The sequence below is a fragment of the Sparus aurata genome, chromosome 18, assembly GCF_900880675.1.
Source record: "Sparus aurata chromosome 18, fSpaAur1.1, whole genome shotgun sequence".
Taxonomy (NCBI): domain Eukaryota; kingdom Metazoa; phylum Chordata; class Actinopteri; order Spariformes; family Sparidae; genus Sparus; species Sparus aurata.
In genome coordinates, this window is record NC_044204.1 from 13,588,181 (window position 1) to 13,660,269 (window position 72,089).

A 72,089-nucleotide genomic window follows, 5' to 3' on the forward strand; every position below is an offset into this window, starting at 1 on the left:
AGGGAACATTTACCCCGTACATTTCATACACCAGACTCGCACACACACATACAACTAGGAGGGTAGATAAAAGCTATTTTGTACAAAAAGGAAATTATTTTTTCAGGCAAAATGCAAAGTGGATCTCGTGATTTTACCCTCACATCAATGTCCTTTTCAAATAGCATCTGTAATCTTTGGTCTACACAGTATAAACAAAACAGAATTAGCTAAATAGAAGCTGGATTAGTTTTTATGATGCGCATGTTGACATCATTCCAACAGCAGAATTTTTGACATGTTATTATGTCAGCAGGAGAATCGTTTCTTCTCCCTCCTGCGTTCCAATCCTTTCAAGGGGCTCTATGTAAGAATTTTAGTCAAAAACCCTCAGAAACAAACTAAACTTGCCAACAGAATGTGAATAAATAGCCGCTTTGACATTATGATTTTGTGTTCCAGAGATATCTGAAGTTAGCATGCTAACTAGCTAGTCCTTGCCTATCTCAGTCCAGAGCTCCTGTGCTAGCGGCCTCAACGCTAGCACTCCCCTGGTTTTTGGGCTCCCAATTCGAATCACTTGCTGCATGCCTAACTTAGCTAACCATCTAAGGGAGGGGACGTTTAGCAACAGCAAGTGGTTAGGGTTAGGGTTTCATGATATGCTGCTTTTCGATTTGTGTATGAATTTGACAGGTGGCCAATTCTTAAATACTTCCCTCTTTAAAGGGTATTAACCAGGTGTAATAAAGAATTGTCGATATTGTAACTTTATCTTCAAGCAACTTTACCATTTTCTTTCTTGCACATTAAGGTCCACAGCTGCCAACAGTGTGCTAAGAAAAATGTTTGACATTTTCTCCTGCTCGTTCAGGAGTTCAGAAATGAACATCTCAAGCCTGACAGCAGGCTCATATGGGGAGTATGAAGAATTCCAAACAAGTATCTGAGACTATGGGTGCAGTCAGACCTTTGGTGTACTTTTGTTCCAGTTTAGAGTCAGAAATGTACCGAAGCATTGAAGTTTCACTGTGAGTGAGTGAGTGAGTGAGTTCAGGACAAAGATGTTCACAGGGCAAATTTGAGGTTGTTATCTTTAAGTAGTTCTCTTCCAGAGTCAATCTGTTTGAAGTACAAAATTCCCTCTTTTTTCATACTATTCCTCTGCTGGAGAGGGTAACTGTCCTGGGGGGAGATGAATGGGTGGGGATGGGTGAATTTTGTACTAGAAAGACTATATATTTGAAAAAGATCCTTGATTTGTGTAACTTGTAGTTTCATACTAGCTTCAGCTGTACTTTCGAACCTTTCCTACAACTTTTATTCAGCCAGGTTGGAAATAAAACTGGTAAAAGGAATTCACACTAGTTTGATTCCAGTCCCTGAGTCTTTAGAAAAGCATGATGGTTTGATTGAGCTCTGCTTTAAAGGCCTGTGCCTTTATCAGCCAAAGGACATTTTTCATTCTTTCACCCTGGTTCTTTACCTTGACATTTGGTTGTATAACATTTTACACATGCATACTATGTTACATTGAGGAAATTTTGGACATAGGGACCTCTGACCCTCTGGTTTATACAGAACAATTCTGCAAAGCCCTTGATTAAAATTAAATCACAAGGTTTTTGAAATTTCAGTTACAATGTTTCTGCATTAAATGTTAGATGGGAAGATGATCATACATGGCAGTGCAACATCACATAGAGAATAGAAGGCTCATTCTAAGGTAACAAAAGTGCAATTTTGAGTTTAAAGGTTGATTTTTGAGTATCATTCCGAACTGGACAAATACTGACGCTGTGGAATTGTAGGACGGGTCGGCCACCATCCCAACGCATCAGTATTTGATGGGTTGGGGATTAGATTCAAAAATCAACTTTTCTTATAAATAGGACCACTAATCAAAACATAACTGTGAATGTCCTATTATATTAATGTAAGTGATATTCCATGTCTGCCCATAGACCTTGGTCGGTAGGCCACGTAAATCAAATGAGTATTCTACATGTTAATGGTGGAATCCAAGGTCCAGCTTTTCAACAATCTCACACTGAAGCTGTTTTCCATTCCCAGAGGAGCAGCCTGCTACCCAGGTTAGATTTCTTAGATCACCAACAAATCTGGCATGATTCTTAAAGTGCTCTTTTTACTTTATTGTCATGAACTGCTTCAAATCCCACACTGAGTCCTGCACGACCCTGCCACCTGCAAAACACTCAGCATCAGATCCCTCTGGATTCCCAGTGCAGCCATGTAGATCGCATGATTTGTTTCAGGCTTCATGTCTAAAAGCTGAGAGATAAGGAAGATCTTCCTTTCATCCCGCCATGGCGGAGAGCTCCACACAAATGCCCCGTTCATCGCTGAATGTTCTGCATGCTCAGCATTCCCATTTGACTCCCAGTTCCATTTTTATTTCCACTTGATTGCCATATACCACATCCCAACTACGCCTCATCATTTATTTGTCACGATTAAAGGCAATCACTGGTGCTGTTCACATTCATTCAATTCATTGTTATAGCTGTAAGAATAAATGAATTAAAGCTAGGGTCTGTAATGTTGTTCAGAAACACATTTTGTTATACTGGGTGAAATGATCCTGCTATCCTGAGAGAAGTCAATACATTATGAATTCAGAAAAAGGAACGAAAATAATCGGACCTCTGTTGCAGCTGCAGGACTGAGAAAAAGCTGACCAATCCGTGCCATCCGGCCCGGATAGCACGGATTGGTCCTATGCACAGATTGGTCAGATGCCTTCATGTCTCGTTCTGCCCCTCCCTCCTCTGCGCGTGCACACGTTACGTTTCACTGATGCCAGAAATATTCAGCACACTCCTCTGCAGAAATACAGAGTTGCAGGAGAAGACGTTCATTTGGTTACAATGGCAGAGAAAATGCAGCCAGCGTTACTTGTAACAGCTCACCCCGCTAAAAAGGCAAGGAAAAGAAAGCCTGAAGCAGAAAAGGCGGCAACGAAAAAGGCTCTGGATAAAGAAAGAAAGTCGGACAGAGTCAACATCGGTGCAGCGTTTGAGCGGTGGAGACAACTGGGGCATGTGAAGGGCTTGAAAAGTGATGCAGAGGTTGCTCTCTTTCTGTTGGACAGGTAATTATTTGTTTTGTTTCAGGGGGATTTGTTATTTTCATGAAATATGTGAGGTTCGCCAACCTGGCTACGTTTGTAGCTCGTATTAGCCCAATGCTAACGTTAGCTTCTTTGTGTGTTGTTTTTAGCCATGAGAATAGCTAATGAGTCGGCCCAATTTCCACTGGATAGGGGTCCACTGCGTTGCGGCCCCGATGCGGTTTTGCTCCGCCTTCCGGCAATCCCCACCAGTTGAACCAACTGAACCAGTTTGAGTCCGCCATGGCGCAGTACGGTAGACAGCTGGCCTCACGATGTGTGCTGGTGTCAACACGGAGTGTTTTATTTTGAAAAGTAACCAGATGTAGTTTGATATTACGGCGCTTGACTTCCTGTCTGCTCCGTGCTAAATTCAGCTGAATTGCTGCATCTTGCTCCGGCATCTCCTCCTCCCTGCTGAGTCCCACTGCCAGATGCGCGTTCAAGTTTGTGGGGGAGTGGCTTTGGACGGAGCACTGACGGGATGGGGAGGGGGGGTGGAACTTAGAGGAGGTGCCACTTTCAAATCTTGCTAGCTCTCTTGCTAGCTCTCCAGGATTGTAGACCCTAGCTTTAAGCGGTAGTGGGATATTATTGCAGTTGATCGTTTTAGCTAATTGTCCACTAGACTTTACCTCGCGATTGCCTTACGCATTTGGAAAAAGTTACTAAATAGAATAAAGAATAGAATACTCTTACTTGCCATCTATCTGCTAGTGAATAAGAAGACCAGTATGTCTTTATGTAAGGTATGGAATTGGAATCCAACAAACTTACTGTCACGTCAGGAGGTGGAGGGGACGGTAGTGGAGTCATTTCCAGATGTTTCAACATTTGTAAGCGTCAAACCGCTGGATATTTTTGATGAGAGACCAGTGGGGATTAACACTTGTAAAAGTCAGACCTCAGGACAATCTCCAGCCATCTTTTTGGAGACAAAACTGGTATTTTAAGCCAAAGCATGATGTTCTCCTGACCCTAACCAAGTGTTTTTTGTTGCTAAACCTAACCAGAGCATCAGCACAACACTGTGACAAGAGAAAAACTGAATCTAAAGAATCATAAAGCTTTTAATTATCTGTGGTTTGCTGCAACATACTGTTCAGCATTTATTCTGGTGATGGGACTGTGTATTTTATGTTTGGTCACTCTTCACAATTTACAATATCTTTACTTTGCCATATGCACACTATTCAAGCATTCTCAGATCATTTACTGCATACACTAGATGCTTTGATAATTTCTATTGATGCGTTTATGTTTGATTTGTATGTATGTATGAAACCTGAAACCTGAAATGCAATGCAACATTTACCATCCTTTCATTTCTCATCTGTCTTTCTCAAGATGTCTCTTCAGATGAATCTCGCCCTCCTCCTGTCCATTACAAGTGCTTGCTGTGTGCCCCCGACTCCAGGTATTTCCATTTTAATTGACATGTGGTGCAGATGCATGCTGGGATTTCACTTGGCAAGAATGGGAAAAAAAGGCACCGATAGGGAACAAATCAACACTTCATACATATATGGACATCTAACCCCAGTGTCAGCTGGGATGGCTTTCATGAGAGATGGGGGTTAAAGTATACATCTTGTGTGTGTGCTTACATGTATTAATATTTTAAGACGAGGCTCAGTAGATGTGTATATTTGACACACTGAAGCCGGTATTTGTTCATGCATGATTTGAAGAGCAGGTAAGTCGCTATAATGATAGAAAACATGGTTGATTTTCTTTGGGTGCGAGTAGGCGGTTGGATGTCTGCTTAGGTGTAGGTTTATTTTTCCATCTTTTTAAGTGCCGAGACTTAGAACATTGTTTTCTCAAGAATTTCAAAGACTTCACTCGATACTACTGGAGGAAGAGTTAAGGCAATTTTCCTTAACTGGGGGAGATGTCTGTTCAACAAAAGATAACATCTAAATATATGCTGGATTTGTCAACCTATTTCTTATTTTGTAATGTATAATATTTTATATTTTTTTCTGTAATTCTTATTTTATTTTAACTACTGGTGTTTTTCTTAATATGCCATGTTATTTGAATCACTCGTGAAGCATTTTGAATTGAATTTGATTTGTTTGAAAGGTGCTATATTAATGATGATTGACTGATTTATGAATAAAGGCATAGCTTATCTTATTTTGGAATTGTCTTCATCTTAATTGATGATAAATGAGCACAAGAAAGCTAAAACGATCGGGACATAGACAGAAAAAGTAATATACATAATGTAAAAATGTAAATGTGATGAAAATTCAAATTTATAACGTAGAGCGTTCGGATGTCTCCAGTTAGAAGGGGGGCGGGGGGCTGAATTCATGGGTTTTTAACAATTCCTCATGCCAAAGTATGCTAATTCAGTCAGGCTATAATGCTGATACACACTCCTCCTGAGCATCGATCAGTGATTGCGGCTTAACTATTGAGATTCTTAGTAACTGGAGATAAAACTTTTTTCAAAAGTAAAAAAAAAAAAAAGAGAAGTGAAATTGCTTGAGAAATTCATTATAGTGCCTTTTATTCATAAAGAGCAGCATAACTGTTTACTTGTATATTTTTAACTTTTATACTATTTACTTGTATATATTTTTTTTTCTCCAGCTTTTCTAGCTATCTAATGAAGCCTCAAATGTATTCCTTGACCCATTGCAATGGTAAAGACCCACAGGTTAGGGACCATTGTACTAAAGCTCCATTGATAACTCTACAAAACTAAATACCTGGCCAAGAAAAACTAATGGCAACTCCATTAAGCTCTTGAGTTCTTCTAGCATAGACTAGAAAAAACATCCAGTGCTTTGCTGAATCCGTGCCACCCAGGATTCTGACTGTACTGAAGGCTAATAAAGCTCCCACTGAAAGCATGAACCTCTTTCTTGTAGTCATTACTTTGATTTCCGAGCAGCTGGAGCTTTACGGTGAAACAGTTTTCTTGTCAGTATTTTCTCAAAGCCTCGCACATGTACTCCTGTTCAAGTGCAACCGAGGATGCCGGGCATTACCCTGTACCGTATGTTTCTGTGTTCTGAGGTTGTCTGTTTTTTCTAAATAATGGTGGGTGTTTTTCCTTGGCTGCACATAGACACAACCCTAGTTATATCATGCCAGTCAAACACCTGTAATCTTCTCCTGGATGTAAGGCATGTAAAATATGCACACCCACCTTGCCTCACTGCTATTCCAAAGACAAATTCAATCATACCTGTGTGAGTCTCCGCCGTTTTCATCGACCGTTTTCATCATTTCTTCCTTAACACAATAAAATGGAAATGTAATCAAAAACATAAGCTGAAATCTAATTGAAAATCTCTGCAGAGAGTATTTTTCAGTGCTGAATTCTGATTGTGTACTCGCTCTAAAAACACTTTGCAAGCCATTTTCCTGTCATCACCTGCTTAAGTGACATTGCTAGGGTGCTGCTGATGCCTCCGCTCATTTTAAGTGATGAAATCACACACCTAGACTGATGCTTATATAATGCTCCCTTCACATATTCCTTGTAGCATCACTCTGCCAGGGTTTTCCTGTTTTGGTAGTGACGAATACGAAGTTTAAACATGTCAAGGTCAGAGATCTTTATTACCTCTGTGTATATTTATGAAGCTCACCTGTGTCTGCTAGTTTACTGGTTTGCTGGTTGGATTAGGTTGGATTAAATTAAAGCAAAATGGGGCTTGGGAGATGTTCTATTTGAATTATTTGTTAGTCAGTGAAAACAGGTTACAATAACATGGCGCAATAACAAGTGTTGCATATAAGCTTTCTAGCCATGGCGTATTTGCAGACCCCCCTGCTCGGTTATGATGTTAAATGCAATCAGGCACTGATGCCGAGTTGGAGCCAACCGAGACTGAAAAACAGTGGGAGTATATTCAATGCCAATTTGATTGGTTGTTATGAAAAAAAAAAATCAAATCAGAAATCAAATCACTGGTTTATATTGCTACCACACAGATGAGAATATGAGTGCAAACTAGAATAGCACTCAGGAGATGATGACCTCTGTCGAGGCCCAACAGTCCCTTGTACAGAGCAGGGGGCAAAGCTGCTGATCAGCTAGGCTAGAGGGTGTGGTGCAGAGCCAGAACTTTTGGAGGAATAAACACCCTGAGTCATAATGGATTCTTCTCTGGAGAGCTCAGAGATTACTTTTAAACTTTTGGAAATAAAAATTAAAAAGGTGGAGGGCAAATGTACCAGAATATCTGGTGAGTGCTGAATTCAAACACACAGACACACCCTTGGTGTATGTGGTTTCGTGCTAACGTCAGCTTACAGCTAGTGCACAATAAAGCGTTCTGGTTTTTAGCAGATGAACACTGCATGAGTAACGCAAATAAACACAAATGTTCCTGTGGTCAAACCCGCTTCACTGTTGATGTATACACCATTAAACAACCACCACCACTAAAGTAAATCTAGTTCTTGTGATTCAGGCAAGAACCTTCACATACCAATGTTTCAAAGTTTTATTCATGTTAAGTTTTGTTTTATTGACCAACTTCCTTGAAAGTAGCAACAGGCAATCAGTAGAACTTGTACCATGAGTTTGAGTGAACTTGTAGATTTCTCTGTTTCAACATTGTTGGAGACATTTGGAAAAATGGGTCTCGGCCAAGAACAGTTCCCAGGGCATTTTACCACATCTTGATTTTTTTCTTTGGATTATGTATTTATCTTGATGATCTCTACTAGTGAGTACACTTTGATGCTGGTCCCAGATCTTAAAGTATGGGTAAGCAGTTAAGGGTGGATTAAAAACGTAGTGATTCAAGGACTGTTGGGCCTTGGTAGAGGTATGCGCTCTACTGAATGTCATTTGAGTTACTGCTTATATTTGGGCCATGTCTCATGGATTCTACAGGTTAATCTCCCCAAATCCTTTCAAATGCACATTTAAGGATTCCAAAGGGAGTTGTGATTACTCCTTTTGTATTCATATTCTGCACATGGGCCCGCAAACAAACAGAGCTTGAACTTTATGTGACCCAATACATTTTACCTCAGTTCGATCGACGTCCTTTCACAGTCTTCTCTGGACACGTTTCATACTTCATTAAATTGGAGCTGCCTTAGATGTGAGAACCAGACATGATGATGCAATCAAAATGCTAAACGGCCCCACCCACCCCTCTGGCTCTTTGTGCTTGGCGATTCATCACCAGCTCATCTCGCCCTAATGAACCCAGACACTGATTACAAGCCCCTCTTCAAACAGAGTACACCGGCCCTTCCAACCCAATTTCCTCACTCGTGTTGTCAAGTCGCAACTACAAAGCGGCTTGCGCTCCACTCCGTCGGGCATGTTGTTAATATTTGATGTGATGCGCTACTTCTTGCAAATATTACAGACACCATCATTGTTTCTGCTGATGTAGAAACTCCAGGGTCGTTTAGATTAAGAGAGAGATGTGAGGGGCTGATTCAGAAGGTGGCAGATGTGGTTAAGTGAGACATTTGGGGGTGATATAAATTTGATTCATCCATAATACGAACTGTTAAAAGCAGCAGATTGAGAGAGAGAGGAGCGGAGCATTATTAGGGATGGTGTCAGTGCACTTAAATGATAAGAGTTATAGCGGTGGGATTTTCTAGTGATAATGTAAATTTGATTTTAATACAACAGGGCTGGATAAGGGACTTGACAGGAGGTGGAGGAAGCAGGAAGGAGAGACTGATAGGGTAATTAACGGCGTGACAGATACACTTGACTCAGAAATATAGGTTATAAGCACTTTATTGAGGTATTCGGGACATTGTTGGACAGTGATGAGAGAGGGAGAACCAGAGACAGCGAAGCGAGGGAGTCCAATGTACTTAACTGAGACATTTAGGTCAATTTTATTTCCACCTCTATAATTAAACATATTTCATTCCAAATTCCTAGACAGACTGAGAGGTATATAACAGCTTTCAAATTGAGCTGATACTTCAGGTTCAAGACTTCCCCCCCCTCCAGTGGGAAATTCACCGAGCAGCGGAGTCATTTTTAAGCAAACTAAAAGACACATATGAAACACAGAGAAGCATTTACCGCAAATTAGATGCAATGAGAAACAGTTGGACGCAATGAAGATAAAGGAGAGGGAGCTGTGTGACACATTTAAGTGTCAGAATTAAGCGCTTTTGCAGCGCGAAGGGATAAGAGCTTCAGCCTTTTTGATTAAACCTTGATCGAGTGGTCACCTGAAGGGGGGAACTCAAGTTCTCCTCACTGAGACCGCAATTTAACACGAGCAAAGGTGACGGTGGATTACAGACTGTAATCTTCACAGTAACATCAAAGCGTGTCCTGTGCTCTTTGACCATGAAGGGGACAAGATTTTCTTTTCTCCCACACATCATAAAGGGTAACCCCATCAATTTCATACGCATTAAAGTGTGTTTACTTTTACTGTGTCCAGATGAAGACAGATGTACTATGATTAACTGCCTCTTCTGATATCACCCAGTTGCTAAGTTGCATTGTGAGTAATATAGGGGCCAGGTTTTTGATAAGGAGACCACCTTTCTAGCATTGCACCCTTAACACTGTTGGACTCATTATGAATTGATCAACGCTGATACAGCAGAACCATTTTTTATTCAACACACTTTTTCCTTTTTTTAGTACTTAGTGCCTACATTACCCACAATACAACCCAGCCAATGAGTGATTTCATGGGGGGCAATTTATCAGATGACATGCAGCTTCCTCTGGAGCCATAAAAGGCTTTATACTACTTTTGTCACACATGCAGTAATATTCCCCAAGACCTTTTAAACATACTTTAATGTATGAAATTGGTGCAGTTACCCTTTAACATCACATTAGTTCAGTGACAGACTTCTGAAATGCCACATTTGCGATTTGTTCAGCTGTGTGTCATGTCCATTGATGGCTATCTCCATGGGTTGAGGAAATAGTCAACCACTCAGAGCTTAGTGGGCAGGATTAATGATGGGCACATCATGTTCTTGCACAGACTGCTAACTATGACAGCTAAATTCATGAAAAATAGCAACAAAAATAAAATTGCGACTGTGCATGGATGACATTAGTGCAGCAATAGGCCACAAGTTGTTATTTCACAAACATACATTTAAATTTCATAGTTCTTTGTACAATATGGAAAATGTTAACTGCTATTAACTGCTGCCATAGCTAATGTGCCAACTGAAATTGACATCAGTTTGACATGTATGTCATTCGCGACTGATTGGTGAACATGAAGGTCAGGCTGAATGAATGAAGAGAAAAGTGGTATGTCAACAAAGAGCTCTCACTCCAGACTCAGCGAATGTCACAGCTTGTTCAGTGGCCTTAAACTTCAAGCTATGACGCTCTACCTACCCCTCTAGTGTCAGTTTTTGTCCGTTAGCAATAATGCGTATGAAATGTCAGGTTCAGCTTTCAAAATAAAGCTCACTGACAAACGTTGTAAATACTATGACATTTTATGACATTCAGACTCTTATCAACAATATCAAACTGACGTGGTTTGTTTTTTTTTTAGCCTGAAAAACAACTTGGTTCGGTTCAGGAAAACATCATACTCACTCTATTCAGTCTTGTAACTTCTTTGAAGTTGCGTAAATGACATAACTCATTTCATGTATTGTAAGTGACGTCACTCAGGCAACAAAAAGGGTAACTGCAGCTTCAAACTTACACTGACTAGGCTACTGTATTTGACGCGTTGGCAGTGAGGAAGGGCTGGATATTTTGAATCCAAGTGGGATTATATAAAACATATATGTATATTGGACATATAAAAACATTATTCCATCTTTGAAAAAGAAAAATCCTATTTCATTTTAGGTTTGTGTGCCTAAAAAGCACGTGATTTGAATTTCTTTTATGTTTCTGACTCTTTAAAGTCCAGACGTTTACATTTTTTTGTGATTATCATTAAAATTCTCCTGATGATTAGAATTTGTGTCTGCACAAAAAATGCATTCAGCTTTTGTATTCTAGTATAACCCCTATCATCAAAAATGTTTTCACTCACACAGGGGCTTTAAACATCACATGTAATCAATGTCTGATCTATTAGAGCCTGGGCAGCAGATTAACCTTACTAAAGTGGGCACTGATTTACTATTGTTTCTCTGGATCTGAGTGCCAGGCTTTACATTATTTTTGCAGCTCATATCTGTTGGTTCAGATAACATTTGTAACCCCATCACACAGTGCTACCAGATAATCTTTTCAGGCCATCAATCCAGCCAAGCCTCAGATCAGAATTTCCCTTCCAAATGCCGGGCCTTAGAATCTTATGGTGTGTCCCAAGCGTTTGAAAAATAGATAAGATGGCCTTTGGTTCAGTGAGATGATCCAGATACAGAAAAGGTTGGAAGTACTCCAACAGTGCTAATGATACTGAAGCATCTGATGAAATATGTGCATTAATTTAAGATGTAGATGTAGAGGGATATGCAGCTGCTCATTTCTGTCATGTTCTCTAAAAGAAAAAAAAAGACAGAACCCTACTAGCAGATAATTATGGAGAAGAAATGTAATAATCTTTTGTTGGAGGTTTAAGGTTACGGTTAAGCTTTTCTCAAACATAATTAACCTTTGCTGAACCTTGTGCACTGTGGCCACCAAGGGCAGCTCCCAGATGATAGTACATGTAAATTGTAGTGTATCAGTAGAACAACATCTGGATTGATTACCATCTTTCCCATTTCCAAAGGTTCTGCCAATTAATGCTCCTGCTGTAACAGCTATTGTTAATCTGTCCTTGTCTAAAGTATGTGTCCTATCTTGTTATAGACATACTACTGACAACATTAGGTATAGCACTAACAATTTGTCTTCATCCTGACTCAATGACAGAAGTTTCTCTGCTAGCTAGACTTTGTGTCAGATATGCTGAGGTGTCCCACAGGGTTTGGTTCTTGGGCCTCTGTTATTTCCTTTATACTTACAGCCCTTGGGTCAGTTAATTAACAGCTTTAATATTGTTTATCATTTATATGCAGACAATATCAAGTTGCTCTTTTTCATTTAAACCATGTGAGGCTCTTAGGTTAACCAGGATCCTAAATTGTCTTACTGATATTAGGGACTGGACAGCAGGAAACTACCTACAGCTCAGTGCTGATAACAGGCTCAGGTTGTTGCTCTAGAGAAGGTTGTTGATTATGCAAAGCATCAAGCTATTCTTCTCTGCTGCCCACTCCAATTTGTGTAATTTAGGGGTCATTTTCTTTATCAAGTTTCACTGTTTGGAGACCATGTAAAGCAACTGAACAGATCCTGTATTTTCAATTGAAGAAATATGAGCAAACAGGGATCTTTATCCCAAGCTGGCAAACTAGAGATGCTTATACATGCCTTCATCTCATCTCTCCTCAAGCACTGTAACACACTGTTCTCTTCATTAAAATGTCCACTGTTAATCATCTGCAGGTAATCCAGAATGCAGCCGCACAAATTCTCACTGTGTCCGACTGACTGTCTTACATTACCCCTATACTTAAATCTCTTCCCAGGCTCCCATTCCCATGTATGATCTAGTTTAAAAAGACCATTCTAACAAACAAAGCATTGCATGGTCAGGCCTCTGCATATATGGCTGAATTTCTTCATCCACACTCATTAGCTCTTGAATCAAACTTGTCAAATTTGCTGTCTGTTCAACGCACTCATCTTAAGATCCGTCATGACAGAGCTTTTAGGCTGCAGCCCTTAACTTATGGGACATACGCTAAAACACATACCTGTTTAGACAGGTATTTAATTAACCTGTATGCACCCGGTCTGTACTTAACGAATGTACTACTAACTTTTTTAATGTATTTTATTATTCCTTTATTCTGTTCTTATTATGCGTGCGGCTCAGGTAGTCACTTTATATTCTGTGTTTTCTTACCATATGTTAATGTCAATGTCAAATTTGCTAAAATTCCCTGACCTTAGCCACAATCAGCGGCCAATGATACCAGACCACACAAGGCTGAAGCAGCAAAACACTTTAGTGTACATAATGAATTACACATGATTATGAATTAAACTATTTTTCAATGTGTTTAGGAAAAATTGGTTGTCTAACTTTGAGGGCCACTTCACAGTAAGTGCAGAAAATCAAGGTAACATCAAAAGAAAAGACATGGTCACATAATGCACTTCTGCATCACTGAAATCAAATAAACCATCAGAAAATATTATGTATGCACAAGATAACGTGACTCCATCGAGGCCCCCACCGTCAAAAATAGATGTCTTTTTCAGGGTCTTTAAGCATGAGAATGTCTGGAAAGCGCCCATCGACAGCAGTGCTTATCAGACACTAGCTGGGCCGAGATCCAGCGAGTGGGCTGTGGGAAGATTAAACTGAATCCCCAAATCATTTTGTGGAAACAGTTGATGGGTTTTAACTAGAAAAAGTCTAATTTAGTTTGAAGCCACAGGGCTGTGTGATGCTGCCAAAGCATCTGATGTCCCTGTAATGGAGATAAACCACAAAAAAAAACACTGTAGGCTAGTAGGTTAGCAACCTCCCGAAGTGGGCCATTTAAACAGCCTTGACGTCAGCCTGTCACTATGTCTGCTCAGAAAACAACTGCGCAGAGGAAAGATGAAACATGATCTTAAACGCATCTGACTCGAAGCTGAATGAATATAAGAACTCAAATTGCTGGCTATTTATTAAAGTATTCGAGGGGTATGGTCTGTTAGACTGAAGCAAGCTAACCCAAGACAGATTACCTCCTCTTTCAGGTGAAAAGCAGTCAAATCACTGTACTCCCAATCACACACAAGTCTGTCATGTTGTCAAATCCGACTTTTTTTTGGATTGCTTTACTTCTTAAATCTATGTAGTAGAAAAGTCATTGACCTTTGCTTTCTTCTATGATTATTGAGCTGTCACACGAAAGACTTTCCTTTTTCTTCCCGCTGTCACTGTTCCACATTACTTCGCTCTATCCTCTGGGGCAATTGAGCCAACAATCACATTACTTGACTTCTTTGACTGCAGTGAAATTGTTTTGTTATGACTTCTCCCTGAATGATTCTATTTTCACTAAAATAAACTGTTTGTATATTCGCGACTACGTCAAGTACATTGACTCAGGCTCTATGAGTCATTGCCATTTGTTTATCTGGATTCTTCCCCTAAAAAACTTCTCTTTCTTTCATTTGTGTCACTATCGCGGTGGTGGAGATGATTGAATGCTGGATTGTTACATGTACCAATCATTTCTGTTGAGGATATCTTAACTTTTTAAATGCAGAGAATCTTTCTTTCTAACCCTGGTAACATGATTTCTGATGTTCTTGTTGCCAACTATTTTTCAATGATAGAAGCTAGCACTAGTGGCCAGACTACATCATACCATCATTTGTAATTTTATGACGCCATTGCACAGAGTTTAGTGTTTGTGTTGATTGTAGCAAGGGAGAGATCACCTTAAGCCATATAAAATATAGATGGAAAACATCTTTTGCCAAAAATCACAAACTCAGAACATATTTGAAGTTAGAAAATGTTTTTTTAAAAGGTAACAGGGGAGAGACAGGGAAAAATAAACCATTTAAATATTTACAAGATGAAACAAGAACTACCTCTGTTAAGGCCCAAAAGTCCTCTTCACTTTAATCAAGCGTAAATTTTACCATAATTTAAGGTCAGCAGATCTGTAACAGCCAACCACTAGGACAACAAAACAATGCAGATGAATTAATAATATCCATTGTGTTGTGGAAGAATTATAAACTGATCAAATGTGAAACAATGTAAAAGTCAAGCTGAAATGTAAAATGCCTTTTTAACCAATTTTGATTATATCCAATGTCGTGTTGTGCATGTATATATGTATATATATATAAAATTATATATAGATATATATTATATATAAAAAAATATAAATATCAACAATTAAAATGTTACAGATATTGTCACTGAAATTAAGGGCTTTAGGTGTTTTAGTCATTGTATGCCTTAGCACCAGTGAGCGGTCTTGCCCGTGTACACTACAGCGTCAGAGAATCAGAGTATTGGCTCTCGGCCTACAAGCCACACTTATTGGCTCGCAGCCTCACTGCACAATGGCTCCTTTCTCTTCCTTTACCCTGTCCTATATCATTATCGCCATGTACTGTGGAAAGATAATGATATGTACATCCAGTCACCCTGGGTGAAATGCCTTGCAGGGAGCCACCAAGCAGACAATCCCCTTCTCTCCTCGCTCAAACTCCCTCTCTGCTTTCTTTTTATCCCTCTCTCTTCCTCAGCAGACACAGGGCATTTGTTATTTGTCCCCTAACCTACTATGTTTTCTCGCACAATGATTTATAAATAGGGTGCTGCTTAGCATATCAAAAGACACCAAGGCAGGGATACAGAGAGAAAGGGGCAGAAACACAGAGAGAAGGAGGAAGAGACTGAAGATGTGGATATGCACAGAGGAAGAAGAAGAGACTCGGTGAGATGATGAACTCAGGTGTTTGTGGCGCTGTCACTCATAGAATGTGTGTTCATATCATTACTGGGGTGCTCAGCTGAGATTCCAGAGGGTAAGAGTTCAATTAGATAATGAAGGTATTTCTTTGATACTGTCTATTTGACAAAATAAAATAAGTCTAACATGTTTTCCATTGACCTGTTGTTAAGGGTGTGGTGATACAGTTCATTCTTGACTCAACTTACTTCAGTGACGACTGACCAAACTCCACCTACCAATGTAGACTGATATGGTTTAAAGAGTCTTCAGTGGCACGAATGAACTGTGAATCCAACCTTTTCACAAAATAAGCCGTAAAAATGCTCAGCATCATGGAAGGTTAGAACATCCAAACTGTCTGCTGTTGAAGAATGTGTGACAAAAGCTCCAGGACAGCAAAAGGGACCATGAGTTAAGATTGTCATATCAACTCAGTGAATGAACTGTCCTCATATCGGTGATCATACCTTCCTCATACAATTGTAATATAAATGAATTCAGATATAGTCAAGTCAATATATCCACAACAATAATCAATCAATCAATCTATGACACTCTATCTACTCCTTTAGCATTTGTTTTGGATGTGAAGAACTGCTCAGTCAAGTTAGCAATAATATGTTGCGTGCAAAACGTCTGGTTAGACTTCCAAATAAAGCTTGCTGACTGTCTGTTCACATATTATGACATAAGACTCTTGGACAGTTATTAACGTTGTCAAACGATTTCGTCAGGTTTGAGGAAAAAAATCATACTTTGGGTTAAAGTAACTATGTTCAGTCTTTTAGTTTAGATTACAAAAGCTACATAATGTCAGTGACATAAATTAAGTCATTCACTTACGTTTATTTACCAAAATAACATAACCTAAAAACAATTCACCCATGATTCTGTGTCACAGGTGGGACCCGAACTCTGGCCTTTGGAGGCAAAGTCTGGTGTATGACCCATCGAATTACCCCAACCACCCCAACTCCTTATACTACTGCCATAGAGGGGTGTTTGTAGAAGTGCTGCTAGGGGGGTAACTACAGAGTCATGCTTAGAAACTAAAGGAAACTGACATGGCTGCCGTATTTGATGCGTTGGGAGCAGAGACGGACTGGCCATTGGGCAATGTGGGCAAATGCCCCTGCGGCTGCTGCTCGCGGCCGCATCACAAATAAATAAATAAATAATTAAATGAATAAAGCGGAGCGGCTGCATCAATAGGCGGCCGCGGCCGCAAATGAATAATTAGGCTAAATAAATAAATAAAGCGGAGCGGCTGCGTCAAAAGGCGGCCGCAAATCAATAAATGAATAAATAAAAATACTAAAAAATAAAGCGGAGCTGAAGGCGGCCACAAAAAAAGAGGGAAAAAAGCAAACAAACAAACAAAACAGCCTGTTAACGCTGACAAATAATAGGCCTACTTAACTAAATAATAATAATGACGTTTTTGTCACTAAATAAAATGACGATCTAATCACTATTTATTTATTTATTTTATTTATTTATTTATTTATTTATGTTGTTTGTTTCGGGCATGTCAATTCATAAGCATCACATTTCATCATTGTTCAAATAATGCAACACACATGGCCGAAAGGGAAAAGCGGGAGAAGCCAAAGCTTATCAAGTCCCGCCCCCATTACCCACAGTATAAAATCTTCATTCTGATCTTTTCTTGTCTTTTGCAAATTACTTTTTTCTTTTCTTCTCTTTTTTTCTTTTGTTATGACCTTTGACAAAACATATTACAGCAGTAGCATACAGAGCTGAATTCAAGCTCTAGACAGTACATACAGATTACATGTGTGTCTGCACATGTGTCCATATTAGTCCATCATGAGTGAACAACAGTCTCATCTTATGGCCTCATCTTATAGCCAGGCCAGCCTTATATACCACATACGAGTCTCTATATCACAGTCATGGTTACCTTCTACAGTTACAAACTTTGCATTGTTTTGTAGCAAAATGTCTTATTCAGATGTTCAAAAATGTGCATGGTTTGAAATAAAACAAATCTACCTGCATTTTTTTTATTTTAATAGTTGTTTGCAAAAGTTAAAATGAAGCAATGCCTTCTGGGAACTTCAAGACTGAATCGAGTGGACATCTGAGTTGTTGGAAGTTGGAGGTTGGAAGTTGACTGAGTTTAAGCTAGCAAAAAAATGAATCGAGGTATCAAGCGACACAAGGTGGCAGCGGAGAAAAATAGAGAAATCTCAGAGAGCACTGTTGTTTGACGGTGAAAAATGCTGCAAACTGACTGATTTGTTTTTAAAATCAAGTGCAGCTTCAGCTAGCACTAGCGCTAATACTGCCAGGACAGTGAGGAATATGAGCAAGAGGAGGATGAAGAGGTAGACATGGATGACTGCGTGACGGTAAGACACGTTTGTATTATGGAGCGGCTGGCTCTGATGATTTATTAATGTCTTTTATGTATTGGTGTGTAGTTGTTTATAGCTTGGGAATTTATGTTTACTATCACTGGGGCTATCAAAAGTGCCTGTTCTTTACGTGCGTCAAAAATTGCGCGTGCGAGTGGGCACGCACACCCCCCTTCCGTGAGCAGCTGGTGGGTGAAAATGCCAGGGCTGTTTTTTGTTCCCAGTCCGTCACTGGTTGGGAGTGAGAATGGGCAGAAATTACAGTGACTAAGAACAGCTAAGAAGGTATTTGACACTGCAAGGCTTCATGCCTCCAACACAATGTGACAACAGCTCCCTTTTCTCCGTAAACCATGATTCCCAGTGGGCCCAGTGCACCGCTTGGTGAACATGCTAGTTGTTTGTGTGAAAGGCTCATAACAACATTTAGCTTTTTCAAAATCTCTCTTAGCATCTTGTGAGTTGTCGATGACAATTGCCTGTCTCTGTATCTCCAGCTCTACTTTCTTGGATTCTGTTGAAAGTCTGGTGCATTTAAACTCAGAATGTTATTCATAATGATCCAGACAAGGTTGTATCCTGTTTGTGTTTGGCATGCATGATGTTCAATGTCTTCAGGCTACTGTAGCTTTCACCTTCCTTTTACCCACCTTACTTGATTAGCTGATACATTTGCAGGAGAACACAGATGTACAGAAATGTTGTTCACTGACCAACACGTGGCTACAGCATGAGCATCCAGTTTGCTTTTTTCCTTGTCAGGAACAGAACTGCCTGCATGACGTAGAATGATACAGGACAAGTTGTCCTGATAGCAATAAACAATGGACACTATGTCCTGTCCTGTCCCACTTTATGTATGCCATAAAAATAGAAGCTGTCTGTGAATCATCATCCATTTTTAACTGTTTTTTTTTAGGCCCAGAGCGGTTCACAGTGGAGTTTCATGTGAAAGCATTGATGGAAATGTACATTTTGGGAAATGTGCTTGTTTCCATTTTTGTAGGATGAGAAAAATGAGGTGCGTAAAAAGTGGAGGTAATGTTGGTAAGTTTTAATCACATTGGGTTTGTTCCCGTTTGCTGACTTATGTCCTCGCTCTCTGACTTACCATCGGTGCGCCAAGAGAGAAAAAAACACTATATGTTGGTTCTGATTGACAGCTGTTAACACTATGGTAACAGAGGGCTGACCACACCGCTAACAGCAAGCTTAAGTGTGCAGGGTGATAAAAGCACAACACTCACCAGCAGCCTGCAGTGTACAGACAATCTGCTCCCACAGATGGACTTCTCTGTCTCTGTTATAAGAGTTGCTGTGTGATAAAGCTCAGAATAGATAGACACAGCCAGAAAGAAATGTAATAATAATGACAATATCAATAATATCTAGGTTTCATATAGCCCCTTCAAGAGTCCCAAGGACCATTTTACATTAGGGAGGACATTAAAAAACAAAAATCAGGATCCAGGAGCTGAAAGCCAGATAAGTGGGATGGTTGGGCGGATGACAGAGCAGGATGAATTCATCGAGGGCAGATGGACTTAGCTGAGGTTGTAGGCCTTGTTTGAGCAGGTGGTGCCTCAAGAGTTTTTTGAATGTGTCCAGAGATGAAGCACTGAGGATTGGAGAAGGGAGAGAGTTCCAGAGTGGGGGCTGTGACACTGAAGGCTCTGTCTCCAAACGTTTGCAGCCAGGTGTTGGGGGTGGGAAGGAAGCCCAAGCCAGAGGAACACAGCTCCTGCAATTAGGTAAACAGGTAGAGTTGGTCAGTAAGGTCCTGGGGGGCAAGGCCAATTGATTTGCAGGTCAGGATTTGCAGAGGATTTGGTTGTGGATGTGGGTCTTAATGGGGAGCCAGTGGAGTTGATCTAGTCTGGTGAGGGTGAAAACCCTGGCAGTTGAGTTCTGCACATGCTGGATGCCTGTTGGGGACCCCGAACAGGACACAACTGCAGTTGTCGAGACGGGAGGTAAAGAAGGAGTGGATGAGGGCTTCTGCCACAGAGTCCGGAGACTCCACATGCAGATTTGTTGATGGATTTGATGTAGGTCTGAAAAGAGAGGGTAGAGTGCAGGTTGCAGGTTGCAGACCTCAGACGAGTGGTTAGGGTTAGGGTTACTTTTTGGGAGCAGCTTTCCATGCCAAGGCGGATATCTCCAACCTTCTGAAGCAGCGCTTTGGGGGCCACAATGGCAAAAAAAACTACATGCAACAGACCTCAAACTTGAACTAACTCACATATTTCTCTGAGTGTGAACATTGTTGGAAAAAATTTGTTGGGATAATTTAAGTACAATTCTCAACTATACAACACAGTCATTTTTTACACATTTTAATGCAGAATTCTTACAGATCATTCCTTTAACCAGTAAAGCATGAGGTTACACGAGGTGACCTAACCACGGATTTTGAGCAGCAGTTAAACTGTTGACTGGAACTGCTTGAGAGTATGTACAACTATAATGGACGCCCGTCAGCCAATCAGAAACAAGTGGGCAGAGTGTCCTTGGCAACCCAAAACTAAAAGAAATATTGTCTATATCACAACTCAGAATCGGTATTCGCCAACTAGTCACACGACAACAGAGTGTTATATTGCCGTAAATATTCTATCCTGAAACAGGCCTCAACCAGACTGTGATCCACTATCAGAGAACAGAGCACATGTGAACCCTACCCCGGTGTGCTCATGCAGAAACTGGGGCTTGGACCGGGTCTTGGATGAGCGGCAGGCCGAGCCCAGTGGGACAGCAAAGTGCACCTGAGCCCAATTAACCTCTGTCTATATCTTTGTGTGTCCCGGTGGACGCGGTAGACGAGCCCTGGACTGAACCATGACAGGCTCACATGGTTAGCACGGCACCCTGAAAAAGACACCACATACGGCCTGATGCATCCTGGAAAGCAGGGATTTTTTTTTTCTTTTATGGCACAGGTTGTGTGTGTTTAATGTTGGTACAGGCCCAGATATCCTGCCTCTCTTCCCTCTGCAGGACGCTGAACAGTCGCTCTGTGCTTCCCAGTGTCTCTGTGACTGTGCATCTGCATATTTCCACATGCTCTGTACACCTCGGCTGTTTGAAACAAATAGGGAAGCACCTCACGCCACGGTGCACGCTGCTAAATAAATAATAGGCCATCAAACACTGCCGATTTATGTAAAACTAGCCGGCGCTGTAAGCATTTATTTTCCCTTCATCGCTGGCTGGGAGAGAAATGAGTTGCGCACTCAGGGTGTCAGTATCAGGGTTAAAGCTTTCCTGCAGTGCTGATAACATGCAATAATTCTGCCTGGATTATTACGCCCAGAATAAGTGTCACCCTTTATTTGGCTCTCAGAAAAGAAACAGACGCTCAACTTATTTTCTACTGATTACAACGTGTCAGAATGACGTGGAGAGTCTTTGTAAAGGCTTATCTTATTTTTAGGGCTTGTGTTCGATATCCTGTAAATGTGGAAGTTTCAAATGTCTATATTTAGCCTCCTGATGCCCGACAAACAAAAAATGAGATGAATAAAGTGTTACAGTAATAACTCTACAGTGATTTCAGTCCCATTCTTAACCCCATCTTGGCAGCTATGGTCAGGCTGCAGGTGGAAGAGGAACAATTCACACTAACTTTTCCACGCAGACATAAGCGGTCAAAACCCGAGGTCTGCAAGCATATAATCTTTTTTATTACATTCCTTAAATCTGCTTTGTTCTGTCATCTGTCTACCTGATGTTGATTAGGCAATATCTCAGTTTTCCTGTCACCTCTTAAAAAGTAGAAATGTCTTTTTCTTCGGTGGATTGTTCAATTTTAATGGATAGTGGAGAGTTTAAACTCTCCAGGAAAGCAAGAAAAGAGTAAAGATGAGAGAAACAGTGGTCTCAAAAAGGACCTTTCCTGTACAACAGAAATATGAGATATTATATTTTTCTTCTTTTCTAATGCGTTAGTCATCATATCACCCCTCAGATCGCTCACACCTCACAGACGTGATTTTCATATGCCACTTATTTGCAATTCTATACAGCTTAAAGCTTGGCCTCTACCTACCTCTCTTGTGTCGGTTATGCATGTCGAGGGCTCTGCAGTCAAGTAAGCAAAATGCAATGTCTGGCTAGCCTTTGAAAACAATGCTTGCTGACTAACACTTCATATGTTGTGTCATATTATGACTTTTGGACTGTTAGTGATGTTACAAAACAGTCGCTGCCGGTTTGAAGCATTGGGATAATGAGTTAAATCCCACACTTAATGAATCATTTCTTTGACTGTTGGCCTCAACAGGAACACTAAACCTCCTTGAGGAGAAAGAATAATCTCCCTTCAGACCTAAGAGAATGTGTGTGGTCCTGGTTCTGTTCTTCTCTTATTCCTGTCTTTATCATTTCATCACGAATGTTAGCATTGAGCATTGAGGCTCCAGTGTGAGCGTTACTGACCCAGACACTGAACATCTTCTTCAGCAGTGCTCTTCCACACTCACGACTCTGAGCCCTGCTGCTCGTCTTCCTAGCTTTTTCCAAAGACTGACTTTATCTGAAGTGTCTGGTGAGTGCAGTGTTATGGTTGGGCAGTAAGCCGGCAGCACTATGCGACTATTAGGTGCAGCGTCAATAAACAGTGAAGCTGACCCTTTGACCTTTCGGATGCAAAACGTCATCACTTCTTTGACCACCAATTTCTCAATTCACGGCAGATTGATGCGGCAATTGTCGTGTTTAAGTTTGATGGTAGAGGTGGCAGAGGCTGGTTTCAACAACTTCCCGATGAATTAGAGCCATCCTTTTTAACCTCCCGTGTGTTTACAGGTTTCTGGTATGAGGGGGGAAACACTTTGATTTGGGTTGTACTTCCTTAAATCCGATCGCAATCGTCACGGGGTGGTCCTAAACAGAAGGGTTGAGGCTACAGTGCCCCTGAAAAATACCACACTGGAGTGGAGCTCTGGCATTATAATGGCTAAATCCTCACAAAGGAAAAGAGCTGCAAGCTTGTTCAGGTTTGTTAGCAACCAGGATAGTGTTAGGGTAACCTGCCATTTTACAGCTCGTAGTTTGTGCCTAGTGTCGGGCTCGTATACCCACAGTCTACATGTGGTGAGTCAGACTTACTTGACGTAGCTGGCAGTTCATTGATTATCATGACTCACACCGATTTCTAATCCTATTTGTATGCCTATCTTTCTCCTTAAGACAGATATGTGGATATGGTATATTTATATATGTGCATAACGTCTACCCTCTGGTGTCTGCAGCCGTAACAGAGAAGGGACCTTTTTAAAAAGACTTCCATCTTCAGCAGAAACAAACCGTCTCAGGCTGAGTCACACAGTACCGACAGACAGACGGAGGCATTATTGGATTTGGTCTGTCCATGGAATTTGTTGACAAAAGAAATATGTCATTATGACTCTCGTATCCCCTTAAAAAAAATAAAAAATCTAGAAATGATGTCTTAATAACATCGACGCGATTAAAAAAATGACTCCGCGCTGACGCTAGCGAGCTCGTGTCGCACTCTCATATGCTCCCGCTGCCTCACTCGCTCTACACCGCTGACACCAGTGTGAAATTTACAGCTCGGAGCAGTAAAAAAATCCCGGCGATCTCAATACTACATCACGTTGGGTCACGTTTTTTACTGCTTACATTAGACTTTCATAAACTGCGGAGCGGGCCTGGGAGGAGAGACCGTGGGCCTCTTTTCAGTGGATCATCATATCATATGCCATGTATTGAGACTAGATTTACCGCAGGCTAAAAGACCGTGGAGGAGGCGCGACGCCCAGCGTGTGCCTCACTTTACATCCCTCCACAACTGCACTGGACTGTCACTTACAGTACAGGTCCTTATAAGCTAGCGTATAGCTTTGTTTTCTTTGGCACACACTGTTGGAAATATGTGAATAATAATTCTATATTAGACGATGTGATTCTCTATATCTATGTCGATCGTTGGCTATAAAATGCTCTCCAAATGAATAACCAGTAATAAAACTGTAGAAATGGTGTTTAAATTGCTCTATTATAATTGATACACTAACATTATAAGACCATAATTAAAGATGGGTAATACTGTATATTCTTTGCTGAAAATAATTGTCATATACTGCATTATGTAGTATTAAATATTTGATATGTGCTTACTGTAGACATATTTTAGGGCAACATTGAGTGCACAAACTGTGGGGTTTGTACGCCAACCTTGTGCAGATGTGTATTGTTTTAGCCTCATGTCTGCAGTCTGTAGTCTCGGGCTGCGGAGAAAACTTCGGCCTATCGGAGGGGAGAGCCGTATGTAGCCTGAGAGACAAAACCCAGGGCAAAATAAACATCAAACAATAGAAGGGGATTCAGATATCCATCCAAAGTGGACAGCTTCATGCCTGTCAGTTCCCACCTGGCATCAACACGCTCCTCGACCAATTTCCATTATGATCGGACCCCAGCTCCCTGCTCTGTATGCAAATTGACATGTAAATCACTGGAACAAACGGATACAAGTTTTTTTTTGGTTTGTTTTTACTCACTTAAAGAAAAGTCTTCATGTTTAATGTTTGCCGAATTAAAAAGCAGGCCCAAATAGATAAGAACTGTGTTGCCGACAGCGTTTCACAAACATAATATAAAGCATCTCTGAACTCCACAACTCACAAAATTGAGCATTTTTTTAAGGGAGTCTGGTGACTTTTTTCCACAGGCACAAAAGAAGTTGCCTGTATTAGTTAGCATTCAAGTTTGACATGCTTACCGTCACGAAAATGTCGCCTCTTTCTTAAATTTTGTGAAATAGATGAACGTAGTTGAAACAGTGTGGAGGACGTCAGTTGAGCAAGGCCTCCTTCAGTGTGTCCCGGGACACATGTGCACACACGCACACACACACACACACACACACACACACACACACACAGGCTACTAAAAGAATGTGGTCACATTGCACATGAAGACCACCTCCGACTGTGATCTGACCGACCGGATCACAGTCTTGTTCACACCTGTACTTATGGCCGTCCACTTGTGACGGGATTTGTCAGGACAGATGTTGACACCGAGTGTGACAAGCTCGTCGCTGTGAGCACACTGTAATTAGTAAAGGCGACTCGGACATTTGTATCATGCTCTCTTTTCACACACAATTGACAAATCATATTGCAAAATACGGACTGAATGATTGTTGTTACTAACTTTTGAAGTAAATGTCCCGCAAATGACATTCTAACAAAAGAGAAGAAAGACGTTCGCAGGCCAGCTTCTGAACGAGTTCTCATTTGTTGCGTAAGAGAGAAATGAATTGGCTTTTTCTCGCTGCAATCAGATTTGCATCAATATTAGATTTGCATCGGCGGTGCTGCTGGCACACAGCTGCAGCAGGACAACAGGTGTGTGATCCGGCTGAAGCCATTGATCACTGAGCGTGGCACAGTGCCACACGGCTGGAGTAAAAAAAAAAAAGTCAGCGAAACATTATTAAAATGAGGAAACAGAAGGGGAAAAAAGCCTCACCTGAGCAGCATTACCCACCTCTCCTCTTGAAAAAAGCGGCGCAGTTGCTTTTGCGGCCAGACGGGGGCGACACACCAAAGACTTTAAAAACTCACAGCACAGGAGACATTCCCAGCATTCACAGTGGCTGCAAAGGGACAGAGCGAATGAGGTTTTCTTTTTGTTCTTTTTTTTCGACACGAGTCCCTCTAAACACATATTAAAATGCTTTTATTTTTTAATCCAACAAATGGGATTAGGGCGCACAAGATTCCAGGTTTTTCCAGTGTTTGGACACAGGAAGCAGTGTCTCGGCCACATGGCCAGACTACCAACGACAGCTGAGACGGAAGCAGGGGCCCTGCCAACTGTCTGGCTCATTCTCTTGTAGGCCTGCTTCCCTCAGGCCACTCACAGCCAGTGTAGGAACATGTCCAAGACTGTCAAATATCAGCACACTCATACACACACACACACACACGCTCTCTCTCTCGTGTATTAGTCTGCACACACACTCACACACACTGAAAGGAGTCGAGGAAGAATGCTTGATTTGCTCCTTTCGTGCAGGAGTCGGGGCTACTTTTGAAAGCTGCTCCTGAGAAGTGAAGCGCGGTCCAGTTTTGCATACATTACTGTGAATCAACCCACCAAGTGACTGGGTTGGTGTTTTTTGTTTTGTTTGTTTTTTCCATAAATAACGAAGGATAAATCGCACGAGAAGGCTGCAGGAATCAGCCGAATGAGGGAATAATTGAGAGCGAGTGTTCTATCAAAACATGATAACTTACAGACTGAAGCGTCTTTAATTAGCATCCGGCGCCGTGTAGTGGAGTGGAGTGGAGTGGAAAGGGATTGCTTCCAAAGGGAGACCGCGAACTGCAAATCGCAAAAACGCACCGTTCACACATAACACTCTGCGGTTATGTGGCTGATTATCGTGTTATTATCCGTTCCTCAAACACCAACGGTGGAAAGACGCTACACGACATTCAATTATGCACGATCCAGAACACAAACACGACCTTTTCAATGTAAAGGTTACAGGAGGGTAAACACAATGAATGCGAGTGCCATGAATGGTACCGCGCAGTTTCATTCTTCTTTCTGACATGCGTGACAATGCATGAGTCGGCAGAAGTATGCGTCAAACTCCACTGATAAACGCGACGATTGTTCTTCTCTGTATATTTAATTTGTTCTAATGTAAAGCACGGTTATATAAATTAGCACACAGTGAAGCACACTTTGGATGCATTCAAGAGAAAGTGGACGGGGACATTTAGTGTCGTCTATGTCGAGTGACTGCAACGTGATCTGGAAGAGACGTTAGCTGATGAAAACTCGGCAACCTATCAGACCTGGTGATTTAAGTGCACCACTGATTAACACCTGCTATGTAGAGAGCGGCTGTTTACATTAACAATTGCATATCTCTAGCAGCAGTGGGAGGAATATAAACACATACATCAGACTCTTGAAGTCAAATAACATCAGACTGTTAGAAAGATGCGCAAGTAATGTATTTGAAATTCCTTTAAAAATGACCCCCCATAATACTACAATAACTACCTCAGATTGTGTTAAATTTGCCCCCAATGAAATAATATTGTGACATTATATATATATATATATATATATATATATATATATATATATATATATATATATATGTATTATATATATATATTATATATATATGTATTATTATTATATTTATTATATTATTTCCAGGACACTTCCAGCTGGTTTCCATCTAACTTCCCCTCAGCAGGAGACCAAATTGATGTGAGTTGTCTAACTTCTGTACATTTTTTTTTTTTTATAAACTATTGACATTTTTAACACACTTGTCACCCTTTTGATATTTTGAGTAACAGGGAGAAAAAAGTTAAAGGTCCAAACTGTGAGAAAGTTGATTTTGAGTCTTATCCCAAACTGTGTAAACACTCTTTTTTGGGATGGGGGCCGACCTGACCTACAATCCCAAAGCGTCTGCGTTTGACAAGAAAAGACTGAGGCTCATGATAAACAGGTTATCATACCTGTGCATAATAACTCGACCTGCGCGAACTAGCTGGCACGAGGTAGCAGCAGCTCACCTCAGTGTCCTGCTGAGGGGACGTTGGACAGAAACTGAAAATAAAATGTCATGATCAGAAAACAGTTAAACAGAAACCAGTCGGACATTGCTTGTAAAATAGATGAAATAAACTACCAGCTATTTACTCACTGCTAATTGGAAAATAGAAGCATATTATTGAATGATTCTGAGGTCATTATCGTGGTAATTTGAGGGGGGTTTCCTCAGATACATTTCAAATACGCTACACCTACACACCATGAAATAAGTGCTAATGAATAAAAACTGTAATCAGCGACATCATGAATTACAGTGTCTACCTGTACCTGTGGCATGTTTTACTTTGAAATCTGGTGGAGCTCACCCCCACCTGCACGCACCAGCTCCAAGAACGACATCCGTCCCTGCTGCACCTCCCTCCCCTCCGACACGGGCCGACCTGCCGCTGACATCCATACTTCCCATCTTCCCCTTTCTCCGGCGCTGCTTTTTCAACGTGTGCGTCACTTGGCTCCGTCACCTGTTGCTGCAAGAGGAAACCAGAGGTGAGGCTTCCGGTGAGGCCGCACACGCTGTCGGGTTTCAGGGTGCGACTCCCCTCCCGTGTTTTTTTTTTTTTTTTCTTCTCCTCCCGTGGGGGTGTCAGCTGTGCGGAAAGGAGGAGCGCGGGCGCTGCGCCGAGGACGCTGGACTCATCTCACATGAATAAATCAACACAGGGATACACACACACACACACACACACACACACACAGGTAGACTGATGGAGCCTGTCAAAATAAAATAAAATAAAACAAATAGTAGAATCAGAGTGTAGCTGTACCTCAGGACTCGCTTCTCCTCCTCCTCTTCCTCCTCCTCCTCCTCCTCTCTCCAGCGCTCCATCCATCCATCCACCTCCTCTCCGCTCCGATCAGATCTTTCTCTCCTGCAAAACACACACAAGACGACGAGGGGAAGAAAAAAAAATGTGAGCCGCGTGAGCCTCTGATAGACTGATTTCCCACCTTCACCCTCTTTTTCCTCTCGCAGCCCGTCTGACTGCAGCACTCTTGAATAATAACCCCCTCTCCTCCTCCTCCTCCTCCTCCTTCTCTCTCTCTCCCTCTCTCTTTCTCCTGTTTAAAATGCCGATCACGGGCGCGCTCCCGTGCCCGGTTTTTAAGCGCGCGCGCGCGCACACACACACACACACACACACACACACACACACCCTCTCCTTGCCTGCCTCTCTCCAATCGGGCCTCGGGGACGCGCACATGTCGCGTCGCGCAAGTCAAGTCCAATGCGACGATTTGGCAGGAAAAGCTCCTTTTATCTTTTCGTTCGTTCTTTCTTTATTTCTTTATGTTTTTTATTTTTATTTTTTTTTATTTCTAGTCCTCTTTACTTTTCGCTCTGATCTTGATCCCCTTAGAGGTTACGCGGGGAGGAAAGCATGGGGGAACAAAAAAAGAGTTTCCTTGAAAATGATAATTTAAGTAAAATAAAGGGTAACTGTGAGATCGTGATAAAGTGTCACTTTGAGTGCGCTCGAAACAACGGATCTGTTTCAAGGTCTGGAGTTAGTTTTTTCATTTGCCGTCTCTGAGAGAGAGAGCGAGAGAGAGAGATACCCACTACCTTCTCGTCCCTCTCTCTCTCTCTCTCTCGCTCTCTCTCCCCTCCCTCCCTCCCTTCTCTCTCGCTCTCTCTACATCTCTGCATTCTCCTCTTTTATTCGTGTGGGAAGCTCAGTGAATGCGGCTGCAGCAGGAGCCGGCAGACTTAACGCGCCTGACACGGATACCGTTCTGTTTCTTACAGGAGGGAGAAGGAAGCTCGCCTTCCTCTCTTCAGACTCCCTCCGCTTCACCGCGACTGGATATCTTTTGGCTTTAGAAAAGCAGACAGGAAGAACGAAAGAACGATAGAAAGAAAGAAAGAAAGAGAGCGCACGTTTCCTCCTCTAAGTTGATTTTGTGTGTGTGTGTGTTGTTGGTGACATTCGGTGTGGAACGATGGGAGCGGGAGAAAGCGCGGAGTTTTTTCCAGCTCCTCACTCGCACCGCAGCGGACTAAAGGCTGAATAACTGCATTATTCATTTTTACGCACCGGTTCCTCTCCTCCTCACTTGTTTCTCTTGTTTCTCTCTGCGCTTTTCCACCTTTTTCTCTTTTCTTTTGGGGTCCGGGTGAGGAGCGTCGCTACCGTCATAGCCCTTTTCTTTCTTCTTCTTTTTTTTTTTTTTTTTTTAAGGGAAAAAAAAAAAATCCTTCCCGTTGGATGGACAGCATCTCTTCCGCCGTTCGCTGAAGAGAAACCAGCAGTTCTTTTTTTGTTCTTTTTGCACGGGGGTCAGTGATAAAAAAAAAAAAAAGAGAGAGAGAGAGAGAGAAAAAGAAGAAAAGACTGGATTTATGTTGATTCGATGGGGGGGAAAAAATAACACACCGACGCGCACAACCTGATGGGAGCGTTTTGGCTGCGTTCGCCCTCTGAAGCGTTCTCCCGGTGCGCAACTTCACTCGAAACAAACCCGTATTTATTCACCGGAGCATTGGGGGGTTGCTGAGCCGAGCTGAAAAGCCAGCCAGACGCACAGTGTTGGACATCCTTTCTCTTCCTCCCCTCCCACCCTCCACCTCTCTCCTCTCAGTTCCTCTACCCCCCCTCCCCTCCCCTTCCTTGAAATAAACTCGAAGAATGACGGACTTATTTCACCGCATCACTGACCACCCTGCGCCTTTTTTCACACCTTGGAGTCGCCGGACGCGCCGTCAAGATCTCTGAAAAAGCTGTCCGCCTCTCCCTTTCTCTCTCTCTCTTCCTCGCTCTCTTTCTCGCTCTCTCTCTCCCCCCTCTCTCCCGGCCTCTCTCTATCTCTCCCTGCAAAAAAACAAAAAACAAAACAACAAAAAAAAAACACCAAATGAACGCTCTCCCATGGAGGTAGTACAGCCACCTTGGGGACCGAACGACCAGAGGGGTGATTTTTCCAAGCAAGAGGAGCCCGTCAGCAAGAGACGCATCGGGTGAAATCGGAGCCACCGTTCCCCCCCTACCCCCCTCCTCCACCCCTCCCCTCTCTCTCTCTCTCTCTCTCTCTCTCTCTCTCTCCCTCCCTCTCCGCTCCGATCTCTCCATCTCCTCCGCACCCCCTCCACCCCTCTCCCTCCCTCCCCCTTCCTCCAGTCCAGTACGCCTGGCTCGGGTTGATATACAGTATCCCGCATGGAGATATAGGGGGGCCGGAGGAACCTTGTTGCGCCCCCGACAACTGTCCGCGTTCCGCTCGAGCCGGGGAGGACCGTTTTGCGCACGTCTCCATCCATGTCTCACCAACGCTGCCCCGTGTCTCCGGAGGGAGCCGCATTCATTACCACTCCAGCTTTGGGTAAGTGGGAATTGATTCTGATTTCATCCATGTTCCTTTAAAAAAAAGAAGAAAAAAAAAAAGATGTTGCTACTAGATTTGAGGATCGTTTTTTTTTTCCTTTGGTGTCAAACACGAGGAAGGAAACGGGCTGTCAGCGTGATAAATGTGTGCCGCTCAAAAAAAAAAAAAAAAAACATCTCAATATGTCAGCAGCAGGCTCAGTCCCAGTTGTTCCTCTTCCTCCTCATAGTTGCCTAAATAACCTGAGTGTGCTGCTTAGTGGCGGTGGAGGTGCAGGTGGTGGTGGAGGATGCTGCTGCTGGCTTCACATGAGACCCCCATGAAAAAGAGAACTGCAGCCGTTTGACTTTGATTATGTTGAATGTGCCGAGAGGGGGAGAACACACAGTCGTGCTGCCGTCTTTTGACATTTTTTTTTTTTTTTTCCAAGACGATGCTTCACGCTCTGGATGTCAGAGTAAGATGCTTTCTCGAGCGGCGGCAGCTCACGGGTTTGAGTAATTTCCAGGGCATGTGGTACTTTTCTTTGTTTTCTCCTCCTCCTGCAGTGTTGAATAATCTGCATCAAGCGTTTTGCGCCGTCCAATGATTAGGCTGAATCACTGTGTCAAAGCCAAAGCTGCTCCCTGCGATGAGATAATGAAAAAGTGCACTAATCGAAAAATGAGAATTATTAGCAGCCATAATGTTTTAATCACTGCAAAACCTTACAATGACGCCCTGATGTGATTTCTAAGACTAAAAAAGCTGAAAAGTGATGAAATGTTGCTGTAAAATCAATATTGAATATGCATTTTGATGGTTTGCTTTCTGTGTGTGTGTGTGTGTGTGTGTGTGTGTGTGTGTGTGTGTGTGTGCCAATATGTGCTCTGGTTTGCACATATGTGCGCCTGTGGTGTGGATGCTCCTGCGTGCACCTGTCTTTTTCCTTCTCCAAAGGTTACTAAATGGTTTTCTGGGGGAGGATCTCTAACCGGCGAGATGCTGCTCGTACTCCTGCTGGCAGCCTTTTCTTCTTCCATCTCCGGCACCCTCTCCTCCTCTCTCTCCTCCCCCTCCATGTCGGACGGACCCCAGACGGTCGACCCGTCCGCCTCGGACTTGATGGCCGAGACCTGCAGCGCCTGCTCCTGCATGTCGGTGGAAAACGTGCTGTACGTCAACTGCGAGAAGATCACCGTCTACCGGCCCACGCAGCTCATACCGCCGGCCTCATCCCTGTACCACCTGAACTTTCAAAACAACTTCTTAATCATCCTCTACCCGAACTCGTTCCTCAACTTCACCCACGCTGTGTCACTGCAGCTGGGGAACAACAACCTGCAGAACATCGAGGGTGGGGCATTCATGGGGATGAGCGCCTTGAAACAGCTGCACCTGAACAATAATGAGTTAAAGGTGCTGCGAGCGGACACTTTCCAAGGGATAGAGAACCTGGAATACCTTCAGGCTGACTACAACTTGATAAAATACATTGAAAAGGGAGCATTTAACAAACTGCACAAGCTGAAAGTGCTCATACTGAATGATAATCTCATACAGGCACTTCCTGACAACATATTTCGCTTTGCCTCGCTCACGCACCTGGATATAAGGGGGAACCGGATCCAGAAGCTTCCTTATTTGGGGGTTCTGGAACATATTGGGCGTATCGTAGAGCTGCAGCTGGATGACAACCCCTGGAATTGTACCTGTGATTTAGCACCTCTCAAGGCATGGCTTGAAAACATGCCCTATAATATTTTCATCGGCGAGGCCATATGTGAGACACCTACTGACTTGTACGGGAGGCTCCTGAAAGAAACCAACAAACAGGAGCTTTGTCCCATGGGAACAGGAAGTGACTTTGATGTCCGGATGCCGCCTATGCATCCTGATAACGGGCAGTCCCCCTCCAAAGTGTCCCCGACCACCGTGGTTCCCTTAGCCACAAAATCGCCAAAAACCACTGACTCATCAAAGATTTACGGTAACGGTATCGTGGCTGGTTTACCCCCTTTTGGAAGAAATAGCCAGATTGTTTCCTTTCAGACACGGACCCCTCCATTGTTGTGTCCACAGCCCTGCAGCTGCAAAGCCCACCCCTCTGACTTTGGCATCAGCGTCAGCTGTCAGGAGAGGAATATTAAAAATCTAGGTGATCTCATTCCCAAACCCCCAAATGCCAAGAAACTTCACCTGAGTGGGAATTACATCCATGACATCAGCCCGGCAGATTTCCAAGGGTTTGAGGGTTTAGATCTGCTCCATCTCGGCAGCAATCAAATCGTAACAGTCCAGAAAGGTGTGTTTGCTAACCTCACTAACCTGAGGAGACTGTATTTGAATGGAAACCAGCTGGAACAGCTACACCCAGAGATGTTTTTGGGCCTGTCAAACCTGCAGTACCTATATTTGGAATACAATGCCATAAAAGAAATCTTAGCGGGCACCTTTGACTCCATGCCGAACCTGCAACTCCTCTATCTCAACAACAACGTTCTGCGCAGTCTCCCCGCCTACGTGTTTGCGGGTGTCTCTTTAGCCAGACTGAATCTGAAAAACAACCACTTCATGACCCTGCCAGTGAGCGGAGTCTTGGACCAGCTGCAAACATTGACCCAGATAGACCTGGAGGGGAACCCGTGGGAGTGTTCCTGCGATCTTGTCGCCCTCAAACTCTGGCTAGAAAAGCTAAGTGATGGAGTGGCTGCCAAAGAGGTGAAATGTGCCTCCCCTGTGCAGTTCTCCAACATAGAGCTGCGACTCTTAAAAAATGAGATCCTGTGTCCCAAGCTTGTGGCGAGGCGGCCGTTTATTCTCACAAGCGCCACCCCTATTTTGACCTCGGTGTCGCCTGCTGGAGTCGGCAAAGCACCACCAGGAGGGCCCGTGCCTCTCTCCATCATGATCCTCAGCATCCTCGTAGTGCTTATCCTCACTGTGTTTGTAGCCTTCTGCCTTCTAGTCTTTGTCCTGAGGCGGAATAAAAAGCCAGTGGGCAGGCAGGAAGGGCTCGGGAATCAGGAGTGTGGCTCCATGTCGCTGCAGCTCCGCAGACACAGCCACAAGTCCGGCAAAAAAGGTGCCATCCCGGGAGACGACTTGGGAGGCGAGACGTTCATCCCCCAGACCATCGAGCACATCGGCAAGAGCCACACCTGCGGGATCGGGCGCTCGTCAGACATGGATGCCGGGTTCAAGTTTGCAGACTCGCAGCGGCAGAAGATCATCCTCAAGGACAAGGACGCGCTCTCCACGCTGGAGCGCAACAAACGCCTCAGCACCATCGACGAGCTGGAGGAGTTCCTGCCGCACCGAGAACCCAGCATGTTCATCCAGAACTTCCTGGACAGCAAACGAGATTTCAACAGTATAGGGATGGGCGGGTACGAAATCCGCTACCCGGAGAAAACGCTGGATAAAAAGATGAAGAAGTCCTCGCTGATAGGCGGGAACCACAGTAAGATCGTGGTGGAGCAGAGAAAAAGTGAGTATTACGAGCTGAAAGCCAAGCTCCAAGGACCGCCTGATTACATGCAGGTGCTCGAGGAGCAGACTGCGCTGAGTAAAATGTAGGGATTGTTGTGTTTGATTTAGTGCATTGATTACACACACATACAGGAGGAAGTCAGACACACACACACGCAGGCAGACAGACAGCCAAACAACATCTGCCTTTCTCTGGTTCTCGCTCTATGGCCACACACACACACACACACACACACGATTCAACCCCCCCAAGATCTCTTGCTTTCTGTCTCCATCTCCCTCTCCGCAGCCACACATGCACACACACAGACACACACACTCCCACACACAGCAAAAAAAAGTGCCTTCTGGAAATCCTTAATGACCAATGCAGAGATGGACAAAATGGCTCCACACTACAAAAAGCTATTACTAGAATCAGCGTGGATCTATTTCACAGTAAAAGACCTTTCGGATTATCCACGCCACCACATGTATGATCTCACATACATAAACCACAGGACAACCCGTAAAAAGCAACCAGACAGTCAGAGTATTTTTGCTGCTAATGAAATGGGTACTTATCTTCTTCTTCTTTCTTTTTTTTTTTTTTTTGTTGTTGTTGTTCTTGTTGTTCTTTCCTCCTCCTTTTGTTTTTTTTCCCAACCAAAATCAAAAGGGTCTTGAAAACAGTGCTCGAGAATATACCTCGCCGTCTTCAAACCCCCTCGTTTAAAAGAAAAAAAAGAGAGAAAAAAAAAAAGAGGGCATGTCGGTCGTTGTTCTTTTTGCTCTGGATTGAACCCAAAACCACTACTTCTGGTATGAAATTAACATAAATTGGGGACTCGATGGATGCTACTTTGCTTTTTTTCTTTTTAATTTGCGGGGATATCTTGTTTGTTCTTGGGGGATGCTCTCTGGAGTTGGCTGCAGACTCTCTGCCATCTTGTCGGGATTACGCACCAGTAGCAGTACACCTGCTCTTTGCTGGGAGGCTAAAATAACAGCTCCTGTTTTCCATTCACGGGGAACCAGAGGGCACCGCAAAAAACTCTTTTTCGGGGGAATGATTTAGTGACGTGTTCTCTTTTGTGTAAAGAGCCATGTGAATTATAGTGTCTTCTGAATGGAGTTGTGTTTCTCTTCAAAAATTGCTACTTACAGTAACTGTATGTTTTGGGTGAAATCTAACGGCACATACACTGTCAGAGGACGTTGTTTCTGAAAAATGACAAACCCAAGGATAAAAAAAAGAAAAAAAAAAATACAAAGCTGCTTGCCATGTAAGCGTAACCTGGAATTTATTTTGTAAGTCTTACATTATTTGTATCTGTGGGACTGGTTTGTAAATTACAAGGAAGGACAAACACACACAAACACGCACACACACACACACACACACAATCATATATACTGTACGGCGGAGCATCATCATGAAGAGACTACAAGCCAGAATTGTCAAGCAAAACCGCTAATATAATTCAATCGGTGACCCTCCTCCCCTTGTCAGCTCTCAATTCGTAGTGAAAAAAAATTTAACAACATAGTTAATTTATTTTTCTATGCAGGATTATTTAAAGAGTTATTGGTATTATTTAAAAAAAAAAGAAAAAAAAAAGAATAATACGTACACAAAGAGCTGAAAGGACTTGAAAAAGAGTGATGCATCAGAGCTAATTCAGGCCACCAGAAGTGACTGTCGAGTCCTGCCGGGAGGGTTTTACGTTCCTCTCAGTTTGCTGGAGAACTCGACCCGCTGGACCAGGGTTGTGAAATGTGATCTGTGATGTTTCCTTTTTATTGTGTCGCACGACAAAGCCGAGGCCTGATTGAGTCTGTGAAGTTTCAAGCCGTTTCCTTATTCTTATATCTCCCACAGTATCTTGTAAAAGGTTTCTTATTAACATTATGCAACCAAAATAAATGTGCATTAAACTTGATATGGTTCCAGAATGGTTGGGATGGGAGGCGGGCGTGTGCCAAGACACTGGCGGGGCAGCGGGAAGAATCTAAAGCTCTAAATTGCTAGAACCTGGGCAGAATCATATCATAAAAACACCATGTGCAATATTAGTAACAAATGCTCAGTCATGATGGCTTCAAATACTTTTTTTTTTTTTGGTTTAATTTATTTAGTTTGAGGTTATATTGTCAAGACAGGTTCTATTTGGAAAAATTATTTTATCAGCCTAACTCTATCCGGTCCTTATTTAAAAAAGTATTGTTACGTTAAAATTATGAGTGTTTATTGACATTACAAATGAATAGAATGTATCTTGGAAAGTATAATAAATACAATTTTCTATCGGTCATAAATCTCCTGTATATTGGTTAATTTTTCTCTTGTATAATCATGTTGAAATCAAGGTATTAAAATCAGCACCTATTTGCACTGTGTCCCCCTATTTCTTTTAGTTCACATCCTCTGGGCTTCACCGGGCTGCTTCACTTTAAAACAAAAAGACTCCTCCTCCGCTGAAACCGCCAGCTCCTTTTTCACAGCATTTTGAGTTGTTGTTTTTTTTGTTTTTTTTCTCACAGAACGAGCCGGGATTGTCTGACAGCTCGGTGTCGGACGTCGCAGCTCGTGTTTTTTTTGGGGTTTTTTTTTTGTTGTTCTTGCTGTTACTCTGGTTCAGATGCTCTGAAAAAGGCCAGAAAGGCACATTTCAAAGATGTACCATTGCCAAATTCCACCTGCCTCAATGTATGCTCATCCACATACCGTTCCTTGTCTCTCTTTCCAGTCTTTCCATCTCCAAACATCCTCAATTCCCTCTTCCTCTTCAAGCTTTTGAAGACGTTGTTTCCACCCTGGCCTCATTGTCTTGAAGGTTCCTTCCCTAACCCCTCTCTTTTTAGACACCTATCAAACATTCATGCCCGTTCCATTTTGGGGTTAAAAATTCAGATTTCCTGTTTCTGTGTTAATCCAACCTATTGGGCTTTTGGGAGACCAAGTAGCAGAAAGTATGACTCATCCAGACGCCGGAGAATTGTCCTCATTAATTATTAATACCCTTGGCAGTTATGAACTAAAAAAAGGGATGCTCGGATGCGGGGGACGTATGAATCTGATATGTCCGCCCCCTCCGCACCGCTCCCCCCCCCCCCCCCCTTCCTCCGTCTCTCCTCTCTGTTGTATTTTCAACCATAAAACTCTGTAATAGAACAGAAATATCATTTGGATACTCGGGTAAAAGACACTCAAATTTGGCTGGAAAATTGGTCTTTTCAGCCCAACATTTTACTGCAGTCACTTGGCTCCGGTGCAGGGTTTTGTTCTTGAAAGCTCCAGGGGTCCTTTAGGGGGGTTAACATGGCATCACCAGAGAAAGGAGTGGGGGAATGGTTTATTTTCACCATAATTTAACTCACAAGACATCAGCACAATGAAAAATGCACAAGGAGCCTCATTTCTTCTGTCTCTCTGCTGTTTGAGCACCTCACCTGCCGTACAGTTAGGGAAACCTGCGCTTGAGCCCTAACTCTAAAAATCATGTCTGCTGTCTCTCATGGTGTGTTCTTATATGATGGGGTTGTTTGTTGAAATGCACATCGATCAGGGGAATGGGTTTTAAGAGCTATGCTGGAGTAGGAGCATGCATGAGGTCTACTTTTGGCCACAAGGGGCGCTGTGAGCTAAGAACATACCAGAGAGGGTGAAACTTGTGACTGGACTGCAAGAGGATTAGAGCTGTTTGAAGGCTTTAGATAGGAAAAGAGAGATAGAAGGAACAGAAAGAAACACTTTTCATATATGCTATTTGAAGAACTGCCCTTACTTTTTTTTTTTCCCTTTGGAAGTTAAAGGAAAGGATATTTCTGAAGCTGCATAACAAGCTTTTGATGATGATTTGTATTATTTCTTGGAAAAAAAAAAGATTAATGAGACTAATTGTGGACTTTGGGTCAAGGCGTGTATGGAAAAGTAACAAAAAAACAACCACAGACTGATAGAAGAAAAGAAATACAGGGAAATACAAGCTATTTTTCTAGGTGCGTCTTGTGCAGCAGCCTGGGGCGTTAGGGCTTCACGACATGAGACAGATGCTCCATGTAACCAAACGTCACGTACAAGTTGTAATTATTTCAAGTTAATTACACTGATGGCAGCTTTTGCACACCTTAGGGTCGACGGGTGCGTGGGAGAAGATGGAAGGGCTGCCAAAATCAGGAAAAAGACTCTCGCACACTGTCCACTACACTTGCATTTCAGTTTGGACCTTCATCAAGTTCTTCCCAAGATATCCTGATGAAGGTCCAAGTATCGAAACGTTGTTGTCAATATTTAAATGCAACTGTAGTGGACAGTGTGTAGGAGTATTTTTCCCCAAGTAAATTAAACTAGAAGGGTCTAGTTTTTATTTTCAGACCACGTAAGACCTTATAGAACCATATTCTTCTACCTTGTGTTGAGTTGTGTGAGTATGTCGCACAGAGTTCAGTTTATTAAAGCAACACACGTCAGCATGTTAGCATTCTTCCCGGCATGTATTAGGTGAGAGTTAAAGACCTTTCTGTTTCATAGTTTGACGAAAACACGTGTGTTGTTGTCTAACATACATTTTAAGATGAGTCAAGGTTGCTTATTTGATCAATAATGAAAATACTGTGAATGATGATGAGGGTTAGCGTCAAATTCAGTCTTTGCCCTGTCACACTTGTACAAAATTTAGAGGTAGATGGAAGCGGTTCCATCTTTGCTCTCAGCTCCAATAGGAGTAACTCCAGCTGCTATTTAAACTGAGTTAGGTAAACTAGAGATTTAAGGTCGACTCAAGTGTAGGTGAAGAAGTTTCAGCTTTAGAATTCCATTTGAAAGAAAGTGAACAATGTCGTCGGTTCAACTAGAGAATTCTGTAGGAATTGAGTTGTGATTTTGTTACGTCAACTAAAGAATTTAAGTACAACTGAATAATATTGATTTAAATGACTTAGAGTTTTTTATTTTCAGTCTTTACAAAATGACTTTAACTTGTCTTTTCAAATTCAGTCAGTTTAAGATGTTGAAGTGTACATGTTTTCTTCTTTCCTTGTCGTAAGTGGATAACTGGGCTAAACTCTACGGTTCTCCAAATGTTTTGGGGATTTTTTTTAAAGAAAATTAATAACTGTCTACCAAAGAGTGCAGCAGGTGACGTTAGATGTTGGCTTGGTTTAATCTTCGAAGACCTCAAACAACTTCTGGGGCACCTGACTGTATTTATTTTGGTTTTTCTACTTTGTTCTAGCAGTCAGCATCAAGTGTCATCCATCGTTTGTACAGGAGAAGCTTACGTTTCAGTCTCTAGCCCCAGTTTTACACTAGCTTTGCCTTAGAATGGATACATTCACAAGAAATAAAAAAAAATAAAAAGGCCAGTTAAATTTGCCAGCTAAAAGTTTTTTGGTGCAATCCATTACTTCATTTACTGACTGTGTGGATGTGTTCATAACAGTTCACAGAGTAAGGAAACAGAAAGGTTATTAAATCATAATAGAGGACATTGAAGCCAAAGTGACTTTATTGAAGAGAAATGTATTATTAATTTAAAATGAACAACAAATATAGGTTGGCTACAACTGCTGCCCATTGGCCAGGAAGAAGAAAAACTACGTGAGGCGATAGGACTTCATAAACATTTCAGAACGGTCGTCATTTTCCGCTGTCTTTGAGAGTTATGAGGTGACAAGCTCAAAAGGTTGCAGTACAGCACAATCGCACAAAAATCAGGCGTTAACGTACCGAATACGACAGGATCAAGAATTTATCATCTTATGCTTAAATTCACTCACTCAGTGTTGGTCCTGGTCCTGGTCCTGAGGCCCCCCTGCCAAGACTGCAAATGCACCATTTTGAATTAGCCCTTGAACAAAGCAAGGTAGTTTCGGTAAAATTAAGTATTCTGATGGTTTGGATCAATTTATTTTACTTTCTGGAATTGGACATTTAACCCAAGAGAGAGTTACAATTATTGTCATGATAAGGAGAGAGATGTGGCCTTACAGAGGGGTAATGACTTGTTGGATACAAGTGTTACCTACATGTCATGTCTCAGTCACCACTGTCTTCTCGTCTCTTTCTTTATTTTACTGAACATCGTCTGCTCCCTCGTCTTCATCTCAGATTTTCCCTCGCCCGTCTAATCTCACGTCCTCTTACACCACGAGTTAATCATCATTGCAAAAAGGGAACAATGCATTCACAAGGCATCTCTTTTTCACAGCAGAGCCGGAGTCATTCCCATGCCGTGTCCATAGCAACTGTAGAAATGAGGATGAATTGTCTGCAGCAATCAGCGTGACAATGAACAAAGAGTTTCAAGGTTATACACCATCAACAAGTTCTCATCCAACGTTGTCAAACACTGACGCCATTTCTTTTTCATGCGTAAGGTCCACTGAGTGTCTGTCGTCCTGCCAGAAAGCCACTTTAATTATGTCTGGGCACAAAAACTCCTTGGTTGGGTTTAAAATACGTCAAACGACTTCTTACACATGGTACACAGACCCCTGTTTTCTGGGTGTAGCTGCCGTGAACTCTGATCACTACCCCTTTCTGGGAATTTGGCAGTCGACTTGGTATACTCTGTCAGGAGGAGCAGTCGCTCTGTTTACATTGGAGTTAGTTTAAAGGTCAGTGTGTGTCATACTGATGCTACAGGGTACCTTCTGCATCTGTATGAGACGCAAATGGACATGACAAAACCTTCTGTGTTTGACAATATGGCAATGAGAACGGGCTGATGGTATTAGGGTTTTTAAAGCTGTATTTGATAAAAAAGTTTCATTTATTCTCTTGGAGTATAAATATTGATCAACGACTTCCCAACTGATGGTCTCCATTCAAAAGTCATTCTGTCACTTTCTTCTTTTAATCTTTAAAACCTCTGTGAACTAATTCAATCGAGGACACTGTGTTTTTTTTTTTTTTTTTTTTTTTTGCAACATTACACTAAATGCAAATATTCAAAATGTCTCTTCATTAATTTTTTTTTCTGTTTTTAATCTATATTTTTGAATGTTCAGGTACAATTTTCAAGGATCATGCCAGAGTGTTTAAAATAGAAATCATGCATTCTTATATCAGTTTGCACCATTTTTCAAATGCACTGCTTTTGTTCACTTCTAGAATAAACAAAGATCAATTAACAGACTCTGGCAACTCGATTGTGGTGTAATTCATCACAGTGAACATCCGGTCTGCATTAAATTAGACTATCACTGTAGTGCAATTTCATCAGTTTTTTTGTCAGGAAACCTTAAACATGTAAAAGAAAAAGTTGTGTTATCTCCTCTGTGATTCATGACCCATAGCAGGCATTAAACTTTGAGTTAGGTAACGGTGTCTTCCGCTGCTTTATTTTTGATGATTTATGCACCACTTTCATGCATGGTGTCACTAAACAGATATTTGGAAGCCATTTTGAACAATTCAAGTTCAAGTGTCCTAATCACAAAATGTTGGACCCATCAGCCTCGACAATTACCGTTATATGAAACTTTGTAGTTTTGAGTAGCTGTGGACCAGCTATTAAATCCTGTTATTCTCAGACAACCAGACATGGAAATTGAACTAAATAAAGCATTAGAAATATTTTGAGAAGGATTTACATTACATTTCATATGCATGACTCAAACTGCATCTGTCCGCTCCAGTGGCTGCTGTGGGCTGATGGATATATTCTGCCCTTTTAAATTTCTCAATTTTCACATGGTTTATTTAAAATTATAATTTAACTTACACTTGAATCACTTTATTTAAAAGTAAGATTAAAGATTTAATCAAATAAGACTCCTGTAGGCTTAATTAACTTTTTGGTGCAAAATGTTGACCGGAGTGGACTGATATGTTTTCACTCACAGAGAAAAGATGTACAATAACATTTTTTATAAAATTATGGATGCAAGTGTTCCTCAAATTTCTTATTTGGTTGAACATTGTTGGTTTTACCTGTCTGGTGTTCTCAGAATAAAATAACTTAACAGTTATAACAAAAAAAAAAAAAAGAAACTATTAGAATGATTTTGTATTTCATCAAGAGTAAAACCAAAAAATGAATAAAAACATCACTTTGTGATTTATTAATTCATGCTTGAAAGGGTTATATTTGTATTTTCCAAGTGCCCGAACTTAAACTTAACAAAAGTGACAGTACTTTACACCCTTAATATAGGACTGACTAAACAATACTGCAGACCCGTTCGTCAGTGGGATGGATCGACAACTCAAGCGAATTTAAAAGACTCTCAGAGTTCTGAAATGTACGAAAATGAATGGAAACCAGTCAGGCTCCCTTATAACAAACAGAAAACATGGAAGTATGTGAAACACATGGTTTGGAAAATGGTACGTTGTGATGTGTATTCAGTCAATTAAGTCAATCAGTTGTGTTGTATGGTTTGAAACGTTTGAAACATCTGGTATGGTTCTCTGAGTTTAACAATGTTTTGCAGCACAACATATGTTTGTAATGACAGATTCAGCCTTGTTTACAATTTTTTCACTGTCATCTGTTGTAATTGTACATCCATCGCGGTTGGTTCCTCTGTTGGCTTGATGCTACAGCATTTTACGCTGATTTTTTTCTCCCTGCTCTTGCTTGTATTTTACGTGCTTTAATTACGCTGTTGTTTCCTTTTTGACACATTATTGAGCTGCGGAGGGCACATTTGTAGCAGCAGTGGCCCGTGTATGCTGAATGCAAACAATGTGCTCAGGAATGGTAACAGCGAATTGCTGGCATCCGCCGCGGTCAGGCGGCCATTTGAGGAGGGGATGAAAGGGGATGGCATCTCCCCGGCTACAGCAAATTACTCAATGCGTCTCCAATGAGAGGAAAACAATGCCTCACCTCCCCACCAGCTGCCTCATTAAACGTGGACAAATCCACCAGTGCTGCTCTGTTGTAGCCACTTGGCTGCCGTTTTCGCTCCATAACAGCGACACGTGAGAAAAAGCCATTAAGAGGAAGTCTCCTGTCACCTGACTGTCGAAGCCGTCACACCCTTAGAGTCAACCTTTTAAGAATCCAAAAACTGTAATTTAGATAATAACCTTCTAAATCACACACGGGGGATTTGCATGTCTCCTTCAGCCCCTAAGGTCACGAAACTCGTGCAACACTGTGCAAACATTCAGCAGAGACACAACATCTTTTCATAAGGCAGCAATGTTTGGATCTTAGTTTCCATGTTTTGCCTGCCTTTTTATTCAATGCAGCCATATGTTAAAGGACAGCACTCAGTCTGGTAGAATTTCACAGCTCCTCCAGGGTTACACCATTATATTAATTTAATTTCTCAGTCAAATCCTGTCCTTTAAATGCCTTTTTTTGGCACCAGCATAGTCTGAAAAGGATAATAAGTTCCTGACCAAAATGAGAAATCCACCCTTTAAAAAAAGGCTCCCCTGCTCTCACGAAATAATTGAGAGAACTAAGGTAAAAGTCACTATTCAGTGATACTGTTATTTCCTGTCTCCGAGGCTAATACACACTGTGATATGTTGTGCTTTGTTTCGAGTGAACACCAGGAAGTAAGATACAGTGTGTGTGTGTGTCTATCTATGTATACGGCTTCTGTTATCAAAGTATAGTTTCATTAGAGAACAAGTTCAATCACCTTTGACGAAGGACTGGCGACGGTTGGTGTGTTTGCCTTTTTAACCAGGGGGTGGAATAAGTAGGTCATGTTGTGTCATTTTGGTGAGATTCTCATATATTACAATCTAGTGAGCTTTGATTTCCAATGTGTGAGGATTGCAGAGCTGGGCCAAATCCAGCAGAGTCACCAGGATAAAATGTTAGCAGGTAGATTTTCTGCAAACCATGGATACATTCACGTTAGAGTGTGTTAAAGGCCACGTTTTGATAGACATGTCAACAAAACGTGTCATATCATGTTCAAATTGCAGGTTTATCACATGACTTTCATGTTGTTAGGCGGATGGGACGATGGCGCCAAGGCAGCAAAGCAAGTGACCACAGTTAGCGCCTGGGCTTCAGCATTTGTACTTGGAATATTTGACACAGAATAAAGATTCGTCAGCGTGACAACACTCAATACTATGGATGTATATACACTTTAAGGAGACCTTTGGACATTTTCCAGTCATGTATGTGGTGTCCAAAACATGATGTTCTCCTAGCCCAGCGCAGCACTGTGACAGAAATATTCAAAATTGAACCTAAACAAATGCAGAGTTTGAACTACTCTGAGGTTTTGCAGAGACAAACTTTGGTTACATTTATTCTGGCAGTTGGGTTGGCCAAAACAGTGTGGAAACCTGCGAGTGATAATAGTTAGCAAGCTAATCTTAAAATCTCGATTTCAAGTTTAAATTAGAGGTGGTGTTTTAATGTTGGACGTCTAGGAAACAGTATAGACTAACTCAGAGTCCCAGTGCTTGAACACAAACCTTTTCGAAATACATGAAAAGTGGTCTATCTTGCTCTCTATAGCGCGCCAACTTTGACCTTGACGTCCTCCACCTCTACAGTCCACCCACACGTTTTTACTTATGTTGCCTGATTGTACCGCTCCAGACTGTGTGGGCGGGTACACGCTAGATTTGATTGACATCTCCCTCACCCTCCTGCCACATCCTGTTATCATTCATATTGCTGCTCAGAGATTTCCCACAGAAACCTCAGAGCAGATATTTGGACTTGTTGAAGCAGGAAAAGCACAAGTGTAAGGCAGTTCATTAATGATGGCACCATAAAGTATCCCAGTCAGGCATTATACCAGGATGCAGAAAGTAGCTAATGGTTATTAATGCTGTGGTTATAAATGTTATTAATTACACCTGTGTTCAACCTGCCGTGATAAAATGTCTGCAGTGAATTCCATAGTGCATGCTAATACATGACCTGCAATATTTTATAATAATTCTTTTTTCCCAGTTATATACACAAAATCAATGTGCTCTACTGTTTTGGAAATGATAAAACTTACATTCACCATCAACTATCTTACAAAGTGGACTTTTCGATGATCTTAAGAGATCAAAATTGTGCATTTTGGAAGTCATTGCCATGTTTGCCATAATCTGCTCATTTGCCTTTATACTATACTAAGAGAACAACTAGTACACAAATCCTTTAGCAACGTAAAAATATCAATAAAACTCTGAAAAAATACTTGACAAGTGGGTTTTGTATTTCAGAATAGAAAATGGTTTCTTTTGTGATCAAAAGCTTAATTAAGTATTTTATTGTTGTAGCTGTTTAAACTGCATGCTGCTGGGTAATTTAGTGAACAGTTTATCTAACAGTTCAGCTAGGAATTTAGCTGGCCTGCTCTAAAACCAAAAAGGGGCAGCATATTACAAGAATACATTCTAACTGTTACTAACTAGAGTTACTGGTAGTTAGCTCAGTTAGAATTGCTTTGGCTCAGAGTACCACGGAACTGTTGGTGTTTACAATTCTAGCACAGGACCTTTGGACCGGGTTGGGCTGGGGCTCACTGGTTAGCTAACATCAGTAGATATCTGTGCAACGCAATACACAAGAGATTTCACAATGTCAGAACAGCAGTTCTTCACATTCTGTTGTATCGACTGATTTAAGATACAATTTGAATGTTTCAAGTTAAATACTCACATATTGGACCTCTAAAGATTTCCATGTCTTCTTTTTATTCCAAGGCAGGTCTAGGTGGTAGTTACATACTGTAAAAGTAACAAAAAGCTTGATCCAAAGAAAAATGTACACAGCCCTTAATCAGAAAGTGTGCCTTTAAACAAGCTGTTAGGACTTCTGTAACATTGAAATGTCACAATGTAATAGTCATAGCCCTCAGCCCCGTTCCTAGTACAACCATGCTTGCAGACACTGTTAGAGCAGAACAATAGTGGGTGGTACCTGTTCAGCCTTGAAAAAGCTGACCAATCAAAGCAAATTGGGCTTTTACGCGAGAGGGAGCCTTAAAGAGACTGGCATTAAAAAGGAACCTCCAGACGAACAGTGTATATAGGTGCTGCAGCTATGGATAGTGTCCAGATAATAATATGATTTTTTGAGCCTTAAAAGCAAGTGAACATTTTTAATAGACAACTAGAATAAAAATACAAATCAGAAAATTAGCATAATATGGGACCCTTAAAAATGATCATATATGTTCTGCATATTAAGTATCAAATGCTGCTTTCAGGAAAATTTGGAGAAAAAAAAAGTTTAATTAACCCCAAAATATACGTAGATAGTCTTCTTGGCTCAAAAGTACTCTTTTTTGAAATTACTTTGCATCACTGAAGCTCTTTTAAGCAGCCAAAAGACCTTGAAAGTTGTTAAAGACCTTATAATTTGACAGATTAGTCTTGAAAATCATTGCAAAACCAACTCATGGTAGCCGGGCAGCACTTGCATGTGCAGCAACTCCGAGCACAGGCTGTGATTAATGTCCTGCCATTTCCTCAGGGTGCAAATCTACACCTGTTTCTATTTTATTACATTGATCTATGCGAGATCAATGAAGGCATGGGAACAATTGCAGACAAGTAGAGGAGACATACTTAGACCTTTGGGACTGCCCACGTTACACGCTTGCTTGTGTGTATGTGTGTTAAGATGTTGTCCTTTGCAATTATCCCAGGGGAGAAAATGAGAAGCTTTCCCTTTGCCCTCTGTCTCTCTCGCTAATCAATAGCTTATATTCTATCAAGAAAGCTGAGCCTCCTTGAACATACAGCTAGGTAATGTTTCATTTAGAAATTCAAGCACAATATGGTAGTAAATGTTTTATCTTTTTGCTTTACAATGCTAAGTTTTGACCCTGTAACCAAGGTCATGAACATGTATCCGTTTCTTGTTACATATTCAAGTCCTCATAACTCTATCAGAAAAACCTCTTTTATTATTTCTAGAAAAAGTCCTGAAGAGAAACTACTACAGGCTTCATGATTGACAGGTGATCACTAATGACTGCAACGCCAAACAACTCATGGGATACCACCTTAAACCGTCCACAGCTTCGACCGCAATCATCCTTCTTCCTTTCTCCTGGCCTGCCAAATCTGTCTTGTTTGCCTGTCTTTCCATCCATCCATCGTCTCATTTTCCCATCTTTTCTCTTTGCTCTACCTGAGCTGAATTATGATCTGTAGTCTTCCCTGATACATTGTGATTGATTGGGCTTTCTAGCTAACTAATGAATTGGCCCCTCAAGGACATGTAGCGGGCCAGCTTTGGTATTAATGTGGACTCTGCTGAAGGCAGCTCAAAGACTCCTGACACCACAGATTTAGCGCTTACAGTGTTTATTTGGATTTGGCTTTAGCGGGGGGTTTGCTGGGGTTTAATTTTTAAATAGCTACCAATTGCATTTCTAATAGCTTTTTGCATATTGTCTCCTAGTGACACGCATCAGGGAAGTGATGTGCAAATAATGTATTAACAGACAGCTAATAGCAAAGACATCGATTTTGTTTTAGGTTGTTCTTCTTCAATGGGGAAATGTTTGATGTACTGTGTTTTTAAATGTATCATATAAAGGTGCCCTAATCACTGTATTTTTATATCGGCAATTAATTAAACAACTTATGTGCAATGTGTAAGTATCCTTCGTATCCATGGTCTAACAGAGAATTAGCACCGATTAGTTACAGTCTACAGTTCCCATTAGCTCTACTGAGTGTCTCTCAGATCATTGTTTTGTTCATACACCTGAAAATGTTCTGTTTTACTTCACAAAAAGTCATGATGTATGCTATCTGCTTATCATAAAAACAGCTGACAGACAGAAGTTCGCTTACTAGCTGGTGAGCATGGTGGAGTATTTAGTAGCTAAATAGTTGAATGAAAAGAGAAAATGGGACAAATCAATGAAAAAAATAGATATTTTCTTGATTTCCTGATTGTTTCACAGCGGTTATGTTCTAAAGCACAAATGATCAGCCTATACATCCACACCACCCTGAGGATTTGATGTACATTCAACCAAAGTGAAGTGCAGGTTTTCATCCAGTCTGCTGTTTGCCACCCTGCTCTGTGTGTGCGTGTGCATGTGTGTCGCACCACCCTCGGTCAAACAGACACACAGAGCAGTGTTTTACAAAAGACAAAGAGCGGAGGAGAGAGACAAAGACACCAGTCTAACATGGTCTCTATGTTTCCCAACCTCACACTGCATGCTGTGATTGGCTGGGTCTACACACCAGTGCCCAAAGGCTGATAACACCTTTAAATGTCCTGCACACAGCAAAATTTGAAGAAATAGAAATAATATACAGACAGAGGTTAGGGTCACTGCAGATACAAAAAAACACCACATAGCTCTAGTGGGTCAGAGATGATGAAGAGGGATTTCCTTATGTGTGAGTCTGTATTGGTTTTTGGCTATTTAAGGGGGGGAAATGTTTTGCATAATATTCCATTAAGTTACTTACAAATGGTGACAGCCAAACTGATTTAGATTAATAAGGGATTCAAATGTAAAATGCTCTTAAACCCCCAACCTTAATTCTGGTGAATTTTATTCCATGGCCTATATATGGCCTATGATATCCAAACCAAAACCACTGACGTTAACAAACCATTCAGCCTTAGAATAATTACATGTTTCTAATTTTCAGCATTTGGATGTTATGAGTGATGTGACAGACCACCGCTGACCAAGTTTGTATATGATTTAAAATGTGAAAGAAATGAATCACTTTAAAATTATTCCGGTGATGAATTTCTCTTTGCAGAATGGCCTGTTTCGTCCTGTACCGCTGTGATACATCAAAATATTTTACGCATTCATCATCCGCGTCTATGTGTTTATCTCATTTCCAGAGCACAATGCGAATCAGCACCTGCTGTGATGATCGGTCAGGCAAAATGCGAGCGTGTGGGCCCAGAAATACTATGAGCAGTAGATGCTTTTCAGTTATTCTAATGGATCTTTCACAGTGTTGATGCTGGGACACATACTGTGTTCGAACACCTTGTCTCATTGCTCGAAACGTGGAAAACAAATGGATGCTTTTCATTGTCTCATTTCAAGGAGGTCTTGTCTTTTTTTGTGTCAGGCAGCAGCATGAGGTGGTAAAAACCCACTGATTTTGTTCCCCACGCGTCATGTGATGTAAACCTTTTATGCTGGCTTACATTTATCAACAGCAATACAGGTTGCTGAGTATTGATGACGCATTTTTTCAAGGTATGAAGTAGAATCGATCTGTGCAATTTGCTATCGAGTAGATGGAGGCAAATCAAGATGAAGATCAATGTCAACATGCATCTTCTTTAAAGTCAGAGGTCACGCTATCACTCTGTGCGTGTTTCATAATTCGTATGATGGACGGCAAAGAGGGGGCCTGTTTGTCACTGAGAGTTTGCAGAACTTCAATATTCTTTTCTGCTCTCTGTCTGTTCCATCATTGTTTTATATTCAGAATGTTGCATTAATAACGCCAAGGGTGATGATATTGATTTGTGTGGATGGCAAACAAACCTCATACGGGTCTGGAATAACAACACTGCTGCTTCAGCCCACATTTACCTTTTTAATTATTTTTTTCGCTCGAAATGATTGCATGTGTGTTCATTTCTGACTGAGATAACAGATTGGTTTGCATTAATTTATATATATATAAAAAAAAAAAACATTTGGACCCTCGACACCGTAAGCATATTATGCAAAGCAAGATTCACAGCTCATTCTAAAGAACTGGACAAAAATGTTATTTTACATATTCAAATCAAGAGAATATACTGTGTGTATATACGCGCTACATAATCAGGCTCAGTCTCATTGAGATCAAAGTCTCTTTTGCAGTAGAGACCAAACAACTTTGCAAATTCATCGAATGACCACAAATCGTACACACAATCAAAAGAGCAAGAGTTTGGGTCCCTGAGGATCAGCGACCCTGGGGAAGTTACCCACATGCCTGATTGGTAAGTCAGCTGTGGATTGAACACATTTTAAAACATCATCGAACATCTAACAGGGTATTGTGTGTTTTCTCTGTTCCTGACAGTCATGGACATACAAGATTTTGGTGTTTTAAACACTAATTCAGCTCAACAAAGTTTGCATGGAGCCCGCTATCACTTAATATACTCATTACATTACAGAAATGACAAACAGAGCCTATGATCAGAATTAGAATCAGAATCAGAATTTCTTTAATGTCCCGTAGACCGGGAAATTTGTATGTTGCAACAGCAGAATATTACAAGACAGAGAAATAGAAAAATAGACAGAAAAAAATTAAAAGTAAAGAAAAAATAGAATAGAATCGACAAATGTACATATTTACATGGATAGTGCAAACATGCAAAAATAAGCAGCAAGTTTTTATATACAGATTTTAAATAAAGGTAATAAATATGGGTGATGAAATTAGTTTGTACAGACTTATTGCACAGTGCAGAGTATGGGGTGAGGTCTATAGGCTACTGGGAGCAGTGCTGGTTGTAAAGTCTGACAGCAGCAGGAAGGAAGGACCTGCGATACCTCTCCTTCACAAACTTAGGGTGTATCAGTCTGTTGCTGAAGGAGCTGCCCAGTGCTGGGATCTATGAGGATATTCGATGACTGGTGATATAGCTGTTCATCACTTACTTGATGGTGTCTTACGCAGTCAGCCAATACAGTCGAGGGTAGATGAGCATTACTGGCTCCGATAATGAGGACATATAAATATGGCTAAGTTGCATGATTGCGCAAAGCTTGTGGCAACTGTTGCCCAGTGTTCATCGTATTTTCACTATTTAAATGAGGCTTGATTGCTGTATCTCATTATTGGTATCAAACATTAGCTGTCATTCATGGTAGGAAGACAAGAAACCCCCCTGTTGTGATGGTCCACGCACCATTTTGTGCTTCATGTTTGGTTTCGTCCCATTCTGCCTAAAGGTATCATTTGTTAGATAGTTGATCGTTGAGGACTTATTGACAACTCATCGAATACTGACACTGTGTTGGTGACTGGCCAAAACAATCAACACATATTATCATATAAAGGTGCAATATGTAATTTTTGTTGAAAACATTCTCAAAATAATCAGCAGAATGTGAAGGACTAACATTTTTGATGTTATGACATTCATGCATTGTGTCACAGAGATATCTAAGGAAGTTAGCCTGCTAACCAGCTAGCAACAGCCTGTCTCGGTCTAACATTCCTGTCCTGACTGTGTAAATGTAAACCCTCCCTTGGTGCTCCTATCCCCTAGTCTGCACCACTACATGCACGGCTAATTGGGCTAAATAGCTAACAGCAGCTACAGCTGGGTTACTTTGGTTATATGCTGAGGTTTATTCTGAGTATGAATCAGACAACTGTACAATTGTTTCATATTTCACCTTTAAACCTAAGAGACTACATGAGTCACAATAATGTAAGTACCAACAAAAATGCAGTTTTCACCTGGGACTGTGAGAGTTAAAGGTGTCGCCTCTCTGTATTTTTCTAACATAATGACTTGGGTGTTTAGCTGAGTGGCATCGCTGAAGAAGTTCTGTGAGTTTTATCAGAACACCTCAGCAGGGAACAAACCTGTGAGCCACAGATCAGTGAGCTTGGAGGGCCAAGCACTGCCAAGCACAGCCTTTCACAACACACAGTTTGCCTTTTCAGCCACAAGATGTGTTTTGTATTGTGCTGCATTATGTAACGCGTCTCAGAAAAACACATCAGTCACCAGTTGAACTAGTTCCATGGTGCAGTTAGACAGCTCACTCGTAGCACTGCTGATTTGCTCAGCGATATGTTCATTCATCACGCAGCCAGTGGGATCTGTATAGTTATGTCATTAGAAGTATTTTAATCCATCGCTTTGCATCTGGTGATGTAATTTGTTTGTGTGTGTGTGTGTGTGTGTATGTGTGTGTGTGTGTGTGTGAGTAGACGCCTTTGCATGTGGCATCCATAACTCATTTAGCTGCATCAGTGCTGGCCTCTGCAGCATTCAAACATAGAAAAAAACACCAAGACGGAGACCAACGCATGCTTGTGTGTGTGTGTGTGTGTGTGTGAGAGAGAGAGAGAGAGACAGCTGCAGTGTTTCCTTACCTGCAGTGCTTTCATGCTCTCGTATTACTAGTTCTCTATCTCTTATCTCTCTTTCTCTCTCTCTCCAACACCTCCTCGCTCTCTCTCTCTCCTTTTCTCTTTCTCTCTCTCTCTCTCGCTCGCTTGCCAAGCCAGCCGGTGTTGACGATGCACTAGCTGTTGAAAGAGAACGAGTGTGTGTGCTGTTGACAGAGCTGAGAGATTTAATTGACACCCACAGAGAGAATTATACAAGCTTCCAAATGCTCTCTCTATCTGTGTGTGTGTGTGTGTGTGTGTGTGTGTGTGTGTGCATGTGATGTTGTTTTATGTTTATATGCTCATGCCCACCCGTGAAAGCAGTGTGCATGTGGACGGGGTCTCTAGTGCCCATAGAGAGTGTTTTTCTCTGCGTTTCATAGATGCAGCTCACATTACTGTCTCTTGCCTCCTCAAATGCTCTCCCTTCTTCTCTCTCTTTCACTCTTGAGCTCCATTTTTTTCATTTTTGCATTCTTTCCATTATTCCCTGTCTCTCTTACTCTGATGTGCTCTATAATGTAGGCCTTTAATCTGTCTTGTTTGTTAACAGCACGCCGCTATATAGACGGAAGGGGAATACAACATATCCTGTCTGTTATCTTCCTGCCACATGCCTCTGTGATTTGATAGGAACCTGCATTCACACATGAGCTGTCTCACTATACATGTGGGGATATTGGTTGTGTTCTTTGCCGAATGTTGTGACACTGGAGGAAGATTCATGGTAAGTAAAACACAACACGAAAATGCTCCATCACAAGGAACTGTCTATTTAAAGCTGTGCCTCTTCATCAGCGTGGACACAGACAACTTTCTCCTCAGGTGGTAATACTATCGGTGCGCTGCAGCAAAGACGAACAGAGAGCTTTGCATTTTCCATTTCCGGATTTTATGCTACACATATTAGATTATTTTTACGTATTGCACCTTTAATTCAACATCTACGCTTTACATATATGTGCAAATTAAAAGTGCGATATGTAAGGAATAAAAAAGATTCAAAAATTACCTATAACAGTTGGGACAGCTGTTCTATTCGCCTGGTCTGCACGTCGAAGTGTCCTTGGGGAAGATACTGAACCCTAAACTGCTCCTGATGTTGCTGGTCGACACCTTGCATGGCAGCCACCGCCATCGGTGTATGAATGTTTGATAATTTACTGTATGTTACTTTGGACAAAAGCGTCTGCTAATTGCTCAAAATGCAATGCTAATGTGACAGAAAGGTGAAAAAAACTACAGTTCTGGCCAAACATGTTTATGTATTGTGTTGCAGCGATGTCTGCTTAAGTTAGCATGCTAACCAGATAGCTCCTAGTCACACTGTTCAACAGGGGGTGATAGTCTGATAGACCAAGACCAACAGCTAACTAGCTAATAGCAGCTACAGTTAGCAGCAGTTATTGGTCACTCTGGTAATATGCTGCTCCCTATTTGAATTTGACAGGCCAATTCTTACATATTGCACCTTTAAAGCAACAAATTGCTGAAAAACAAAAAAAAAGACTCTGTGGTGTATTTTGAACAAAGGCTGGCATCTTCTCGCAACAAGTTACATAATGTGACATGTGAGGAGTGACGCACGCACAGTATCCTGTTGTCCACTCTTTGTGAGAGTGGACTAAAATTCACTTTACCCACACTACAAACTCAAAACGAGCAACTATGATTTACAAAACAGGAACGGAGGCAGCAACTTCGTTAGCGCTTGGAGCACACAAACCATAACGGCCCAGGTTTAAATCAAATCCTTGGCCCATTGCTTCCCCATTTCCTGCAGCTTTTTGTCTGACCTATCAAATTTTAAAGAAAGTGATTATAAGTGATTATTACAAAAAATGTGTCAGTGATCACAATTTTTTACCACTGTAATTAACTGATCAATAATAATACATATTATTTTTTTTAGCTTATTGCAAATTAGCAGTATATTATTTGTTATTATTTGAGGGATTCAGGATTAAAATACATACTAGGCCTATGTATCCTATCAACAAGTTTATATACTTCATTGAATCATATCAGTCAAACATTAGTTAGTTAACGTTAATGGTAACGGTAAGGAAGCAGCGTTCTTTTTATTTGTTTACTCGATTTATAGCGTGAAGTTGTGTATGAATTGCGAGCATCCATGTATTTCTATCTCCATCATATAAATGATAATTGGCATTGTGATAATACCAGGACTACCACAGCAATGCAAGAGAAATCGCCACAATGGAACACGCCATATTATAAAGTCTCATTGTGACATAAACTTCAAATGATGATGTATGAGGGTCTTGAAGGGCTGTCCCATTTCACAGAAGGAGATCTTAAACACTAACCCTTGTAACTGTGTTCTGATGGGCAAGGGCTGGGGGAGAATTTGGAAAATAGGATTGGGTCTTTGTCTCTGAAGGAGACATGAAATCAGACAGAAATGGTCCCAGGCTGCCAGCCTGACCAGATCTCCAGTCAGTCCTCATTTTCCTCTGAGATGATTGTGCCTACTGGCAGAAAAAACATCATAGGGAGAGCCGTTTAAAGGGAACAAGTCAAATTGCAGCCTGCGTCGTTATCCATCAGCCATTGTACATTCAACTTTTACTGTATAAATGTACTTACTTACAGAACTTGTCCATTGCCAGTTTATCAGAAGATCACTGACAATGTGTGAAGCTGATGTTTGACCATTGGAGCTGCAGATACAGCCTCGGATGCAGGTCCGACCTATAAAATCATAAAGGCTAAGTTGATACGGAGTGATTATGATAATGCATGAATGGGATTATCTCAGAAAACCACCGATCTGAGTCACACACAGGTTTACTACAAGGATCCAATTATGTGCACATAAATCCACATATGCATAAGCACACTCACTGCAGTCAGACAAAGATCATATACAGTAAAACACAGCATATGTTTAATCCTCTTTTTTTATCTACCCCATTTCTGCCCTATTGCCTTTTACAGCCCCGGGAAAGCAGTTTCACGCATGATACATTTTACATTATGGTCTGTGTGTTTTTTTTTGTTGTTTTTTCATGCTGAAATATGCAGATGATGTGGCAAAACCAATGAGCGTATGACGACAGCTCGTCCTGTGGATGCGTGCTTGTTTTTAAGAGTGTGTACGCAGGAGTCTATACACAGGATTACACATGCTAGCATCCTCATGTTTGTGCTGTGAGAGGACCGTGTTCCCATTCCCAGAGCGGCGTGTGTGTTTGCATGTTGTGAATATATGCGCATGTGTTTGTCAAAGTCTTTTTTTTGTATGAGAAAAACAGGCTGAATGAACATTTGTAGAGTTGTAACTCTGAGCCACCACCAATTTGTGTGTGTGTGTGTGTGTGTGTGCGCGACACCATAGAGGAAAACAACGTGATATACGTGGCTAATGTGATCTAAGCTTACATCAATAAGCTAAACTTTAATTTTAAAGAAAGTAATAATGGAGGCTTCGGTTACAGCACTGATTTATATCATCAAATAATCTTTAGCATTCAGGAGCGGGATACTGTATGGACGGCTGTTTAAATGACAGATTTCCATATAAATTAATGTCCTGCACTCAGCTTGAAAGTCAACCCATCGTGATTCATTGTGATGCATGTTAGGCCGTATAAACATTCTGCACTCAATGGAAAATGACTAACCTCTCTCAGCGGTCTGGTGGTATTTGTGGAGGTGCTTTGCTCGTGACCTCGGATTCCTATACATTTCAGTGGTAATTAGGGTTAAAAGTCGGGGTGCTCTTTAGATGGAGAAAAAAAGAGCCTGGTGCTCCGAGTTTAAACGAAAGTAAGAGGGATAAAACAGACGAGTCCACTTCTAGGGAAAAAAGAAAGTTCTAAACGATATGTTATCGTCAAAGCAACACATGCTGCACAAACTGACGCAGATTAAATGTTTCTTGTACCAAAGGCATCTGTAGCTAGAGCGCTAGAGACAGATGGCTTTGCTGGCATGCTAACTAGCTAGTACCTCTAAATAAGCAGTGCAACCAATATTGACTGCAAGGCAACTGCACAATTCAGCGTCTATAAAGATGATGAAGAGGCAAGTATACACATATCAGGCGTATACTTATACAGGTGACATGGTTAACATTTATCCATCCGGAAACCACTTGGCACACACCACCCACACAAACACCGATGTAGACAATGTGAGCAACCTCTCGGGCGCTTCCCAATAGCAGCGGTCCCTCCAGCAGGACGACGTGCCCTGCCACCTCACATAAACTGCTCAGGAACGACCCAAGGAAACGTGATAAAGAGCCCAAGGGGTTGATCCGATCCTAAAATTCCCCTGATCCCAATCCGTGGCGGCCCAATCCCCCAATCCACAGGACTCGAGATTCACTGCCAGTGTCCCAATGCCAGACACCGCAGGACACCCCCAAAAGTCTTGTGTCTCTGCCTCGGTGTGTCGGTGACAGTGTAAAGTGGGTAGTTTTAATGTTGTGTCGGATCGGTGTATGACTGATGGTTCTCTGACTTTTTCCTTCATCACATTTACTTTGTGATTCATGTAAATGTCTTAACTTACTTTGATAGGCCGGCTCATACATCATGTTTTTCCAGATGTTTCCTCACCCATCAGCAGGAGGTTGACAGTTTTTATTGAAATATCTCTGATTGGATTGGATTAAGGAAAAGTCAGGTCCAGACACATTCATGTCTCCTGGAGGAAGAATTGTATAACTTAATCCAGTGAACTCTCATCTGGTGCCATCATCAGGTGAAGGTGTTAAGTTTTCAAAATATTTTAGTCCACAATCTGTACATGAACATGGTAAACATTACAGCTGCTAAACATCAGCACTGGCATTCCAAGCATGTACACATGCTGACATTAGCAATTAGCTCAAAGCACAACCGTGTGTAACTACAGAATTACAGGGCTGCTAGGATGACTATAGACTCTCAGTCTCATTAATTGTCATAATGCTGTGCTGATGTTCTACTTAGGTAAAGCGGAGGTCTCCTTAAAAATATCCAGTGGTTTCACACTTACAAATGCAGAAATGTAAACTCCAACTGCATTCACTGGCTTGGCCAACTTGTCACCTTCACCTCCTGACATGAAAATCCAGGCATTGAACATATAATGTGAATGTGATGTGACACATTTTATACACATTTAATTACAGTACATATGACATGTACAAATTTGAACCAATCCGTGGTTTGAAGGAATATCTGATACATTTATCCTGGACACTAGGCTGCTTTGTTTTTTCTCCTTTTCAGAATTAGAAAAGTTTGATTAAGAAACTCTTGGAGTGCATTTTGTTTTAACAGCTTAACATGTGTTCGCGTTGTCCTGGTTTTTAAACAACTGCTCACTGCAAAGTTTTATTTTGTTGTTCCTGTGAATGGAGAAACGATCATCGCCACTCCAAAAAACTGTGCTCCAATGTTTACAACATTATCATCAACAAAATCACTTTTCTTATTGAATCTAGGAAAGAAGTGCTCATGTTAAGGAACGGGAGGATTCAACGTACAAGACTGCCGGCAGCGACTCCGAATTGGGAATCCTTTTGAATCTGTCAAAACAACCTCGACAATCAGCATTTCACTGCCGTCTTGGCTTCATCTCCCCAAACTGCATAACTGCAGAGGGGAGAGTGAACTTGCAATCTGCAGCCCATAAGTGTGAATGTACTTGATGAAAAGGCTGTTGCAGTTCATTGACTCCATTTTTTGGTCTCAAATCCATAAAACTGTTTCTTCCAGAGCGAGAAAATCTCTACTTAAGATCTCAGTCGATGGAATAAACTGTTATCAAGCGACAGGGGGTCTACAATATGTCAATTAGTCTCAAATCAAGTGGAAAGCATCAGAGGGGCAGACAGCTCTTTTCTGCATGACCGAAAGGGAAAGCTCCAAAGCCATCAATCAAGAATGAAGACATGAACTGATGATATCAAGAGCAGATATTCGCCGGTCTACATTGAAGTAGTGACATAGCCCTGCTGGCTCCTAATGTTTCAGTTTGAGATAATCCATCCTAATCAGTGATATACTGGATATAATCAGGGCTTCCAGCTGTGAGTAACCAAATAGTTAGTATTCCAAATAAGTCACTATGGATGCAGTCAGAGTTCAGGCAGTGGTTTCAGTATTCACAGTCTGTAGTGACTGTAAAAAAGACAAATCCTGGATAGAAACTTGATCAAAATATAGAATCATGACTAAACTAAAATTCCCTTTAAAGGGATAGTTCGTGTTTTTTGAAGTGGGGTCATATAAAGTACATATCTATAGTCGATCTGTCCTCTACCGTAATCACCGATCAGCGCAGCCTCAGTTTGGAGAAGTAGAGAGCCGCTCCAGCCCAAAAAACCTATACCAGTTCAAGTGTACGTTTTAGTGTATTTTTTTAGGGAGACTTGTTTTAGGTGGTTATTTCACTTTTCCTCTGGACCCGTTCACTGCAGTACAAAGCTGAGCGTCTGGGCTGGAACGGCTCTCTTCTTCTCCAAACTGAGGCTGCGCTGATCAGTGATTATGGTAGGGAACAGATCGACTATAGACATGTACTTTATATGACCTGGCTTCAAAAAACACAAACTATCGCTTTAAAGGTTAAATTTGTAAGATAGTTGATTGTTGAGTCTAATTCCCCGCTTGTCAAATACTGACACTTTGTGTTGGTAGGTCAGGCCGGCCGCCAAATTTCTAAAATAAAGCTTGCCAAAAAACAGTAAACATATAGTGACATGATATGTTTTTTTGGGATGCTATTGATGTTGTCCAGTGGTTGTGGTTTGGTTAGGTTTTGGCACCAAAAACTGCTTGGTTAGGTTTAGGAGAGAATCATACTCTGGGTTAAAATAACTACACCCAGTCTTTTAACGGAAGTTCCGTGATGTTAGTGGCCTAACTGTGTAATTTTCGTACATTAACTCACTTACAGAACTTAAAAACAAACAATTGTTTGTCACTGACAGGTTCAGAAAGGTCCAGTGTATGACCCATCTAACCACACCTTAACACACTTCTCTTGCTCTTTACACTAATAGACTAGAGCAGCACTTCAAGGACTGATGCAAGTACAACTACAGCATCAAATTTCAAAGTATAAGACCTCTGAACAGGCTGTTGTATTGGACACACTGGGTATGAGAACTGGCTGAAAGATGCACTTTTATCGTGGAGAACCACGCAACATTCAATTTGTCATTTAAATAGTTTAACAAATGGAGACTTCAAGGTAAAAAGAGAATGTTTCAAACATAACTGAATTAATAAACACAGCCCGATCCATGCCATTAGTTTGATTACAAATCACATCTAACTGAGAGCAGCTCTTGTTCCAAGCTAATCTTTATTTTCTGCTCCATGCGGCTCTTTCATCTGCCTCTCACTGGCACTCGAAGAGGCCTTTGGCTTTAGCACCTCGCTGCAGTGCTGCATCTAAAATTATAACTCTCAAAGTGGGCCAAAGAGATTTAGATTTCACCGCACTGATGTGTAGGTGCCCTGACGCGGGAGATGGAGAGGTCTGCATGTTGTGCTTCACATATCGTGAGATCGCTTCGTTTAAATCTTTTGACGTTTATATCCGCAGCGCATCTGGTTTGGATACAGTGTTTTATAGAGCCGTCAGTTTTCCCTTCCAGTGCTGCTGTCATCTTCAGTGTGGCGCTGATACATCATAGCAACAATAAAAAAAAGCAATTCTTGTTTTGACTGTGACGTAGCTGAAGAGTTTTCATATCAATGCTGCACTCACTGTTCACTCTGCTCCCTGTCAGTCAAAAGCACAGAGTGGTCTGTCGGTTGATGCCTTAGAAAACTTGATTTTCTAGGCAAGAGTTCACTTCACGCTGGATTTAACATTGCTGGGTGCAGGCTGCATCAGTTCAAATGTAAATGTAAACTGTAAAGACAGTAGAAACTGTCATACAGCTCCAAAAGACTCAGTGGAAACCTACTCCGCGGAAAGCAGGATGACAAATACTGAGCGACATAATTGATATTTTCGAGTAAGCTCCAAGCAACCCATTTAATAAGTATAATTATGGACACATTTCTTGAAAGCTGAACAGGCCAGGGTGAGTCTCAGCAAATCATTGACTGCAAATGGTGCACCCCACTATTATTAAATGGGCACTCGAGCAATTTAGTGCCGCACTCCCTTCAGGATGAGCAACCTGGGAGGGACAGATTCTAAAGAAAAACCAATGGGAAAAAAAATAGGTGCTACAGAGACTGATTTTCCTTTCATGTAAGACAACCTCCCCAAAACACCTGATGCCACACTACCAATTATTCAAATCAATAGCTCAACCTTGTGTTTTTATTTTTTTCCTGCCTGGATACATCAGACTCCACAGGCTCCATTTTGTTGCACAGGCTTTTTGTTAATGATTTGTTTACAGGCCTGAGCTGAGGTAACCCTGATGACATCATTAGGGCTTATTTTTCTCAAGCTTTTCGGAGTGCCTTCAGAGCCATAAAAGAACTGCTTTCAATGTATTACTGCATCAAGGTCGGATTACCTGCTGTGCAAAGTGGGCAACACAAACATCACAGGTTTACTGCAGGTTGCATTTGGACCAATTTGACCCATTAACGTTCAATCTGGCTGAGATATAAACACATGGTAAATTGATTTTGATGTGTAAAACATTCTTCTTTAAGGAAGAACTCAAATGTAGCCAGTAAGAAGTGCCCTTATTCGAAGTATAAGCACAAACGCGTCTTCAAATAACATAACAGCCGATGTAGTTAAAATATCAACATAGTGTTATGATGATTTTCCCCAACCTGACCCCTCTTTCAAAATGTGCTTGACATGCCCGTGTAAAAGAAATCTAACAAACACTTCAATTTCAGCCATTTTCCCTACACAATATTAGAACATGTCCAGAGGTAGGCCTGATGAAGGAATCTACATCCCAATGTAGACCAGCTTAGAAACTTTGTCAGTGTCAGTGTTGGAAAATTGCCTGAAAAATGTAAAATGTACATTACTTTATGATTTACTCAGCAATTTTTTTGTGACGTTACTTATGTTACTTGCACAGCTCACTCAGTCATTGTCATTAAACATTCCAATATGGCCTAAAGTCTTTATTTAACTTCATTGAGCTGTAAAAAAAGCAGCAAGTCTGTTACTGAGACATTGACCAACAGCTAGCTAAGTTGGTTCTATGCTAATCCATAAGAGAGCTATCTTAATGTTCGTCCCTGTTTTGTGCCTTGCATCAGCATTAGTTGCATTCAAATGTAAAGCATGAGATGCATGAGAGGGCTAGCTCTGAACTAAACCAGAACTAAAAGGATAGCAAGCCAAGTTAAGAAGACAGCATTTGAATAAGACAACTTTGGAGAGACAGAGAGTCACATTTAAGCCTTTTTGGTAAAGGTCGAGAGAAAGAGCGAGAGGGATTATTTCCAGAGTTTACATATGTAAATTATGTAACTTGTGTAAGTGACACAATTATGTCACTTACATTTTGTAATGTGTAACGTCACTTACGTCACTAACGTGACTGTAAGTTATAACACAGAACAAAGTTGTTTAAGCCAAAATAATGATCTTTTCAAGTAGCTCTGACAATATTTTGAAAATCTAAGTGGAAGTAGCATAAACATTATTGCTTATCAAATGGTCACATTTAGAAGCTAAATGCCACTGACCAGGCAGTTGTATTTGACGAGTTGGGAGTGAGAACTTGTTGGATTGGTTGGTAGGTTTGTGCATGAGGAGTGGCATTGGCTGGGGTTAGGGTACGTATATCAAAGTAGGCAAACCAGAGGCACAGATAATATTGAAAGATAGAAAGTCCCTATGTCAGGCTAGCATATTCAGCAGCAGTCTGTCCAGTCTGTCATGACTGAATGCAAAGAAACCAAACGGATATCAACCCCCATCAAACTCCCAGTAAGACAGCAAACAAGCCAGCACCTAATTGAAATACTTTACACTGCTTGTTAGCAAGGTGATCACATCACTGCCGCTCACTTCTTGATGCTGTGTAGTGTTACAGACAGCGTGCTCATCACGTCCAAGAAATAATATTTTCACCCACAGGGGCATAAGCTATAAAAAAAGGAATAATCATGTCTTTCTAGTTTCAATAACTTCCATTAACTTCAGATTTTCAGATCCAAAGGGACAGAATTGAAAATTCTGTTTGAATCTAGGTAGGACATTAGCTAGTCTAATTTTCTTAGACTTTCTAATAGCCTTCTAGCTCCGTGAAGACATCTTCCCGGACTGTTTCCATAAAACATTCTGATCCTACAAGGACATATTCAGAGTTAAATCCTTGACTTTTCTGAGCCCCGTATTCATCCGTCTAAAAAAGCTTGGAGGCAGTATTTGTTACCGATGTTGTGCGGTGCATAATACATTGGTGTCTCTGCAGAGGTCAACCACTTAATTTTGCATTCTTACAAATTCTGCGGATGAAACCAATTCAAGCTCCTAATTTTTGATACAACCTTTTAGTCTGTTCTCATAATAGTTTATGAACAAAAACAGCCACAAACACAAGCTTTGGGAATTTGGAACTCAATGTGCTCAGAATGTAATAGACGATTTAGTTCTCTTTCAGCCTCCAGAAGAGATTACAAAAAGGATAAAATGTTGTTTTTTTGTGCTCCAGTGGCTGCTGTAGGTGCCCAGCACTGTGCCTTTCTGGTGGTACAGACACCCAGCATTCCATTTCACTGCAGTAATGCACATTTCCCCACCTACTGCTCTCAAAACCATGTTGTTTCTGTCCCAAACTTCAGGAACATTATTCAGAAGAGGTTAAAGACAAAATGGACTGGAAGGGTATGAATAAATAAAAGACCCTGTTTGCTGTCTGTTGTCCTGCTGACTTCTGAGTATTGTCGCAGCAAACAGTTCACTGAATGACATGGGAGATGCATATTTGCATAGCAGGCACACAAGGCAATGGAGGACATGCTCTCTCACATGTTCAGACATACGTATATTGTCTTTAAGACTGGAGACATGCCACCTATCACCTGACGTACAGAAAGTTGCTTTTTCCTGAGAAGTGACACCTAAAAAATGTAGCTACTACCAATTAATGTAAATATTGGTGGGAATAAGCTGCTTTCATTTTCACTTTGATGTAGAGAGGACAAGGTGTAGAGAAATTACAATTTTAGTTACGAATATAATCCTATCTCCTACAAACCATGTTTTTGTGCCATGCCATGCTAATCTAGTTTACCATACATTCTGGAGGAACGTGTGGCTGGAAATGTTGACTGGCAGCACGATCTAGGAAGCGTGGCGTTCTTAAGATGTGTTCACGGCGAAAAAGCAAAAGTTTTTCCTCTCATTAGATGCAAAAAGCAAAAATCTTGCTTTTGACAGCCACCGTACCAACTGTGGAAACTACTGCCCGCAAAATGTATAACCAATGTGTGTGATGGCATTTGCATCTCTTTAATCTTAGGTTTCATCAAAAAATCCCAGTCTCCTGTGATTTAAGTCCAGTTTCTCTCCATTTGTGTCTTTTTAGGTTCATAGATCGGAGTCATAAAGACTCTGGATGTGCAAAAATCTCTTGCGCAATTAGAAACATTTTGTAGCCTTGTGCTGATGCCTCTTCACCTTGCATGAGCAATGCAAGACCACCTGATATTTTCAAAGACAGACCACTGTTTGAAGCGGCATTACAACATTTGTAAGCTTGAAAATGCTCAATATTGTTGACCAGATATTGTGACATTTTCCAGATGTGTCAGTGGCTGCAGAACCAGACATTTTTTATGAGACAGCGAGGCAATTTCCAGGCATATTTGAGGTGGGGGGGCCAGGTGAGCCAAAACATGATGTTTTCCAAACCCTAACCCAGTGGTTCCTGTGCCTTACCAGAACATTAACACAGCACTGTTACAACATAAACTGTTAAACTGAACATAAAGAAACGTAAGGTTCAAACATATCAAATAAATATAAAAATATCTGTGGTTTGTAGATGATGGGATTGAATTCATGTATTCTTCGCAATACTACCTTTTTCCGGTAAAGTACAAGCACCTCAAAATTGTACAATACTTAAGCATATGTTACATTTCACCACTGTAATCTCATCTGCTGCTACAGCAACAGGAGACAACTTTTCCCGTGCCTTCATCCTTCTATCCCTTCTGAAGCTTTTTTATATCCAAAGCCTTTAAGTTTTAAATTAGATAACTGGCTATCACCAGATGCCATCAATTGAAAGCATCGGTGCGCGTTTTCTATTCCTCTCTCTTTCACACTCACTAGTAGATCTGCTGCTTGAATGACAAACAGAGAGCCCCAAACATACTTGTTTTTGATCAATATAGTATTATTCTCTGCGGCTTTAATGCGTGATTGGAATAACAGATGGATAGACTTGACTCCTTTTCTTTAAGATTATTTTTTTTACACCCAGGGCTGTTCATAAAACCTTCCAGGCTGCGGCCTCAGCTGCCTGGGCCTGACATCTCCTTTGGCTCAAACCTAATAAGACGCTGCATTGGTGCCAGGGGCTTTCAAAGACTACTACACTGAACAAAAATACAAACGCAACACTTATTTTTGCTCCCATTGTTCATGAGCTAAACTCAAAGATCTAAAACATGTACATGGCCTTTTATTGTGGCCAGCCTAAGGCACACCTGTGCAATAATCATGCTGTCTAATCAGCATCTTGATGTCACACCTGTGAGGTGGGATGGATTATCTAAGCAAAGGAGAAGTGCTCACTAACACAGATTTGTGAACAATATTTGAGAGAAATGGTTCTTTTGTGTATATAGAAAATGTTTTAGATCTTTGAGTTCAGCTCATGAAAAATGGGAGCAAAAACAAAATTGTTGCGCTTGCATTTTTGTTCAGTGTAATATGGCCTTAAAGAATGGATGCACCCAAAAATGGAAATGCAGCTGTTAGCTACTCACTCGTGGAAAGTCGGGTGAACTTTTGGCACGAATGTAAGTCTCTGGAAAGCCCCATGACACCAACCTGATTTGAGTAGAGGTTTGCTTATGCACCCATAGACAATGAATTTATCATTTTTGAGTGAACTTATACACTAGCAAGAAAGTTGCTAAGTTAAGCTAACATGATGCCGCAATATTAATATGTTTTCAATGGCAGCAATCCGTTTGCAGATACGTATATGCCATACGAACATTCCCATAAGAAAAAAGTTATAACAGTCGATTGTGTCATATAAAAATCATTGGCTCATGTTGTTCATTTTACATGATGTATGAGTTGTATACGTCTGATTTTTTGGGGAACACAGTGACACTGGGTATTTATTCTGTCCGCCTGCTCATATCTAGCTGTGTCTACTGGAGTTGCAGACTGGAAATCTGGACGTAATGATGTAAAGTAATGACCAAACACGAGAAAACACAACCCAGGCTGTGCACCCCTTGAATTTTCCTTGAAAAGCCCTCCGGCGTGCCCTGACACTGAGATGAATGGCATAACGGCATCACGCCCTGCCTCATCGGAGACGAGAAAACGGCGCAGCGGTGGCAAAAAAAAACGACAACTAAATGCCAGTCACGCTACGCTCTCTGACCCGGACCAAGCCTCTCAAAGCAGTCGAGAAATCAAATAGTCTGTTGTTTTAGAGACATGACAGAGCCACCAAAACACCTGAGCTCAGCAAATGGGTTCACGGCCCCTTCCTTGCCCTCTCCCATCCTTCCTCTCCTCTCCTCCTGTTCATCTCTCCATCATCTCCTCCCTTGACCTCCGCTCGCCGCACCCTCGTTCAATCGCCCCCCTCTCTCCGCCCCGGGCCTCCTCCTCCTCCTCTCCTCCGCCTTTTATCTCACCTCCCCGTCCTCCTTCCCTCCGTCCCTTTATCTCTCCTCCTCGCTCACCTCATCTCTCCTCTTCATCTGCCTTCTTCACGCTTCCTCTTCCTCAGCATCCCCAACCTTTCCCTTCAGAGATGCTTTCATTACTCTCTCTCAGTCTGTCCGTTATGCCACCCGCACACACACATACACTCACACACACACACACACCACCACGCACGCACACACACTCAAACACACACTGTCCTCTTATTTCCCGTCAGCATGAGCCCCATTTGACCTTAGTAAATGCAGCCATAGAACGTCTATTGATTTATGCATACAGATGCAGTGTGTGTGTGTGTGTGTGTGTGTTGCCTTGTTCACCCTTCTCAATGTCACATGCTCGTTAGCTTCCCGAGTCCCTTTCAGAGCACGTGTGTGAGTGTGCGCATTGGTCAGGGGAAAAAAAAGCAAGAGTGAATGTTGTGTGCACGCCGCTTGTTTGTGAGCGCGTGTGTGGGCATGCGTGTGTGGGCATGCGTGTGTGCGCGTCTGCTTGCCAAGCCTGGCGCGATTGAGATGGAGAGGGTGTCGTGGGGATGCTCGTCTGCATGCACAATCAACCCCAAGACACACACCCCCCCCCCAATATATTTTGACGGACAGCTTGTCCAGCCAACCAGGGCGCGGGGACGAGGAGAGGGCAGCACCGCGATTGGTACATAAAGGGAGATGGATTGACCCGCTGTTGGGGCCTCGCGCTCCCTCCGACTCGCTCATTCCCGCGCTGAATAATGTAGCTGTTTGTTTGATGAAGAAGTGAGGGGATGAGATGAGAGATGAGAAGGGAGCGTTGGAAAGGGAGAGCGTGGAGCAATCTGGGAAATGAGAGGAAATCGCAAGCAGTTGAGGAGGAAGAGCAGGTAATCAGAATTGGTGTCGAGGGGAAGGAGAGGAGAGGAGGGGAAAAGGAATGTGCAACCTGAGAAATGAAGTGTAACAAGCAGAGTGCAAGGAGGACACGAGGAGGGGGGGATCAATATAGGTCAGGTTATGCAAAACAGAGGAAAGCTTGAGAGAAGACAGATAGAAGAGAAGAGAAGAGGGTGAAAAGAGAAAGAGAACTATGTCAAAAACGCAGAGAAAAGAGCAGCGGGAGAAGGTGATGAAGGTATCAGAGAGAGGCGAGAAAGGATGTGAATGAGCAGGGAGAGCAGTGCGAGCAATCCCTCACATGCCGTGGTGTAACCTTTCTGCGCCGCCATGCAGAACTTTTGCTGTTTTATCCAAAGCACCTTTGCGGTGGATGCATATAGATCTGCAGAACCAGAGGGCCAAGAGGGAATTGAATCTCCTAGTTTGGCCCGCTGGTCTGTGCATTTAAAAATGTAAGTGTTGGAACAGTGAGCGCAAGTGGAAAAAAATATGAACATTAACTCCTTTATTATATATATATATATATATATATATATATATATATATATATTCAGTTATAGGTCACTTTTAAGTCACTTTTAGGGGAGGGTCTGCAGGCAGGCAGGTTCCCAAAGCCTATTAATCTGAGTGGAAATTAGCAAACTGCCATTTCTGTGGGGGCACCTTACTTGTAAATCTCTATATTTCACTGTAATGTAAATAAAGATATGTATTTCTTAAACACACTGGCAATAAAATGGTCCAGGAGATCCTGTTGAACATGTTAGATGTTGAAAGGACTTGTCAAATATGAACATTAAAGTGAAACTTTCACCAAAAAGCAACCAAGGCTTTATTTGTGATTGAATATGAGTCAAACCTTTGTTTAAAAGCGTAATTACGACGAAAGAGGCACTTTTAAGATTTACCATTTGTGGGCAAGCTAATTTTCAATGGAGTGCATGGGGCACTGGCACACTAGCATCAAAACATGAAACAACACAACATGAAACTTTGCTCGTAGTATCACCAGTGTCTGTACACATGAACAAGAGCATTGAGAACATTGTTTGTGGATAAAGAGTTAAAGTTACTAAAAAGAGGGTTTTTGAACTACTGACCGTTGGAGCTGGATCTCTGGCGCGCCAAAAAGAATCGATCCCCGAGTGCGACCTAACAGGTAGGAGGTCCACCATTACTCTCCTGCCTGTTAGGTCGTACTCGGGGATCGACACTTTGTGTCTGCCATGACGGCGGCGCGCCGGAGGTGCTACTGCTAACGTGAGTTGTCCAAAAACCTTCTTTTTAGTAAACCCTGCGCACACAAACAATGTTTTCAATGCTCGTGTTCATGTGTAGAGATCCTGGTGATACAACGAGCAAAGTTTCATGTTGTGTCGTTTCATGTTTTAATGCTAGCGTGCCAGTGCCCCATGCACTCCATTGAAAATTAGCTTGCCCGAAAACGAAACTACGGTAAATCTTAAAAGTGCCACTTTCTTCATAATTATGCATTTACACGAAGGTTTGATTCATATTTAATCACAAATAAAGCCTTGGTTGCTTTTTGGCAAGAATTTCACTTTAAGCTTCAAACTACGCAGCTCTGCCTACCCTTCTAGCATCGGTTTTACACAATAAGGCCTCCAGGGTCAAGTAAGTAATAATACTAAATGTGCAACATCTGGTTAGACTTTCAAAATAAAGCTCAGTACACATATTGTGACATTAGTCATGGAACCTCTTGACTGTTATAAATTGTCTAACTGTCACAGTTCTGTTATGTTAAAGATCATACTGTAGGTAAAAATGACATGTCAAAAACTTGCGTAAGTGACATAACGTGACACACACAATGTAAGCGATTTAAGTATATTGCTCAAATAACATAACTTATATAATGTTAACTCACAAGTCACTCTTGGACTCTAGGTCACACATGTGACAGTCTCCAGAAGGAAACGACTCGTCCAACCACCCCAGCCTCCCCCTGACTTAGACCTTTCTTCCTGTTTATACTGCTGTACTAGAGGGGCACAGTCCTTTTAACTTACATGCGTAGTGAAGTCACGCCACATACATAATGCAACATAAGAGGTAGAAGTTCTTTAGTGCTTGCAAGCAAGAGCCACAAACCAGCAGCGCATAGATGTTGACTGAGGAGAGGCCGTCTCTCCCCATCTTTTGTAATAATAAGAAACTACACAATACATTGTAACAGTCAAAAGATTACCCGTGGTACTACAGAGGCACTTCAAGACGTGATGCAATAGGGGTAACTAGCACCTCAAACATAGAGGCATAGGGCTGACACCGACCAGGCTGCTGTATTTGACACATTGTGACTGAGAACAAGCTGGCTGAAATGTGCTCCGATGTCATGAACAGTTTGTGGCCAGCAAATTGTGTCCAAGTTCGCTTTTGTCTCTTTTCAGCTGCAAATCTCCAAAACCAAACTGACTGGGCTGTGGTAAACTTCAACTTTGGGAAAGAAAAAAGACCTCAGTGGCTTAGTGAACAAACCAAAAATACTCACATTTTATGAGTGACATTGAGCACTGAAGACCAAGCAGCCACTGTCCTCTTTGCCTGTACAGTTTCACATGTGTCACATTTATATAATTTGATTAATTAACCTTATTGCAAGGCCATTATTTATTGATTTTCTTTAAATTCATAACCATAAGCTCATAATTAATTTGCGACTCAAAGTTTTTTTTTCATCCAGACCGTTGAGGTCAGGCGTTTTTTAAATATTCCAAACATTGGGTCAATACAATTTTAAAAGTAACACTGGATATGTTTCGCCACACTGCTGTTGACTGCTGACCGTTATTAACCCGAACATCTGTGCTCCCACTGTGGTGCTAATGTGTTCAGTTTCATTTTGTCGCAGCAGTACTGCTGGCGTTCCTGGAGAGCACAACAGATAAATCAGCCGCTGTTTTTAATCTTAAGACTCATCTTCTGGCTCATTCATATGTTGTGCCCTCCAATAACACTGTCATTACCGCTGTGCCACTTTTATACTGAATAGAAACTCACTGGCTGCGAAAAGCACAGATGCTTGGATCGATCGGAAGTCGCCCCCCTGCCTCTGATGGATAAAGGTAATCTGAGTGAATGTGGATTTTGTGTAATGTTGTCTCTAAAATTTTAGTAGGCTTCTGGAGAAAATAAGCAACAACAAGAATTTCAAACTTGTCAAAGGTAGGAAGGGGCCTGAAAAACAACCATAAATGTTGACAATGAAACAGGGTTATCATGAGGCATATTTAGGTTTGTTGTTTGGTGGCGACCTGTAGCGACTGCGGTAATCTTTACAGCTGCATGGGAGGAAATGAGGAGCGGTGGTATAAAGAGTGAAAAGGGAGGAGGTCAGGGATGGACGGACAGGACTTTCATTCAGGAGACGGATGTTCCTGTCCAGGGTGAAACCAGAAGTCAACGTTTCTTTTAACTTACATGCGTAGTTAAGTCTCGTCAAGGACATAACGTAACATATGTTAGTGTTTTTTAACACAGTTTTTTCCTAAACCTAACAAGTAGTTTTAGGGCCTAGGTCCAATGCGTGTGTCGACATTACGCTTGATTCAGTACAAGGACGAGTCTCGCCCACCTCCCTACAACTGATTAGGCTCTACCACTTTTCAGATTTGCTTTAAAATATAAAACAACTTGCAATCGATGAGTTTTTGCACTGCAATCATCTCAAATACATAATCTTATACAAATCTAATGAAATTCCTTTTGCTGCCAGGAAACAAATATGCAGGTGAAGTGTGTCAGAAAGGAATTGTTACCTAGTAAATGTGGTTTTGCTGATTTCCTTTTTTAAATTATTAGATGTAAAGCCTTGAGCATTTGATGAATACACTTCAACTTGTGGGGGGTCTTGCAGGATCTCCTGGATGCATTCTTGGCAAGAGCTATTCAGCTATTCAGAATAATTAACTTCAATATAACACAACACAGCTTTACTGCATAGATTTAGGTTGGATTCAAGTCTGCTATTGTTTTACTATAATGTAATGCTTAATGCTTCTGCCAAAATCCTATTGACGTTTAAAAGTACAAAAAACATTTTATTAGAACATGGTAGACTCATAGATTCTAATGAGACAGTACAAATGAACAAATAGATATATAAAGGTAGTTGGGGTTTTCTAGGGTCGGTCACTAACTGATGAGCACATTCACAAGATCTCAGATGCTGCTGTAAACATATGTATTGATTTTGGGGTCTGTGGAATTAATGATATGAGATTGCATATGTTCTTGCAATTTTGTCCACCCAAACATTGTGGCACTGATTGGTTTGAGTGGATTGATGTTGGGTGTTTCCAGTTTTACTGGCTTTGTGTCAGTGGAGTGTAGTTGTGAGGCTCAGCTGGTCTCGGTGCTGCTTGTGACTCACTGTGACGAGCTGTCAGAACTGAAACTGTGTGTAGCCCGCAGCCGAGGTAAACCACATCTGTACAGCCTCTGCGTGCTTTGAAGGAACAGACGTTTTGTCTGCAGTGACAGAAATCAACACTGATGTGTGTAATATTGTCGATGTGTCTGCTGTGTGCGTGCATTGTCTTTCCTCGCTGTACTCCTACAGTGTTGCTACTGTGACCTCTCCGCCTCATGATAGTCGCGGCTAGCTCGCTGCTAGCCAAACCCCGCTGTACACAACATGCCAACTGCAAATGGTTAATGCCCTGAAGCCAAAAAGCCGATTTTTGGCAAAAATGAGGATTAAGGCCAAACAGTTACAGCCACACTAACACTGCAGCATATAATCTGATTATTTAGCGATTTTATATAACAACTTTAACAGTATTTAGTATGCAAAACGGGTGAATAATGTGTTTATTTTCCATCAAAACCTGCCCAAACTGGTAGTGTGATTGTTTTGGGAATCATGGGTTAAAAAGGTTACAGAATCCCAGCCTCATATGTTCATGGCTTTAGCCAAATCTGGCTTTGTAGGAAATGTGGCCGGACCATCATAAGCTCAGGCAGCTCGGGACAAACAGGGGAGATAGCGTCTGTAAACCAGCCAGACCACAGTGAGGCCAGGC

At 41.6% G+C, this 72,089-nt stretch overlaps 2 protein-coding genes across 14 annotated transcripts; one reads left to right on the forward strand and one right to left on the reverse strand.

Annotated features, from left to right (window-relative positions):
• Positions 1–18,964: 18,964 nt before the first annotated feature.
• On the reverse strand, positions 18,965–28,616 carry LOC115569181 (uncharacterized). Of its 12 annotated transcripts, none has more exons than XM_030397129.1 (6): positions 28,314–28,616; positions 27,871–28,016; positions 25,429–25,555; positions 24,323–24,380; positions 24,127–24,225; positions 18,965–19,979 (listed from the first exon to the last, which is right to left on the reverse strand). In XM_030397129.1, exons 1-6 carry the CDS (start codon positions 28,377–28,379, stop codon positions 19,735–19,737), a joined length of 741 nt encoding a protein of 246 aa, XP_030252989.1. In that variant the 5' UTR covers positions 28,380–28,616; the 3' UTR covers positions 18,965–19,734. The 12 variants fall into 12 exon arrangements, 6 of the variants coding, with proteins under 6 accessions (XP_030252989.1, XP_030252991.1, XP_030252988.1 ...); XM_030397131.1 differs by having other exon boundaries at positions 27,855–28,016; XM_030397128.1 differs by having other exon boundaries at positions 25,447–25,555; positions 27,817–28,016.
• A 1,810-nt stretch (positions 28,617–30,426) lies between these two features.
• Positions 30,427–37,403, forward strand: slitrk4 (SLIT and NTRK-like family, member 4). Of its 2 annotated transcripts, XM_030396556.1 has the most exons (3): positions 30,427–30,867; positions 31,810–34,339; positions 36,739–37,403. In XM_030396556.1, exons 2-3 carry the CDS (start codon positions 31,852–31,854, stop codon positions 36,831–36,833), a joined length of 2,583 nt encoding a protein of 860 aa, XP_030252416.1. In that variant the 5' UTR covers positions 30,427–30,867; positions 31,810–31,851; the 3' UTR covers positions 36,834–37,403. The 2 variants fall into 2 exon arrangements, with proteins under 2 accessions (XP_030252416.1, XP_030252417.1); XM_030396557.1 differs by lacking the exon at positions 36,739–37,403 and having other exon boundaries at positions 31,810–36,715.
• Positions 37,404–72,089: the final 34,686 nt, after the last annotated feature.

What these genes read in the sequence shown, in the direction of transcription:
- LOC115569181 (XM_030397127.1), bottom strand. Translation starts at nt 28,379, where the DNA reads ATGGATGGAGCGCTGGAGAGAGGAGGAGGAGGAGGAGGAAGAGGAGGA. An exon ending in CAAAGTAAAACATGCCACAG is followed by an intron (nt 25,556 to 27,816) that starts GTACAGGTAGAC and finishes GTCCCTTTGCAG; the next exon opens with CCACTGTGAATGCTGGGAAT. An exon ending in GAGGAGCGTGTTGATGCCAG is followed by an intron (nt 24,226 to 24,322) that starts GTGGGAACTGAC and finishes TTTGTCTCTCAG; the next exon opens with GCTACATACGGCTCTCCCCT.
- slitrk4 (XM_030396556.1), top strand. Translation starts at nt 31,852, where the DNA reads ATGCTGCTCGTACTCCTGCTGGCAGCCTTTTCTTCTTCCATCTCCGGC. An exon ending in CGTGGTGGAGCAGAGAAAAA is followed by an intron (nt 34,340 to 36,738) that starts GTGAGTATTACG and finishes TATTTCTTTTAG; the next exon opens with TTCACATCCTCTGGGCTTCA.